Source organism: Zootoca vivipara, chromosome 17 (assembly GCF_963506605.1).
Source record: "Zootoca vivipara chromosome 17, rZooViv1.1, whole genome shotgun sequence".
In the NCBI taxonomy this organism is placed as follows: Eukaryota; Metazoa; Chordata; class Lepidosauria; order Squamata; family Lacertidae; genus Zootoca; species Zootoca vivipara.
In genome coordinates, this window is record NC_083292.1 from 29360558 (window position 1) to 29416332 (window position 55775).

At 47.3% G+C, this 55775-nt stretch overlaps 1 protein-coding gene across 1 annotated transcript; it reads right to left on the bottom strand.

The window, feature by feature from the left end:
• Positions 1–24440: 24440 nt before the first annotated feature.
• CFAP45 (cilia and flagella associated protein 45) lies at positions 24441–44248 on the bottom strand. Its single transcript, XM_035098504.2, has 12 exons — positions 44196–44248; positions 40725–40856; positions 39368–39501; positions 37539–37683; positions 35455–35625; positions 33512–33690; positions 31358–31487; positions 29924–30070; positions 29531–29644; positions 27959–28152; positions 26167–26391; positions 24441–24629 (listed from the first exon to the last, which is right to left on the bottom strand). Exons 1-12 carry the CDS (start codon positions 44196–44198, stop codon positions 24554–24556), a joined length of 1650 nt encoding a protein of 549 aa, XP_034954395.1. The 5' UTR covers positions 44199–44248; the 3' UTR covers positions 24441–24553.
• Between the last annotated feature and the right edge of the window lie 11527 nt (positions 44249–55775).

Consider the following 55775-nt stretch of genomic DNA (forward strand, 5'->3'; position numbering starts at 1 on the left):
CCACACCCGCAGGTCCTTATCTTCCATTAATTTGTCTAATCCTTTTGTAAAGCCATCCAAGTATTCCCCCCCCCCAACTCCCATCATCTTGGGCCCTTCACAGGAGCTGCCTCATAATATCCAACATCACCCCAGTTTCGCTGACTTTTTCACCAAAGAGGCAGCGCACATTAAAACAACAACAACAACAACAACAACAACAACAACAACAACAGCAACAGCAGCAGCAGCAGCAGCAGCAATTAAACCCCAACCCCCTACAGGTGAAGCTTGACAGGTGGGTATCATAGAATTGGAAGGGACCACCAAGGCTCATCTAGTCCAACCCCCCCACTTGTTATTTCATTGCACCGCATTGTGCTGGTCGTTGGGGCTGCCATGCACAGCCTCAGGATCCAGTTGATGGTTGATGCTTACAAGAGCACTGGGCAGAGGACTTTGCAATCTCCTGCCACGGTCCAAGAAAGTCTTTGCCTATGCCTATATGGCGTCCGGTGTAAGGCAGGTGGGGCCTGTCTTGTGTGAATTAAGCTAAGTGATTAATCACCCAAATATTAATCAACCCTAATTTTTAAACTGATGGGTTTATCAAAGGCCTAGAAATGATGCCTTATGAGGAACGGCTTAGGGAGCTGGGTATGTTTAGCCTGGAGAAGAGAAGGTTAAGGGGTGATATAATAGCCATGTTCAAATATATAAAAAGATGTCATATAGAGGAGGGAGAAGGGTTGTTTTCTGCTGCTCCAGAGAAGTGGACACGGAGCAATGGATTCAATCTACAAGAAAGAAGATTCCACCTAAACATTAGGAAGAACTTCCTGACAGTAAGAGCTGTTCGACAGTGGAATTTGCTGCCAAGAAGTGTGGTGGAGTCTCCTTCTTTGGAGGTCTTTAAGCAGAGGCTTGACAGACATATGTCAAGAATGCTTTGATGGTGTTACCTGCTTGGCAGGGGGTTGGACTGGATGGCCCTTGTGGTCTCTTCCAACTCTATGATTCTATGATCAGCAATTTTTTAGTACTGGAGCAGTAAGGAGGCCCAGTCAGTCGGTCGGTGCATCTGGCTGTTAACCAGAAGGTTGATAGTTTGAGCCCACCCAGGGACAGTTGTGGGCAGAATTCCTGCATCACAGGGGGTTGGACTAGATGACCCTCATGGTCCCTTCCAACGATGATTCTATGATACGGTTGGCCACCTTTTTAAGGTTTTTGGTTCATTGTGACAGCAACGCACTGAAACTGATATAGATGCAAGAAGAAAACAGTCACGCCCTTAACACTTTATATCATTGATTAAGATCAGGTCACAGAATAATTAAGCAAGGAAAGCTACAACCGAATTGGGTTCTGCGTTGGCAGAGAGATAGGATCAGGCTGCCTTGGCCACAGATTACTAACTTAAATCTAAACCACCCACCACCGCCTGTTATTAGAAAAACCAAAGTATCACCACCCGAAACTCTCTATTTAGAGCTACACGTAGGAACTCACTGAGGTGGTACATTCATGAAATTCATCAGCGTTAGTGTGAATTTCTCCTGCTGTGTCCATTTTTCTGTGCAATTTTGCCCAATGTACATACTTTTCCAAAGCAATTTCCCCTAATACAATGCATGTTTGTGTTAGTATTTGATTCTCTCATCGCAGGATCATGTGATCCTCTGTTTACAATCGATAACACTGTAAGTGTGGGAACGGAACTCAGACTAGAGAACTTCCGTTCTGTGTGCTTTTGGTTTTTGCTCTTTGTTCTCTGCTCTCCGGCAGAGAGTGTGTGAGAGATGCTGCTCACCCCAGCCATGTTTTGTTGCTGTAAATAAAGAAATCTGTGATGCCACATTCCTTCATCGTCAGGCTACTTGCGGAACTCTGCTAAGCGTGCACACAGTTCCACTGGATGTGTGTCACAGTGTCTTCCATGCAGGGAATGTATGAAAAGTTTGTATGTTAATTTAATGAATGTATGCTGTTACATACAACCATTGCCCAATAATAATAATAATAATAATATAATAATAATAATAAATTTATTTATTTATACCCCGCCCTTCCCAGTCAAGACCGGGCTCAGGGCGGCTAACAACAAGGATATCAAAGCAAGCATAAAAGAAATAATTCAATTAAAATTTTAAAATTTTAAAATTTCCTAATTTTAAAATTAGGAATCTACAAGTGCAACCTCATTTAAATAGGAGTAGGATAAAGCCTTAAGGGAGGGGAACACCGGGGTCAGACTGAGTCAGTCCAAAGGCCAAGCAGAACAGCTCTGTCTTGCAGGCCCTACGAAAAGATGACAACTCCCGCTGGGCCCTAGTGTCCTGAGAGAGAGCATTCCACCAGGTCGGGGCTAGTACTGAGAAGGCCCTGGTCCTGGTCAAGGCCAGTCTAACCACCTTGTGACTCGGGATCTCCAGTATGTTATTATTTGTGGACCTTAATGTCCTCTGCAGGGCATACCGGGAGAGGCGGTCCTGTAGGTACGAGGGTCCTAAGCCACATAAGGCTTTAAAGGTCAAAACCAGCACCTTAAACCTGACCCTGTACTCCACTGGGAGCCAGTGCAGCTGGTAAAGCACTGGATGAATGTGATCTCGCGGCGAGGATCCCGTAAGGAGTCTCGCCGCGGCATTCTTCAACCCCTGGAGTTTTTGCACACATTACCTGCCTGGAGAACTGGATTGCAAAATTCAGAGAAGCGCAAATTTTGAAGGATGGCTGTGTTTCGCGTGGCACATTTGCTTCGGAGATTGCAAGTTAGGCAAGCTTGCCTTCAAATGTGAACTGGATCAAATTTCTCCTTAATCCCTACTCCCCGATAAATGGGCTACCCAAAATGTTCCTTTGTTGGAGGCTCCATTTGAACTACACATTTAAAGCAGTATTATACCACTTTAACGGGGGACGCGGGTGGCACTGTGGGTTAAACCAGAGAGCCTAGAGTCCCAGCTCCTGCCAACCTAGCAGTTCGAAAGCATGTCAAGTGTGCAAGTAGATAAATAGGTACCACTACAGCGGGAAGGTAAACAGCATTTCTGTGTGCTGCTCTGGTTCGCCAGAAGCGGCTTTGTCATGCTGGCCACATGACCTGGAAGCTGTAGGCTGGCTCCCTCGGCCAATAACGCGAGATGAGTGCCGCAACCCCAGAGTCGGTCATGACTGGACCTAATGGTCAGGGGTCCCTTTACCTTTATACCACTTTGAACAGTCATGGCTTTCTCCAAAGGCTTCTGGGAATTACAGTTCATTCAGGGTGATGAGAGTCATTGGAAGGCCATTCTCCTCACAGAGCTACAATTTCTCAGAGTGGTTTAACAACCGGTTGTAGCTCTATGAGGGGAGTAGGGCTCTCTCAACAACTCCCAGCATCCTCAACAAACTGCAACTCCCAGGATTCTTTGTGGAGAGCCATGGCTGTTGAATGTGGCATGATACTGCTTTAAATGTATAGAACAGGATGGGGCCAAGGCTCTGCAATAAAGTGTATTTCTGGAGTTACGGTGTCCAGAGTGAATTATTTGGTGGTGGAATGAAAGAGCATTCTGCAATCTGAAGCTGCTATACAGGTTGTCTCAGACTCTTAGTATCCATCTGCTTGCAACAAGGCTGGGGAGCCTGTCACCCTCCAGGTCAGTGGTTTCCAAATGTTTCCGAAGCTCTGCCCCCTTGATTCCACCCACAATGCCCACTACTCTGCCCTGTAAAAGGCATTATGCAGAATAGTGGTTTGCACGACCAGCTAAGGAAGATAACAACACAATAAAATTCAGCACTCCCATGAATGAAGATGTAAGGGTGAAGGAAATTGAAAGCATGTAATTTTTATACGTTAGTGGCTTCCCAAACATGCACAGCCCTTCACCTACTGCAGGTGTGCGGTAACTACTAAGAAAACCAATAGCTATTCCCGATAATTGTGATTAGTGACAACTCAGAGTCGTAAATACATACAAACGTGACCAAAGGAAATAGCTTTGAAAGCGTTAAGAGCAATAAAGCCTTAAATAAGAGGTGAGGAAAGTGTTTCTCTCTGGGCCAGGGTTTCCTAAACTTGGGTCTCCGGCTATTTCTGGACTACAACTCCCATTAACCCTTACTAACAGATCCTGGGGTCATGGATGGTGGGAGCATCTGCAGTCCAAAAACAGCTGGAGACCCAAGTTTGGGAAACACTGCTCTAGGCTCTAGCCTGGTCCATTGTAAACAAGGAATGAACATGCTCGGAGGGGGCCAACTCCAGCACCCCACTGCCGCCTCCTTGCTTCTCACTGCCCCTCTAGGTACTCTCAGCCCCCCTACAAGGGGTGGTAAAGGGACCCCTGACAGTTAAGTCCAGTCGTGAACGGCTCTGGGGTTGCGGCGCTCATCTCGCTTTACAGGCCGAGGGAGCCGGCGTTTGTCCGCTCCACAGACAGTTTTTCCGGGTCATATAGCCAGCATGACTAAGCCGCTTCTGGTGCAACGGAACACCGACACCAGAGCAGCACATGGAAACACCGTTTACCTCCCTGCCAGAGTGATACCTATTTATCTACTTGCACTTTTGGCGTGCTTTCAAACTGCTAGGTTGGCAGGAGCTGGGACCGAGCAACGGGAGCTCACCCCGTCGTGGGGATTCGAACCGCCGACCTTCTGATCGACAAGCCCAAAGGCTCAGTGGTTTAGACCACAGCTCCACCTGTGTCCCGGGACAAGGAGTGGTACCAACCACTTTGAGAACCACAGCTGCAAATGTTGCTGACTCCCATCTTCCCTCACTATTAGGCAGTGCTGGTTGGGGCTGATGGGAGTCAGATTTCTGAGATACCTGGAAGGTCTCTAGCACCCACATGCCAGCTCAGCCCAGGTGAGCCTCCCTCCCAAATGGTACCTTGCTCCACGCCTCTCCAAAAAAAGGCATCCGGGCCCTGCCTCTCCGCTTTCTATCATCCTGCATCAGGAAGGGAACGAAGGCAACCCAGGCGGCCCAGACAACACCCTGCACCTTTCAATTAGAGTTTGACAGCCCCGAGGTAATTGGCGGTGACTTGTCCTCCAAACTAAACCCAGATGTAATTTATGGGAGCTAGCAAAGGAAACAAATGTTTGGATTCATCGCAGGGCAGGGTGCCTTGCTAAGGCACTAGGCATTTTGTGGGACATCCCTCATTTTCACCAAACGGCAAAACCAGATCTGGCAAGCGTGTAGCGAATGTTTCTATAGAGTTTACGAGGCTGAGGTGCCTCCCTTGGTTGCAAAAGTTTTTGTGGGGAAAGGACTCGTACTAATCACTATTCACATGTATATTGCGCTTTGGCGTATGTCATCACTGAGGTCTTTGGTCTCAGTGTTCCTCACAACAGCTCAGAAAGATAGGCCAGAGGAGATTGCACGTGGACCACGGGAGATTTTGCACAACCCCCCTGGGCTTTTTACAGTTAGTTAGTTAGTTAGTTAGTTAGTTAGTTAGTTAGTTAGTTAGTTAACAACGTGTATATATTGTTGGGTGATAACGCTGAGGCCTGGTGCCTCCCCCCAAGGCAGCGTTGCCTGGGATTCATCACTCCGGTCTCCCGTCACGCTGATGTGGCCCATATCCAGGGACATGAGCACACGATGAGCAGAGTTCAAAACAGAAGCTCAGCCTTGAGGAGTAACATCTAAGCCTAATTTATTGCAAATTAAATCAAACAAAGAAAACATGGCTTCTCTCTCGGTCTTTCTTCCTCGGAGAGAGAGCTGCAAAAGCAAAAGCTATACAAAAACAGAACAGCGTATCTCAATTTCCGCTCACAAGACTCCAACGATCAGTGCTGGAATGTAAACAGACATGTGACATGTGGCAATCCCACACACCTGCAGCTCAGGAGGAATGGACTTCTCAACATCCTCCCCCATTTCAGTAACCCGCTGCTGCAGTAAAGGAAAAGGGACCATTAGGTCCAGCCGTGACCGACTCTGGGGTTGTGGCGCTCATCTCGCATTATTGGCCGAGGGAGCAAGCGTACAGCTTCCAGGTCATGTGGCCAGCATGACAAAGCCGCTTCTGGAGAACCAGAGCAGCACACGGAAACACCATTTACCTTCCTGCTGTAGTGGTACCTATTTATCTACTTGCACTTCGACGTGCTTTCGAACTGCTAGGTTGGCAGGAGCTGGGACCGAGCAACGGGAGCTCACCCCATCACAGGGATTCAAACTGCTGACCCTAGGCTCTGTGGTTTAACCCACAGCACCACCCGCGCCTCCCCCATTTCATGTAACCCGCTGCTGCAGTATTTCAGCCTAACTGCAACCGCTGTACATAAACCTGAAGTTGTTCCCTGTCAACAACTTTTGACAACACATCAGCAGGAATTTCCTTTCCTGGCATGTAGGACACCTGAATGAGTCCCAAGATATACTGCTTGATTGTAGTAAAACCTCTAAGCATGTTACAAGAAATTTTTAAAAATCATCAAAAAAACCCCTGTTGATTAAGATCAATTGCAAAAAAAGATTAAAACACAGTAGCCTCTACGTATCTAGAAAGCCTTACCAGAACAAAACTGTTCTAAGCAGACACCAAGAAAACCACCTCTATGTGATTTATAAAAATATACTGTAACATAAAACATTAGAATTCTCAATAAAAACAGTTAAAAAGTGCTATTTAGAAATATTCAGAAAATGTTTAAAATCATCAGTAGCTGGAAAAAAATAAAACACATGTAACTTCTATAGGCTTGTATACTCTTGCCTAAACAGACATGTTTTTAATCAGATTCTGAAAAGAGTATAGCAAAGGAGCCTTCCTCATGTCAATAGGCAGGGAGTTCCAAGGTTGGACTGGATGGCCCTTGTGGTCTCTTCCAACTCTATGATTCTAAGGTGTAGTTCCTGATTTCTTACAACTGCAGAATGACCTGCAACAGTGCCGTTTCCACAGGCCAGAGGAATTGAATGTGCTGGTGGTATCATTAGGCATGTATTTATTTATTTGGCACTTTGTTTGTTTGTTTGTTTGTTTGTTTGCAACACTAAAATGCAATACTAAAAACAGTTTAAAACAACTTGCAAGTAAAAAATAAGGTGGGTCCTAAAAATATGCAGCTCAAGTGTCAAAAATCAGAGTAAAGGTATGTGTCTTCCACATTTTCCAGAAACTGCATAATGAAGGGGCCAGATACACCTTTGCGGGGAGGGGCTTTCACAGCTATGGGGCCATCACAGAGAAGGCCCTCTGCTGAGCTGCCACCCCTTTGAGCCTCTGAGGATAGAGGAACTATCCAGGTGCTGATCTCAACATCCAAAATGGTTTTGTAGGGGAGGAGGTAATCTTTCTGTTATCTGGGGCCTGAGACATTATGCAGAAACCACTTAGAATCATAGAATCATTCTTTCTTGTCGTTTGAATCCATTGCTCCGTGTCTGCTTCTCTGGAGCAGCAGAAAACAATCTTTCACCCTCCTCTATATGACATCCTTTTATATATTTGAACATGGCTATCATATCACTCCTTAACCTTCTCTTCTCCAGGCTAAACATACCCAGTTCCCTAAGCCGTTCCTCATAAGGCATCGTTTCCAGGCCTTTGACCATTTTGGTTGCCCTCTTCTGGACACGTTCCAGCTTGTCAGTATCCTTCTTGAAGTGTGGTGCCCAGAACTGGACACAGTACTCCAGGTGAGGTCTGACCAGAGCAGAATACAGTGGTACTATTACTTCCCTTGATCTAGACGCTATACTCCCATTGATGCAGCCCAGAATTGCATTGGCTTTTTTAGCTGCTGCATCACACTGTTGACTCATGTCAAGTTTGTGGTCTACCAGGACTCCTAGATCCTTTTCACATGTACTGCTCTCAAGCCAGGTGTCTCCCATCCTGTATTTGTGCATTTCAATTTTTTTGCCCAAGTGTAGTACTTTACTTTTCTCCTTGTTAAAATTCATCTTGTTTGCTTTGGCCCAGTTGTCTAATCTGTTAAGGTCATTCTGAAGTGTGATCCTGTCCTCTGGGGTATTAGCCACACCTCCCAATTTGGTGTCATCTGCAAACTTGCTCAGGATGCCCTCAAGCCCATCATCCAAGTCATTGATAAAGATGTTGAATAAGACTGGGCCCAAGACAGAACCCTGTGGCACCCCACTAGTCACTACTCTCCAGGATGAAGAGGAGCCATTGATGAGCACCCTTTGGGTTCGGTTAGTCAGCCAGTTACAAATCCACTGAATGGTAGCATTGTCTAGCCCGCATTTTACCAGCTTCTTTACATGGGGCACCTTGTCAAAGGCCTTGCTGAAATCAAGATAGGCTATATCCACAGCATTCCCTTCATCTACCAGGCTTGTAATTCTGTCAAAAAATGAGATCAGATTAGTCTGACATGACTTATTTTTCAGAAACCCATGCTGACTTATAGTGATCACAGCGTTTCTTTCTAGGTGCTCACAGACCGTTTGCTTAATGATCTGCTCTAGAATCTTTCCTGGTATTGATGTCAGGCTTACTTACTTAATCAGAGGCACACCCTCCAATCCACGTGAGATCACAGAGCCCAAAATATGCACTTTCTTCAGGGCCGTGCTTCCACAGCACCTTAAAATGCGTATTTTGGAGAGTTGTGTGAAAACATGGTTCCCCCCAAAATGTATTTTTTAGGTGGGTGCTTTTTATAGGGCAGGATCTCAGCGTCAAATCACGCGAGATCATGGCATCCAAAATGGCCGCCATGCTCTCAAGCAAGCAAACAGGATGTCCCATTTTTTCCCCTGGACACTTGCGGGTTATGAGAGAGTCCAGAGCTTTCCATACTTTTCATGCTGGTGACACACTTTTTAGATGTGCATCATTTCTTGACATAGTCATTCAGTTTTCCTAGCGAACCGGAGGTTAAACTAACCCCTTTCCAGCCGTGGGAGGTGTGTGGAGAGCATTTGCACGACACAGCTGCACACTGCAGCCGACACACTAGCGTGTCGCAACACACAGTTTGGAAAGCTCTACTCTAGTCTATGAAGGCTGAGGATGCCACAATACATCTCTTGATCTCTAAGGTGGCACGATATTGTTCCTGTGGCAACAGGCTCACATAGTTGCCCCTCTGAAATTTGATGCCCAGGGCTTGTTTTGTGAGCATACTCACAGATCAGAGCCATGGCAGCCATTTTGTGCTGCCACCCACAGCACTTTTATCAATATAAGATGAACCACATCCCCCCCCCAAAGCACTGGTCAGACTTCTAGTCTCTGAGCACAATAAGAGTCCCACTGGTTCAGATCAGAGCCTTGTCTAGTCCAGTAACCTATCCTCTCAGCGGCAGACTCTCCCTCATGATCGCCAACAATATGATCTTGACCAGTAGCCATCGACAGATTTATTTCACCCTCCTTGAATTTGTCTAACCCCCATTTAAATTCGTCCAAGTTGGCAACCGTTACTCCATCACATGGGAGAGAATTCCGTGGTTTAACTGCATGAAAAAATAATTCATTTTGTCTGCCCTGAATCTTCCAACATTCAGCTTCGTTGGATGACCCCTGGCTATGAGAGAGGGAGGAAATTTTTTCCTTTAAAGGACTAGAAGCATTAAAATAAATTCATGCCGAATTCTGCTGTGAGGCGCTGTGACAACGTTTCTCAAAGTTGATAGTAAAGTGTCTCTAGAGCGTGGATGGAAATGTAAGAGCATGTGAGCCGTGCTGGATCAGGCCAGGCCAGAGGCCCATCTTAAGCCCAACATCCTGTTTTCTTCAGGTACCAACCAGGTGGCCCTGATGGGAAACCCACAAGCAGAGCTAGAAGGCAATAACGTTTGGTATGTAAAGGTATACTGCCTCTGTCCATGGAAGTTCTCTGTAACTATTGTGGCTAATAGCTGTTGATGAACATGGATTTTATTCAACTCCCTTTTACTCAGGGCCAAACTAGATGTGTCACTGCAAAAAAACACGCAGGTTTCTAAACGCAAATTGCATCAGTTGGTGAGGTGGAGCGATAATTCTTTTTTTAAAATTCCTTCTTTGAAGTCAGTATTGGCCTGGCAAGGAATTCCCCTCTGGGTGCTAACAGTCAGTATGAACCCATGGCTGGATTTGTTTTTACATATATAATTGCTTTTCATTGTTTCTGTCTACGGAATTGTTTTTAATTGTTTCCCTTGCTGTTTTTCTTACTGATTGTTGATTGATTCTATTTTATGGGAAGTTATTCATAAACGGAATCAAATGATAAACAAGCAAATGATTTGCTTTATGAGGAAATTCCTCTCTGGCTTTATCCACGGTTTATTATTTGTAGAATCCAGCTGTGTGTGCCCTTGAGCTCACAAAGGGGAATGTTTATCTGTCCATTTTGTTTTCTCTTAATTTTCTCAGTTTCTCAGTCTCAAATTCAGCTTGCTACATTTCCTCACCAGTTTGTGGTTTTGTCTCTGTCTAGTTTTAGGCGCAGGGCAAAAACTTTCCTTTTTATCTGAGTTTTTGGCCCTTAATCTAAAAAGTTCTTAAATATCTGTGGCCTCCTGAGGTGAGGCAGGACCTGCTAGGCCTGTCTTTTATTTGTGCAGATGTGTTTCTCTATTTAGTGATTGTGTTTATTGTAATTGGTTTTAGTACAGTGGTACCTTGGTTCTCGAACTCAATCCGTTCTGGAAATCCGTTCGACTTCTGAAACGTTCGAAAACCAAGGCGCAACTTCTGATTGGCTGATTGGCCCCGGAAGCAATGCCGACAGCCGAAACGGACTTTCAGTTTCTGAGAAATGTTCGCAAACTGGGAACACTTATTTCCGGGTTTGCAGCGTTCAGAGCTGATTTGTTCGCCAGCTAAGCCGTTTGGGAACCAAGGTACCACTGTATTGCTATTGTGTTCGTAAGGTGTTTCAAGGCCTTTTTTATGAATAAAATGACTAAATAACAATAGTTTTAAAAATATGTTTTTAATTAAGATTTCCCATAAGTAACAAAAGTACATTCAGTGTCTCTGTTTTCAAATTGTAGAGTCTTTCATATAGATCAATTGCAGTCAATCTGATACATTTTTGTTGGACATAATAGTAATAATAATTTTAAAACAAAAAATCCACATGCAAATTCCTCAGACACATTTTTGTGTGTTCAATTTTGCCAAAGATGCACATGTTTGCAATGAATTTTCCCCACAACAATGCATTTTTATATGTGATTGCCACTAATTACATAGGCATTTGGCTGTTAGAGGTAACAAGTTCCACCTGACATTAGCGGGGGTCGTTGCATGTGCATGACATCACATGTGCAACACACATGTGCAACACACACCCCTCTCTGTCTGCAAGGCCCAGTGTGAGGCCCTCCACCACCGCAGGCAGGCCCAGCGAGGCTCGGACACTCAAGATTGGGGGGCTCGGCCACATCCCTGCATACTTTTGGGGACGATGACTTAGTTGTCCTCATCCCCATAAAGTTGACGTTCATGTTAGCTTTGATTCCTAAATTGCAGGGGGTTGGACCCTTCCAGCTCTACAATTGTATGGTTCTAATCTATTAACCACCTGCTTGAACCGCTGCTGGCATCAACACAGCTTCCTCTGCTATGCACTTCCCTCACCCTCTGGCAAGCGCATCTCTTAATTTTGGATGGAGGAATTGGAATTGCCCAATTCCGGGGCTGTTGGACGCAAGACATTTAAAGCTGCAGCTGATAATCTGGTGCAATGGAGCTGCTCTCCTTTCAGTCGGCATTCCTGGAAGTCAACATTCCAGTGTCTCTGGGTGGGGCTGGCCCCGGCCAATTGTGGCGCTGGTTGTAATGCAATTTGGTTACTTTTAATTAACTCTCTAGCTCTAATTAGGGACTGGAAGCAAGCCGGCCAGAAAGCTAGTCAAGTGGCTAACTGATCTCATCTCACTTCCCAGGAAAGAATCCATCATTTTGGCGGTGAAGCAACAGGGAGACACTATTTATGGAAAAAGGGTTCTGTGTTGTCCATTTTGGAGAGGAGAGGAGAGGAGAGGAGAGGAGAGGAGAGGAGAGGAGAGAGAGAGAGAGAGAGAGAGAGAGAGAGAGAGAGAGAGAGAGAGAGAGAGAGAGAGAGAGAGAGAGAGAGAGAGAGATTTAACATTAGCCCATGGGCCTAAGAGTAAATTAATCACAAGTCAAAACAACTCAGCAGGGTTTTGTTTTTTTAATAAAAAAAACTCTTCAACAAAATCAACATGCCTCATCTTGTGGGTTTTGTGTTTCCCTGGGAGTGGCATCCACAAATGGGTGGCAGGAATTGGTAACTCCGCTTGGTACACTGAGGTCATAAGAACTTAATTAAGGCCTGGCTGGATCCGGCCAAGTTTCATTGATGTATTGCAAATGGCAGCCTGCCAGGCACATGCATGCCTCCTGCAAGCACAACAGCAGGAGTTGGCCAGAATGCGGAAGTTGACTGACCCTGGACATGGCGCCTTTACTGAGCAATCAAGAGCTTGAATTTGGGCATCCTGGCTCCCAGTTTCCCCCTAGAACAGGGGTGGAGAGACTCGAACCCAAGGGTCAAATGTGCCCCTCCAGACTTCACTGGCATGTGGGACTCCCCCCTGCCCCAGCAATGCACTCCCTCCCCAGGCTATACCCCACATTGACCCTGCAGCATACCCTGAGGGTTTCTGCCTGGCTGGCCTTTGCCCTTGAACTCGTAGCTGCGATTCCTGCATTGTGGAGGCTTGAACTAGAAGGCCTTTGGGGTCTCTTCCAGCTCAGCAACTCTATGACTCAATGGCAATGCCTCTTGCTTCACTGGCTGGAGGATGGAAATGGGTGTGTGCGGAAACTGGCCTGCTGGAGGAGGAGGAGGAGGAGGAGGAGGAGGAGGAGGAGGAGGAGAAGAAGAAGAAGAAGAAGAAGAAGAAGAAGAAGAAGAAGAAGAAGAAGAAGAAGAAGAAGAAGAAGAATAATTGCTGCTCTTTTGCTTTCAGCCTTGCTCACTGCTGACATGTGGCCCCCAAAAGGTTGCCCCACAGGGAATGCGGCCCTCTAAGCCAATTGACTGTCATCCACCTTGGATGAGATAATTCCCAAAGTATTAGTGATGCAATTGTGTCAGGAAAGCACTTCCTTTCATCATTCTTGAATCTAATGCCATATCAATTCATTGGGATGACTTGGAGTTCTGAGAGTTGGGTGAGCAATGTCTGGGTGTCCACGCCATGCTCAAACCATGCACCATTTCACAAACCTCTCCTGCAGTCATGCTTTCCCCCTTAAATTAAAAACCCCATATGTTGTAATTGTTCCTTGCCAAGGAGTCAAGCAGTCGTTTGAGCATTCTGGCCACCCAATTCCAAATCTACAAGATCATTTCTGAAATGAGCAACAGCCAAAATCTGTCACGGTATTGTTGTTGTTGTTGTTGTTGTTGTTGTTGTTGTTGTTGTTGTTATACAAGTGGTTTTTTCCTTAGGATACTCAAGGATACATAGTACCAGCATCTTCGCCCAAAATGTTAAAAGTGTGGCACTTAATTAACAATTCATGCTGAGAACCAGCACCATTTTTTCTAAATAAATTAAAAAAGCACTGATGATGACTATTTTCATTTCTATACTGCTTTATATTTTAGATAAAACACCTCAAAGCGGTTTACAACCTACATTAAAACATCAGATAAAACAGTGCAGAATGAAACATCACTGAAGAAAGTCAGATATGAAGTATACATTCAATGCAACATGGTTAACAGGAAACTAAAATGTTATCTTTAAATATTTCAAACTAAAGCCTTACAAAGGAGGTCAACTTCAGAATGCATATTTAACGCAGCAAAGTTAACCAAAAGAAAAATACTGTGGAAACTCAGGCTCCATGACTTGGGTCTGCACTATGAGACAACCAAAATGTCACTGGCGATATCACGATTCAGGGTCCCTGCAGACTGCCTGCCTGCCTCCTCCCACTCAGCCGCCCTACAGCGGGGGGGGGGGGTAGACAGCAGGCGGACCGTTTTTGGAGCGCGGAGTCTGCGCACACCCAAGACACCACGTCTCTGTTGCGTAGCTCAGGCGCACTGCAGGCCCCATGGTGAGTACCACCTGGTATTTTGTCCCCCCCCCCTCAGTGGTGACACCCGGGGCGGACTGCACCCCCGCACCCCCTTCCTCTGCCCCTGGCAAAACGTAGCTTTGGGCAATTAGAGTGGATAAAAGCACCATAGCTCAACAAATCTCAGAAAGGTGATGGGGAAATGCACTGGAAAACTGTGGAGGTGAACAAATGATTTACTGGAAGACGTAGAGCCTGAGAACAAATCAGCATGAATGCAGGATGAGTGCTCATTATAATTATAAAAAAAAATAGACCAGATTTGCCTCCGCATAGCAATGAGGGAGGAATTTGATTCAGTTTGCATTGAAAAACGGATTGGTTAAATCTGCACGTTCCAAAACAATGTGAGAACCAAAACAGAGCCAACCGTTTGAATCACACACCTTCCCGAATTGTCTGATGCAATTCTTCCTGTAAAAGGAAGTAGAACAGGTTTTGAAAAGCAAAGAGCTTATCTCTCACCTCTTATCAGCACCCGGGGGCAATGTTGCCAAATCCTGGAAGACCTTCAGCGTCTGTCATTTGGATTGCTGATACTCCAGGGTTTGGCAAATTGCCCTTCTTGAAAAGATCTCTCATAAACTAAAAGTACCTCAAGGGTACAAATGACAATATTTGATGGTTATATGGCCTGATTTTTTTTGATTTTTTTTTCTTTTCTTTTTTGTGCCTGATTTGATTTCTAATACAAATATTGGCACACGGTCTGGGCAAACGTCCAGCTCATCTAAGACTCTACAGAACCTTTATTCTCAATAAGGATGGAACTCGCAGGTAGAGAATGCTTTTCTTTTTACACATCTTTTTTATTACGGTAGCTGTAAAGCGAATCTTTGTATGAGTTAACATATTATTATCCCTCTGTGCCGTGTCTTTGTACTTTTCTCCTACTAGGCTGTGACGCTTCACGGTTGACAGTTTTAATTCTTTGTTTACTTTTTGCACTTAAAGAAAAACAAAACAAATTTAAAAAGGAAACGGAGAGGATTGAAATTGGCAGGTCCTCCCATCCCTGCCTCTGTCTCTAAGCTTTGTGCAAGCAAATCAGGACGGATGCTGAGAAAACAGATGCAGCAGCCCAGCCCTCTCCTCAAAGTGGCTCCACATTCTCTGCTCAACCGATTTTTCAAGTTATACCATTTGATCAATTGTGCCTCATCCAAGCACTTCCAGCTTCTTCCTTTCCCTCTTACTCTCTTCATCGCTCACATCCTTCTCAGTCATGAAAGTCTGTGCCTCATGCTCAAGGCGTGGCCCCTTCCTCCCTGTGACTGCTCTCTTAATCGCCCGTGAGACTCAACACTTACTTCCCTTTTCCTTCCTCCTTTCCACAGACTTTGGTCACCGGGCAGTTCCCCTTTCCTTAGCAGCTCAGACAAACACCAGGATTTCAATAGGGACATTCTGGGCTTCCAGAATCATCTGTACACATCCCTCACACCCTCCAAGTGCCCCTATTTTCCAGGGACATCCCTGATTTACAGAAGCCGTCCCAGTTTCTGATTTGATCCCGGAATGTCCCACTTTTCCTTAGGATGTCCCTATTTTCATTGGAGAAATGTTGTGGGGCATGGAGTTATCCGACCCCCGAGCTACCTAAAGGCAATCCAGCATAAGGAAGTTTGGTGTTTTTTTTTTTAATGTATTGTTTAAAAAATGTGTAATGTGTTACAGTGGAACCTCGAAAGCCTTTCAACTAGAACGTTTCGGCTCCCGGATGATTGAAAACTGAAAGTGATTGTTCTGGTTTTTGAATGATTTCCGGAAGCCGAATGTCTGCCGCAGCTTCTGCGGCTTCCGATTGGCTGCAGAAACAGACTCCCGAAACGGATTAAATTTGAAAACCAAGGTACGACTGTGTTATGTTTCTATATATGTTGGAAGCCGCTCAGAGTGGCTGGGGCAACCCAATAAAATGTGCGAGGTATACATAGGAAAATTATCATGATGGTAGGGGACGTCCCTATTTTCATCGGAGAAATGTTGGAGGGTATGATTCCTCAGTTCAGAGATGGGGAAGCTTTTTTCCTCCTGAGGGCCAAATTCCCTTCTAGCCAACCTTCCAGGGGCCACAGGGTGGTCCAGAGGCAAAAGCGGGTAGAGCAATGGATGTGAATGTTACCTTTCTCCATTTCCCCACCCAGGCAAGAAAGAAGCATTGTTATCAGAGCTCTAGGAGGCACTCCAGCCAGGAGAAATGGAGCCTCAAAGAGGGTGCAAAGAAGGGTCGGAGGGGGGGGGGTGGCATCCAGAGAGCCCCAGGGGCCACTTATAGCAATCCGGAGGGCCACATTTGCCCCTGGGCCTGAGGTTCCCCATCCTTGCCTTGAACACTCAAAGCCTTTTGGACGCAATCCCAACTAATCCCAGCTGATCCTTTTGACAAATTAATAAATTGTAGGGATGTCACGGCAGCAGTATTCCGATATAGCAATATAGCAAGTGGCTAGATAGTGGTGTCCTCAGGGCTGATATTGACATTTTGCAATCGTCACAGCAGAGAGTTTCGCCATCTTGTTTTTAATGAGAGGGATCTGTTGACAGCCTGCGAGTTGCTGTTAAGGCACTATGTGGAGGAGGAGGAGGAGGAGGCCTAACCCATTCTCATCTGTTTTCCCAGCCAAAATGGGCCTCTCCAAAGCAAGTGCTGAGCCTCCACCTTGGAGCGAAAGGGACCACCCAGCTCAGTATTGTCTACACTGACTGGCAGCAGCAGGGTTTTCCACAAAGGCATCTTTCCCATCCCTAAGATTGAAGCTGCAGGAAACGTGTTGTGTGGTGGGCCTGCCCTTGTAGGTGATCCGGGAGTTTCAGCAGCCAAGATACTCATAGGTGCAAGTTGCTGGCCATATGTTACTCTCTTTAGGAAGAAAATAATTCAGGGCCTCCTGTCATTTTTACTCAGTGTGGCTGTTGGGGTCAGATTGATCCTCCAATGGTGGTTCCCTCGACCCACCAAGCATATAGTCTCTCTAGATAGGTAGGGAGATGGAATTGACCATTCCAGCATGAATAGTGCCAACAAAGTTTGTGGGGATATAGATGGGGGGGGCAACCACCTAAACCCTAGAAATTAATAAATGGTAGGATTTTATTTGGGATATGAAGGGAGAATACAAGCTGCAGTGGAATTCCTGGGCTAGCTTATGTCAAATGACCTGGCCAAACTAGGACCACTAAGAAACAATCCAGGGCTATAGAGATCTTTTGGCGTTACAAGAGAGCTGTCCTCCCCTGGTTTGCCATGTGTCTGTTTTCCAGGACGTGTCCTTTTTTTCCAGGGGTAAAATTTCTCTCCGGGTGGATTTTTTAAAATTTGCCAAAATGTCTCTGGCCAGGGGCGTACCCAGGATCAAAACTAGGGGGGAGACAAGCCATGGTCACCTAAAATACTGATCAACTAGCGGCTCAGTATAGTGATGCGGAACTTGGTTTTTACACCATTTCAGTGTGGTAAACAACTGATTATTCGCCATCGCCCTACCTAATTTTGTTTCATTTAATCACTTTATAACCATTTATTTATTTATTTGCTTCTGGGGGGGGCAGCTGCCCCCCGCCCTATGCTGGGTACGCCCATGTCTCTGGCTATACTTTCTGGATGAGACATAGACATAACTGATGGCTGAAGACTTGCTTTCCTCTTCTCTTCTCCTGCCCCCCTCGGCAATATATCACAGCTTCCATAGCCTACATGGAGTACTGTAGAGGTATTTAAAACGAGAGGCGTCATAGCATCCTCTTTTTTTTGCTCTTCAAAATATGGCAACCCTATCCTTCCAACCCCCCTTGCGCTGAGGTTGTGAACAGAGACTGGGGGCTTGGAAGGTTGCTAGAGCAGTGTTTCTCAACCTTTTTTGGGCAAAGGCTCACTTGTTTCATGAAAAAAATCACGAGGCACACCACCATTAGAAAATGTTAAAAAAATTAACTCTGTGCCTATATTGACTATATATAAAGTAATTCTCCCACGGCACACCAGGCAACATCTCGCGGCACACTAGTGTGCCACGGAACAGTGGTTGAGAAACACTGTGCTAGAGTAACTGGAAGTGAGGTGACAGGAAAAGAGAGGTTTTAACAGGGTGTTCTGGGTAGAAGAAGGTAGAAGAAGGACTGGGATCTATCTTGGGAAGACTGGCTGGAGGCTGGCTAGGAGAGATGCCTTGGGCTGCACTGCTGTGGGGGACAAGCCTTTCTGGAAACAACCATGCTTTAAGATCTGGACTCCCTCCAAGTCTATGCAGACTGAAGGTGCAAATAGGTGAACAAACCATATTTCTTAAAGCTACGACAGTCTCTGCCATATCTCAATTCTCCCAAGGAACACAGACCCTGAGTGAATGCCTAGAACACCATGGGCTCTTGCCACAGCTCGGCAGAGAGTGGGGTTGGCGCATGACTTTTGTAACAATACTGTACATGATGAAAGCTGGAAAGCAATCCTGTTGCAATTCAAGGATGACAGTATAAACAAAGAATATGATTTCAGCTGAGTGGCACGTCAAAGTGCCTGTTCCCAGTCAGCAATGAACAGAGAGAGAAGCTCAGACTCCTCCTTTTATTCACTTTCGGACCCCAAAGCCATCATTCATGCAACATGTGGGGAACCTTTATGGCTCCAGGGGCCGGGTCTATATCAGGACCCACCCCGTGGGACAACTTTGATAAATGGGCAGGCGCTTGTCAATCGCACGGCATTATTATGGCATCACAGGTTGATAGGTGGGTTGTCATGCCCATGTCAAAATCCATGGGCTCCCCAAATGTGGGGAGTGCACGGGGTGATGCCAGCCCTATGCTTTTCCTTTCTGTCGCCAAAGCCAAAGGTGGGAAGGGGAGGATGATGCTCATCTCACCTCTCCCCCACTGCCTGCTCTCTGTGGTGTTTAAAGAGAAAGGGGGCAACTTCATCAAAGAGCACTTTTGCAAAGGGCTTCAAAACGGCCTCTGCATTCCCATTTGAGGCTCTGGGGGCTCAGACAGGAGCATGGGGGCTGTCTTAAAGCCCTTTGCAAAAGTGATATTTGAAGCAGCCCAGAACTTCTTTAAGTGAGCTGCCCACAACCTTACCCCCTTAAAGGAGACATGTAGAGCTGCTTCCGAGAGTGCTTTTGCAAAGGGCTTTAACCCCCACTCAGCAGCCGAAGAGTGGGGATTACACCCTGCTGCCTTGGCTGCACAATCGTGTACCCTGCTGGGAAGAGGGCAAGCAGCCAATGCAGGGTTAAACCCTGCCATGCCAGCCATCGACTGACATCACCGATGATGTCAGCTGATGGGTGGGTGGGCTTGGCCCGTGGGCTAGAAGTTCCCCACCCCTGTTAATGCCAAGCATTCTGTTATCACGAAAGCACCACCACACACCAGATCCCTTGTCTTGTCACAACCTGACCCCTCTCATGTACACCCATCTGGTTTCGGTGTATCTCCTGAGATTTAAGAGTTGCCGAGCTCCCCCCAAACAAAGGGTTGCATACAGGGTTAGTCCTTCTCAAAGTAGACATGGCTGATGTGGATTCAGTGATTTCAAAGTGTCTACTCTGTGTAGAACTTAGTTGGATACCACTCTTGACGCTTCAAAACATTCACCTGATGTCTTAACTAGAAGCCACAAGCTTTCTGCACATCTTCTTCTTCCTCTCTGTCTAGCTACTCCCAGCTCTTTTGATAGAAAAATATGTCTGGCCCTCTGTGGCATCCTGCTGATTTTGGTAACTTATAATAGTAGTCCTTTGGGCAAGCTTTAAAGAGATTCCCATGCAGCAGAGTGATTGATACCTGTGCCAGGTGAGTCCATATGAATCACTTCCACTTGTGCTTGGATCACATTCCAACGGCTGTAGCCAACTACATTCTACTTAGAGTAAACCCAATGAAAGTAATGAACCTGTTTATTTCAATGGGTCTACTCTGAGAAGGACTATGCAACCTAAAGGCAACAAATTTCCCCACTATTTTTCAACAATTTTGGGTTCTTCCGGGGAAAAAAAAAGGCTCAACAACCTTCAGGGTGTCCTGGTTTTTACTTTTTGAAATATGACAACCCTACTTCCAGGCATCTATATAAACTACGGTTTTCATAGAATCATAGGGCTAGAAGGGACATCAAAGGTCATCTAGTCCAACCCCCTGCAATGCAGGAATCACAGCCATCCAAGCTCCGTTGAGAGACTTCCAACGAAGGAGAGTCCACCACCTTCTCAGGTAGTCCATTCCACAGCTGAACACCTCTTACCATCAGAAAACTCCTCCTACTTTTTAGTCAGAATCACCTTTCATGTACAGTAATGTGAATCCATTGGTTCAAAGGCATATAACCTAGCTGCTCCCACCACAACCTGTGGCAGTGAGTTCCATACATTAACTGTGCATCATATGAAGCCCTCTCTCTTTTCTATCCTGAACTGACTGTCCATCCATTCTAGCAGGGCATATTACTAAACAGGGGGAAGCATTTCTCTCTATCCAGTTTTTCTACCCCACGCATTAATCATGTGTGTAAACTTCAATGGGTCTAGCACCGGATACAACAACAAAGTTCAGGTGCTAATTCACAAAACTTGGGATCAGGGGACTTTACAGGTTGCCTAATTCCATACCATCCAGATCGTCTGATGTTGCTTCCTCCATCCCCTGAGATCTGGCAGGCCCAGCCTGTGGAACTCCATGCTATCAGAACCCGACAGCCACTGTGTCTGGTTTCTTTCAGACATATTCTTCAGGCAGTCTTTTGGCATACGAATTTCACCCTCTCCACCCACTGCTGCCAAGCACTGGCAAAAGAGGCAGCACTGTAAACAATACAGTGGTACCTCAGGTTGCAAACACCTCCGGTTACAAACACTTTGGGTTACAGACTCCGCTAACCCGGAAGTAGTACCTGGGGCAGCTGCGGAGCTTCATGCTCCGCCACCGGGGGCGGAGAGCAGGCACGCTGCCCCCAGGGACGTGGCACGCGTTCTGGGGGCGGGGCGGAGCGTGCGTTTTGGGGGCGGGGTGTGCTGCGTGCAGGGGCAGGGCACGTGTCTTGGGGAGGGGCACGCCATGCGCAGGGGCGGGGTGTGCATTTTGGGGCGGGGCGCGTCACGCACAGGGGCGGGGCGTGCGTTTGGGGGGCAGGGCAGGCAGCCGCGATGGCACCCCTTGGATCGTGCCGCTTGGGGCGGCCCGCCCCGACCGCCCCTATCTTCCTACACCCTTGACCTCGGGTTAAGAACTTTACCTCAGGATGAGAACAGAAATTGTGTGGCGGTGCAGCAGCAGTGGGAGGCCCCCACTAGCTAAGGTTACCAGACGTTGCCGTTTTCCAGGGACAGTTCCCCGGATTTACACATCAGTCTCCATACAAAATCCATTGAAGTTTAAAAGTGTTCCCAGATTCATTGAAAAAAATCTGGTAACCTTAAAGGTAAAGGGATCCCTGACCATTAGGTCCAGTCGCGAATAACTCTGAGGTTGCGGCGCTCATCTCGCTTTACTGGCTGAGGGAGCCGGCGTACAACTTCCAGGTCATGTGGCCAGCATGACTAAGCCACTTCTGGCGAACCAGAGCAGCGCACGGAAACGGCGTTTACCTTACCTATTTATCTACTTGCACTTTGATGTGCTTTCGAACTGCTAGGTGGGCAGGAGCTGGGACCGAGCAACGGGAGCTCACCCCGTCACAGTGATTCGAACCGACGACCTTCTGATCTGCAAGCCCTAGGCTCTGTGGTTTAGACCACAGCGCCACCCGCGTTCCTGGTAATCTTACCATTAGCTAAAGTGGTACTTCAGGTTAAGAATGGACCTCCGGAACGAATTAAGTTCGTAACCAGAGGTACCACTGTACAGTGACCCCGGGACAAGTGGGAGGGCTCCCCCAGTGTTAGCACATAGCTCAGTGGTAGAGCATCTGCCTTGCACAAAAGTCCCAGGTTCAACCCCCTGTGGCCTCTCCAGGTAGGGCTGGAAATGTCAAATGTCCCCTACCTGAAACCCTCACAAGTAGCTGCCAGTCAGTGTAAACAATACTGAGCTAGATGGACCAATTGTCTGATTCTGTATAAGGCAACTCCCTGCACTGTTTTCCACTGACAAGGGAGAGGACAATTCAGGTGCCTGATATTTCCCCTTACCTCAAGCTCATGGCCTCTGTGGCTGCTTTTCATTTTTTCGTATGTGGGGTGGGGGGGTGGGGAGAACCGGAGAAGCCTTGGGAGACATCAGCAGCATAATATCTGGTTTGGCTTTTGGGTTCACCAGCGAGTTCGTGGCTGAGCTGGAATGTTAAGTGGGGACTTCCTGGTTTGTAGCCAAGGCTTTTCGGCACTAGCCGACATCATCATTATTGTCTAATTATTATTTATTGTGTTTCTGATCCGCCCTTCACTAAAAGGGCTCAGGGCATGTTACCACATATAAAAACAATTAAAGCAACAAGGAGGAGGAGGAGGAGGAACAAGTCAGTAGCAACACAACCCCATCTATCATCTCAAGTTCTTAAATCCAGCTGCCTTATTTGTCAAATATTTGCAAATATTTTTCCTGGATAGTAAAATACCCATTGTTATGACGGCCGTGAGAAGTAGTTTAAAGGTTATAAAAGCTGCCTTTTGCTCTCCCTCTCAACTGGGATAGAGAGATGCATTACAGGTGACTCCTTATTTACTGTATGCTGGGGTTACGATCCGGAGAAGCACCCTCTAAATGCCCTCTCTGCCACTCTCTCTTTGATCCATACCAAAAATACTGAATCCAAAAATATCCACAACTAGAATTGATGCTGTGGGGCTGGCAGGAGGCTGGAGGATGCACTACCCCGCAAATCAGCTGTTAGACGGGGAGGCAGAGCAGCTTAAACAAAGCCCTCTGGTCTCTTCGGGGCTTCCTCTGACCTGACGTCATTTTTGGGCTCAGGAGAGGGTCTCCTCGTGAGCCATAAGAACTCTCAAGCTCTCTCCTGCCATTTCTGGGTATGAATTGAATTAATTACCCTGTGGGTTAAACCACTGAGCCTAGGGCTTGCTGATCAGAAGGTTGGCGGTTCAAATCCCTGTGACGGGGTGAGCTCCCGTTGCTTGGTCCCAGCTCCTGCCAACCTAGCAGTTCGAAAGCACGTCAAAATGCAAGTAGATAAATAGGAACCGCTACAGCGGGAAGGTAAACAGCGTTTCCATGTGCTGCTCTGGTTTGCCAGAAGCGGCTTTGTCATGCTGGCCACATGACCTGGAAGCTGTACGCCAGCTCCCTCGGCCAATAATGCGAGATGAGCGCGCAACCCCAGAGTCGGTCACGACTGGACCTAATGGTCAGGGGTCCCTTTACCTTTTACTTTTTACCCAACACAACACATATACAGAGCCACATGCGAGCAGAACACTTGTAAGTGGGGGTGTGTGTGTGCCTGTAGGTTTACTTTTGTGTAAAAATGCAACTGTCTGCTAGGCACAGATGGTGCTCTGCCCATTTTTTCTTCCGGCCCCACCCACCAGAGATGTGGCCTCTAGAAAGTTCCCTAAGAGAGAATGTGGTTCTCAGGTTAGAAAATTCCCCTCCCATCCCCGATTCCAATGGTTGCCTGGAAGCACACAGGTGAGTGAGGAGGGTGGATCTCTCCATCCATTCTCTGCTTCAGCCAATGCACTTGGCTTCTGTGCCTGGCACAGAGGAAGGGAATTCATTCCACAAAGGCTTCCTACTTAGTTGAACCTATTTTTAAACAACCTGCTAAAATGCTCCTAGCCAGTGTTTCTATGCAGGCTGTAGAGGGGAGGCGGCTAGAATTTTGGGGCAGGGGTGATTAACTTTTATGGGTTTCTTATTCTAGCTCTGGATAAAGAATGGCAATGAGGAAGAAATCTGATGCAGTTTGCATTTAAAGAAAAGCCAACCAAATTTTCAATGCAGAAACCGAAATACTTTCAGAATTCACACTTCTCACAGGTCTCCAGCCAAATAATGTCAAATGTACATACCAGGGTAAAGTGTGCACATACAGTATTAGCAAAAATAATATGCAGAAATGCATTATATATGGGGAAATCGCTTCACAAAAAAATGTGTTTATTCGGCAAAATTGCATGCAAAAAGAGAATAGTGCACTAAAATGCCACTGAATTTTCATGAGGACTTCCTGAGCTGTATCCAATGTTAGTCCTACTCAGAGTAGAACCACTGCAGTTAATAAACACGACTAACTTAGGTTCAGTTGGATAACACCCTACAAAATAAATAAATCACAAACAGAGGTGGAAATGTGGAGGAATATGCTTGCAATGGTTGGGGTGGGGGGATTAGAAACTGAAAAAGGCAGATTCAACCCCTCCTAATTAAGGGGCCAATGGCTTCGTGAACTTCTAGGTCATGCCCTGAAAGGGAAGGGAGGAAACAAAGCAAAGCAAAACAAAACACAAATCCACACAGATGTATCCAGAAATAGGTCTATTCATAAAATACTCTTGGAATGTAAGAAAATAGAAAATCTAGGCTACATGTAGACAGTCTACAGCTGTTGCAGGTGACGGGGTCTCTTCCCCCACTCAGTGCACTGGGGCTAACTGGACATAGGCTTTGCGCTCCACCTGGGCACAGTACTTCTCGGGGAGGCCGGCAGCTCTGCAAAGAAGAAAGAGAAGAAGGAAATGCTGGTCACTAGAGGGCACGCAGACCATCCTCGCGTCAGAGGCATGGATGGGCAAGGCCCCAGTTCTCATGGAGGGGCTGAACATGGGTTGTGCCAGTTAACACAGGGAGTGGGGGAATTACACGGCTGAATGCCCCTGCCCCATGTCAATTTAATAATAATAATAATAATAATAATAATAATAATAATAATAATAATAATAATATCCCTGCCCGTAGAAAACTAGCATGAGAGGGGAAAAGTGAGACTACAGCCTTTCTCCCTGGCTGCCTACAATTCTATGGATTCTATGAATAAAGGTCAGGCTACTGATGTGGGAAATCACTAGAGAGTCCTTGACAGGCAGGGCATTAAATCAGGCTTCCCCAAACTGCGGCCCTCCAAATGTTTTGGCCTACAACTCCCATGATCCCTAGCTAACAGGACCAGTGGTCAGGGATGATGGGAACTGTAGTCCAAAACATCTGGAGGGCCGAAGTTTGGGGATGCCTGCATTAAATAAACAAACCACGGAGGCAGAACATCGCCATCCGGACTAGAAGCCAATAAGAGCCTTAGAATTTGTCAAACCTCTCAGAAAGCCATCCAAGATGGTGGCCGCTGACTCTGTTATATTGCCTTTTAACTGTCTCTCCTCCAGGCTAAACATACTTCAGTCTTTCCCCACAGGACTTGGTCCCCATGCTCCGCAACCCTCTCTGTCACCCTCCTCTGGGCCTGCCTTTGCTGACCTGGTGCTGATGTTTTGGACTGCAACTCCCACCAGCCCCGGCCAGCCCAGCCAGGCCCCCATCAGCCTCAGAATCTTGTAGCTGTGCTGGCTGGGGCCGATGGGAACTGTAGCCCAATGTGCCACCTTCCAGATTCTGCTGCACTGCAGCTTCCCCGGCACCCTTGACCCGTTGGCAGCAGGTGATGGGAGTTGTAGTCCAAAACATCTGGAGGGCACCAGGTCGGCAAAGGCAGATTCCGGGTTATTGAAATACTTCATCAACTGCTATGCCCAGAAATGATCACAGATAAATCTCTTGGTGCTGTTAGAAATAGGGGGGTGGGTGGGGTTGTTTCATTTGCTTGGTGGGGGGGGGAGGGAGGGAGGGAGGGAGGGAGGGAGAGAGAGAGAGAGAGAGAGAGAGAGAGAGAGAGAGAGAGAGAGAGAGAGAGAGAGAGAGAGAGAGAGAGAGAATGTCCCTGTACTCCCAGAGCTCAGGTGCCGAGCACCAAGCTATTTGGGTAACCCCAAGGAGACCAGGTGCAAAAGGAGCTTTTAAGCCCTCTGCTTTGCTAGGATTTAACTTGAGCAATTTCAACCAGCCTGCCAGCAATCACATAGGTTGAAATCACACCTCGTGCATGATGCAATCATAGCCGGGGTGGGGGTGGGGAGGGGGAGAGTGCGAGCTGAGGAAACCAGACTTTGCACAGTGCAACGGATTCAAAGATTGGGATCCCTGGCAAATGGGGGCAATGGGTCACAGGGGGGGGTTGGGGGTCTTCGCGCAGCCTCACCGGAGCTCGTCGAGCTTTTTGCGCTTGATCTCGTTGAGGCGCTCACTGCGCCGGCGGGCTTCTTCCTTGAGCCGCTTGCCCTCCTCGAAGATGGCGATGCGCTCCTGGACCTGCTTCTGTTGGTGCTCGCGCACCTGGCGGCGGATCTCGTCCGCGTGGGTCTGCTGAAGAGCCACACGCCTCTCGTGCTCTTTCCGCTCCTTCTCAATCTGTTCCTGTTGGATTCTGGGGCAGGGGAGGCAACAGGAGTTACTGAGTGTGCTTGACTAAGTCTGGAAGCATTTAACCCGGCCAGTTTCAGGGGTTAGTATGTGGCAAACACCCCCATCAAAAAAAGAGAAAAAAGATTACATTGATTTCCAGAGGTGGGCAAATTTTGAGAATGTGGCTTGTGTGTGTGTGTGTGTGTGTGTGTGTGATTTTATCTTAAAATCAGATATTGATATGGTCCAATACCTGCCATCCTAAGCCTGAATTGAAGGAGGCAGTGCAAAGGATGTTTCTTTGTAGGTTCAGTGTGAGCCATAATAATACAGTGGTGCCTCGCTTAACGAATGCCCTGCTTAACGAAATTTCCGCTTAACGAAAGGATTTTTCGAGCGGAGGTTGCCTCGCTAGACAAATTCGTTTTATGAAAAAATCATCTAGCGAATCGCGGTTTCCCATAGGAATGCATTGAAATTCAATTAATGCGTTCCTATGGGCAAAAAAAAATCTAAAAAAAAATCAATGCATTCCTATGGGATCCGTTAGGCGAATTTTTCGTTATAAGAAAAGACCCGTGGAACGAATTAAATTCGTCTAGCGAGGCACCACTGTAGCGATAGTTTTATTATTTGTACCCCGCCATGCCCACCAGTAAATTTTGTTGTGACTGGCAGGTGGGGGGCTCCATCCACCTGTCAAAATGGCCTGCAGGAGGGCAGGGAAGTCAGGATCCTGCCTGCTGGTTGTATCCTATTCCCCATCTCTGTCTTAAAACTGGGAATTCTGGCAGCAGGATTCAGGCACCTTGCGGGAAGAGGGAGCTGCTATCCTAATCCCGGCTGTGCTGCAGTGCAACCATCTGCAGAAGGCCAGAGCAGGGATGGGGAAACTTGTGATGCAAGCACTGCCTTGTAGGAGTCCGCAATGACTATACAAGATAATCTTGCAAATAGGAATATAGGAAGCTGCCTTATAGTGAGAAAGACCCTTTAAAGTGCAATTGTTCAATTGCACACTGAAAAAGAGAAATACCTGTATGTATATTGCTAAGGGTTTAACATTGGAAAATTCAATTGAAGCATACCGAAGCTCTCTGAGCTCTAACAGGTTGTTGGTGTTCTCTGCTCTTTCATGCAAGTGTTTAACCTTAGATCATGTGAGTAACATATTTAGTTGAAAATCTTGAAGGGTGTTTGTTGCCTGTTAGTTTTTCTCTGGAAGCCACAAAGGATGTGAGAATGATGCCTCTCTAGGAGCAAATAGCCTTAAGCTGGATGCAGGCTAATGCAGGCTAGGAGTGAGAAAGAGCTTTGGTTCTTGTTCTGATTGCAATTATGTTCTATATTGAAGAAGAAGAAACCCATGCTTGAATATGCATATGCTTTATACAACTTCCTGGATGTATCATTGATTGTCTTGCACCTGTTTTGAAGAAGTTCTGGTTAGTAAAGCTTTGAATTGTATTTATGGGTCTGGAAAATTATTATTCCAAAAGGCGTCCATTTTGTATGCATCCTATCACAGCAGGGCCTCTACCCCTGCGCCACGGCCGTTCCACGCACTGCCAAGCAGCCCGCTTCCCTACCTGACGATCCTCTCGAACTCGGCACGGTCCCGCTGCACCTGGACCGCCAAGGTGTGCTCCTTGTGGGCCACCTGCTCCAAGCGGCTCTGCTTCAGCATGGCTTCCGTCTGGGCCTTCTTATGCGCTGCGTCCTTCTCCTTCCGGCGCCACTCCCGCTCGGTGGCCTCCTGGTTGCGCTTGGCTCTCAGGGCATCCTAGAGGGAATGGAAGGGAAGCAGGGTGTGTTGGCTGGGCCATGAGGTGCCGCATGTGGCAATTCCTGGGAGAGACTCTTATCATATTTCAGAAGAGAGACAGGGCTAGGAGCACTGTGCTTCCCTGGTACTGGGCCCAGTTCTGGGTACCACATTTTGTAAAGATAATATATTACTACCAGCTGGCCCTGCCACGCGTTGCTGTGGTTCATCTCTGTGAGTGCCCCCACCCTGTCCCAACCCATGAGCTATCCCATCCCCTCCTCCCCCCACCCAGGTGAGCCCCCACCTCCACTCGGCCTAGTCTGCAAAGCCGAGCCGAGTTGTTGTGGAGAGGGAAGCTTTCCTAGGTGCAGTACCAGTGTAGCCTTCACTAGAGGGTGCTGTTTTGCAACATCTCCTGTGCTCCCAGCATGCACTTGAGGGTGATTTGTGAGTTCTGGAACAGGTTTTTTTGGGGGGGGGTGTTTACCTGGCGGAGGTGCGACATCTGTCTTAGCAAACTTTATAAGATCCTTCGGACATTCGCATGTAATGTTGTGTCAAACCTTCACCTCAATCGGTCAAGCGGTTTTGGTGAAAAGTGGAGACACACCCACATGCCCTTTTTACATTTAGATAGATAGATAGATAGATAGATAGATAGATAGATAGATAGATAGATTATTGTTATTGTTAGAATCAAGGGTCATCCAATCCAAGCCCCTGCAATGCAGGAATCACAGCTAAAAAATCCCTGACAACTGGCCACCCAACTTCTGTTTGAAAAGCTCCAACGAAGGAGAGTTCGCCACCTTCCGAGGCAGTCCACTGTCAAACAGCCAAACGGAATTCCCACCTCTGTTCTAACCACTCTGCTGCCAATGGCATTGATACTTCGGAATGAACAGGTGAATAAATGAGCAGCATCGTCTAACTGTGGGCTGTCCACTTTACCCATTCACTGGTCGAAGGAGCTAGGGAAGTTTATAGCCTGGAAAGGAGGAGACTAAGAGACGATAGCCATCTTCAAATCTCTAAAGGGCTGTCACATGGAAGAGGGAACAAGCTTGTTTTCTCCAACTCTGGAAGGCAGGACTCGAACCAATGGCTTCAAGTTACAACAAAGGAGATTCTGACTAAACATAAGGGAAAACTTTCCAACAGTAAGAGCTGTTTTACAGCGGGAAAGACTCCCTCGGTAGGTTGTGGACTCTCCTTCCTTGGAGGTTTTTAAGCAGAGGTTGGATGGCCATCTGTCATGGATGCTTTAGCTGAGATTCCTGCATTGCAGGGGGTTGGATTGGATGACCCTCGGGGGTCCCTTCTAACTCTACGATTCTATGACCTGCACTCCTGGCCCCGTTTCGTGCTTTAAGAACACATCCCTGAGCCACACCTGCTCTGCTTGGTGATCCTGGGCTTTCTCCTGCAGTGCCCGTAGCCGGGCCGTCTCCATCTCCTTTTCCCGACGGATTTTCTCCTGCTCAGCCTCATACTCGGCCTCCCGTTCCTGGGGGAGTACAAAAAAAAATAAAATAATGTAAATTTTCACAAAGTTTTTTAAAAATATATTTTAACAAAGTCACAGGTCGGTGCAAAATGAAAGAGACTTATGAACACAGGCAAAACTGACCCAGACTGACCTGCCCATCCCTAGCAAAGAGGAGGCCGAGGCAGGGGGGAGTTGGCTCTGGGAAAGTTTTCCGCTGTATCCAAAATTTGCCCAGGCACTTTTTCTTCCCCAGCGGTGCCCTCTCCCTGGCCCACATGTCCTGCCACCACTACATACCATCTTCTTCCTCTGGTACTCCAGCACCCGCCGGTCGGCCATCCTCTCCTGCTCCAACATTTCCTGTTTGCGCTTCTCGTTCTCATCGTTGATGCGCCTGATCTCGGCCTGCATCCGCAGCTGCTCCATCCTCCTGCGTTCCATTTCCTGGAGGAGACCCGGAAGAGTCGCTAAGCATCCTCGTTAAGCGTGGGTTGGGTCCAGCTATTTCAGGCCACGTCCGTGATTCCTGAGGGGTCTACTTGGAGCAAGACTAACATTGGACAAAATGTGGGCCTGAAATACCGCCGGTTCCTTCTGCTCTCCTCAGTCACGGAGATCGTCTGACTGAGGCACTTGTGGTGGTTCCCCCATACTTCTGAGGTCCGCCTTTCTCAGCCTTGGGTTCCGAGATGCCGTTGGACTACAACTCCCATCATTCCTAGCCAAGATGGCCAGGGATGATGGGAGTTGTAGTTCAAGAACATCTGGGGACCCAAGGTAGAGGAAGGCCGGCCTACATTGTGGTTCTTCAGCAAAGGCACCTGCTCCTGGGGGCTGAGGCACTATGGCCCTCAATATTCAGAGGGCCCAGCACAGTGTCAGGATTATTATTATTATTATTATTATTATTATTATTATTATTATTATTATTATTATTATTTATACCCCGGCTGGGTTTCCCCAGCCACTCTGGGCGGCTCCCAACAGAATATTAAAAACACGATAAAACACCAAACATTAAAAACTTCCCTGAACAGGGCTGCCTTCAGATGTCTTCTAAAAGTCAGATAGTTGTTTTTATTTCCTTGACATCTGATGGGAGGGTGTTCCACAGGGTGGGTGCCACTACCGAAAAGGCCCTCTGTCTGGTTTCCTGCAACCTCACTTCTCGCAGTGAGGGAACCGCCAGAAGACCCTCGGCGCTGGACCTCAGTGTCCGGGCTGAACAATGGGGGTGGAGATGCTCCTTCAGGTATACCGGGCCGAGGTTGTTTAGGGCTTTAAAAGTCAGCATCAACACTTTGAATTGTGCTAGGAAACATACTAGGAAACATTGTGCATGTTGGGGGCCCTCAATCGTATGGAGAAGCTGGCCCTTCTGTTCTCCAGGGTTTGGGGGCAGAGGGCATTCCCATCCCTACCTGTAGAGCTGGGACCTTCTGCATGCAAAGCAGGCGCTCTACCACTGACCTACGGCCTCCTCCAAATGTGTAACTCCCCAATTCTTACCAGAAGGACTGCTGCCCCGTACCAAGCTCTTCGTCCAACTAGCTCAACGTTGTCTGCTCAGACTCGCAGCAGCTTTCCAGGATCTCAGACAGAAATAATCTCACTCTTCTGTGCTGGCTGATCTTTTATTTTTCAACCGGAGGTGCTGCTGGGGATTGAACTGCAGGCCTTCTGCATCCAGTGCAGGTGCTCTGCCCCTCAGCTACGGCCCTGCCCCCTTACCCTCTCGTCTTCAAACTGCAGCCTCTCCAGGTACTCCAGCATCTCCTGCGCCTCTTGGTCTCGCTGCTCAGAATTCACGGAACGCATCTCTTCGTTCTTCTGTATCTGCTCAAGGAGGTGACGCTTCCCCCTGAGAATCAGGTGAAGGATGAATTTTCCTTTGGAGAAAATGGGTTCTGGCGGCACAGAGAAACCCAATGAATGGTATTCCTCTGTGCAGGGAACCAATTGCGGCCAAGGTTCCCAATCTTAGGTAGTTGTGGTATCACGTTAATCTGTTGAAGTATTTCTTGTTGAAGCCAGATACAATTTCCCAGGCATGCAAGAAATTGGCCGCAACTGAAGGAACCTTTGTTAATGTTCTTTCAATTGTTTCCTTACTTTGTTCCTTCACTTTTGTTTCCTTATTGTGATAGGTCACGGATAGAAGCTGAGGGTGGCAATATTTTGAGTGGTAAGACCCTTTAACCTTGGATCTGAAATTATCAACCTGCTATGGAATTGTTTGTGGACAAAGAAACCTTTGAAATCTGTCTCCGCCAGGATAAGAGAGACCTCACTAAATTTCTTCTTACGTGACATATCATGCCAGTGAGATTGTTCCACATCTCAATTGACTCTGATTCTAATTGTTAGAGGGATTGCAGGCTTAAAGGAACCTTCTTCCATATATGGTGACACTGTAGACAACTTTCAATCTATCTATCTATCTATCTATCTATCTATCTATCTATCTATCTATTTTCATTAAAGATTTCTTGGTTTACAAAAGTATGTGCAATGTCTCTTTTTTAAAGTTACATTTTCTACAGATGAGTTTCATTTGTTGAGACATTAGTGTTACATTAGGAAGAAAAGGGGGAAAGAGATAGAGAGGGGAATGGTGAGTTGGAGTGGGGGTCGGGTGGCGATTTTTCTATTTTACTTAATGTATGTGTGGGGTTTTGTGTCAGCGTCGCTTGCGCAGGTTCTCTTTGCTATTCGCTTGTGTTCCTTTGGTGTTGAGAGAGGTTGGGGTGTGATTGTTCATTTGTGGTTGGCTGTGGTGAACTTTGTTTTCATGCGTGAGAGGGGTGGGTGGGTGTTTTGGATCAGGGTAGCCATATTGATTTGTATGCTGTTGGTGGATTCTTGTCATTGTAGCAGGTCTCTTTTATAAAACAACACTTGCTATGTCCCCTATGTTACTGCTGCTGGGGATATGGGATGGCCCTCCTCAATGGATATAACATGAGGAACTCTTAACCTTTCTACCTGTGGCGAGTTTGGAGATGGCTGAATGTTGGTGTTCTGTGGAGAGTCTGGATGTTGAATTGTGTATGTGAGAGCCTGGTCAGTAGTGCTGGCAGAAAAACTGACTTGTCAGATTCGAACAGCTCTGGGTAGGTCAAAACCTTTCTCTTTTTACAATACTTGGCAATCCATCAGTGACTGAAAGATGGCAATGGGGGAAAACCACCAAGGGCTTACAGCTGAAGGTGGAGAGATTTATTGAACTAAGGGGCATCTGTAACATCTTATTCTGCACAACTTTGAGGTAAACAATGGGTTATGTGTTGTTGCTTTTATTTTCATAATTAGAAATTAAATACAGTCGTACCTTGGATCCTGAACGCCTTACAAGTCAAACATTTTAGCCCCCTAACGCCGCAAACCCGGAGTCCTGCAGCCAATCGGAAGCCACGCCTTGGTTTCCGAACCTTTTTGAAGGCGAATGGACTTCCGGAACAGATTCCGTTGAACTTCCGAGGTACGACTGTACTTTTACCAAAAAGCACTTTGTGTGAATTATCTGGTTGTTTTTGTTCCAACGATCCCATAAGGTAAGGCAGTGTTATTATCACACACCCCTACCCGTATTGCAAATGGGAACTTTGCAGATATTGCAAATGGCTTTGTCTAAGGCCAGGTAGCAACTTCACAGCAGTGGTGAGACCCAAACCAGGGACTTCCTGACTCACAGCTCCGTGGCCTCTTTTACGGTTTAGAGGGACGCTCTGATTCTCTAGGGGTGTGCTCCTTTTAACTCACGCTGCTGCGCACACATGCATATTGTACCCGCGGTGCAGGGAAGGCAACGCTGCAATGGTGCTCCACCACTGAGCTACAATGAAACCCCTTGGCCAGAAGTCACGCAGAAGCCTGGGCTCTCACCTGTACTTCTCCTCCTTCCTCTTCCGTTCCAGCTCATCCTGCATCATGCCGACCCTCTGCCTCTCTGCCTCCATCATCTTGGCCAGCCGCATCTCCTCCTCGTTCATCTCCTTCTCAATCTGCCTCTTCTCCAGGATCTGGGCATCGCGGATGGCGTGGCATTTGGCCTCCAGGATGATCTGCAAAGAGCGGAAGGGAGCTGCTGCCGCGGGCCAAAATGCACATGCAGGGCTTCATCCGGAGCTGAGCCCTGGCACCTCTTTTTGCCCAGATCCCAGCAGTTCCACCTTGGAAGGCGCAGAAGCCAGCGGTTAAAATAAATCCGCTCTTGGAAGAGAACCTGAGAGCAACAGTGTTCTCTCCACCTGCAATTATCAGCAACCAGTATGCAGCTGCAGACAGCAGAGGCAGGATATAGCGGTTCTGGCTAGTAGCTATCGACAGCCTCCATGAATTTGCCCAGTCCTCCATCCAAGTTGAAGCCATCCAATTCGGTGGCCATCACTGCAACCCATGGCAGACAATCGCTACTTCCTGTAGGAAGTAGACATACCTGCCAAGTTCCTCTCTGAAAAATAAGGGGCCGGACCGAAATTAGCATACCGGAAGTAGCATGGTGGCCATTTTGGAACTGGGCGGAGCAAGCTCAGAAGTGACTTTTGATGCTGCTGTGCCCAGTTCCAAAATGGCTGCCACACCAGAAGTCGCACTGCAGCCATTTTGGAACTGGGCAGAGCAGCATCAAAAGTTGCTTCTGAGCATGCTCCGCCCAGTTCCAAAATGGCCGCCGCGCCAGAATAAACCGGGGGGAAACAAAAAAATCCGTTTTTTCGGCTGGGGACAGCTGGAAAAACGTTGGGTTTCCCGGGGGAAACGGGAGACTTGGCAGCTATGGGAAGTAGAAGATAGTCATCATGGCTGGTAGCCAATGGCAGCCCTTTCCTCCATTAGGGAGGGGCAGAGAGAACCCATATGCCTCTGCTTCACTCGCCTACATGGAATTCCTGTCCCCCTGTGACTGCAGGGAGAGATGTGAAATATGAGGCTGCTTTTCTTTTGGCAATTATAGGGACAGAACTACCTAAATTGTATAGAAATTTATTCATGCATGCTACTACGGCAGCAGCAAGAATGCTACTCGCCCCCCCAAAATGGAAAGAAGCAGAAGTCCCAGAAAAGGAAGAATGGATACGAAAACTTATGGAATATGCAGAAATGGCGAAACTTATTGGAAGTATAAGAAATCAAGATAACAAATGTTATGTACTGAGCTGAATCCTAGAACAATAGGATCCAGAATCAGCAGTCTGATTGGTCCGCAGGAGCCACCCAATCCAAATCCAGGTGGAAGTGAATCAGCAACCTGGTTGGCCTGCAGGAGCAGCCAATCAGGCTGCTGGCAGAAGTCAATCCACAACCTGATTGGTCCACAGGTGTAGCCCTGAAGTAGCCAATCACGCAAGGCCCATTGTGTAAATAATGTACAGTATATAAGCAGATGTTTTTGGGGAAAGAGCCATTCTTCTCTTCTTCTCCTTTGACGACTACGGGCTGAATAAAGAGCATGAAATTCACTCTCGACTCCGAGTATATTTCAACAAACTTTTTATAAAAGAATGGAAATGGTTTATTGAATATTTACAGATAAATCGCAAACAGATAAAAAACATCGGCAGGATTATTGCAATAACCTGCAGTTTCATAAGAGTATATTTTTAAAGTAGATAATTAAATGAGCAAATTGAATGAATTTGGATATGCAGAAGATATTAAAAAATATATTTAAGGAACCGCAGAAAGAGGGGGAAGGAAGTCAAGCTTTGAAATGTTAAAATGCTTGTAAATTAATGAATTGTATAAACCTGAAAAGTATAAATGATATTTTTAAAAGAAAAGAAATAGGAGGCTGCCCTAAGGGGAACTGCCACGTCTCGCTCCCTTACCTCGCCAAGAGTCTTGATCTCGTCTTCCTGCTCCATGCGCATGTTGGCGGCCCGCTGGAGCAGGTACTGGGCCCGCTCCTTGGCCTCCTCTTCCAGGTCGTTCAGCTTTTCATTCTTCTTCCGCAAGATCTCCTTTAGCTTCATGGATTTCTTCCTCTCGTTCACGGCAACCTGGGGAAAGGGAAGATGAGAGGGAGAAGCAGGGCTGGGCAGGCCACTCTGGGGCTGTAAATGGTTCTCTCTTTATTTATTTACTTAGGTTAACACAGGGGTGAGGGAACATCTTTGGCTGGGTGAGCCAGGGTGGCTAGATCTCCTCCCATCCAACTTTGACAGGTGGGCGGTGCCACCCACCTGTCAGTCATCCGCTGTCATGATGCTTCCACAGGGAATGTGTTAGTACAGCCATCCCCAAACTTTGGCCCTCCAGATGTTTTGGACTACAATTCCCATCTTCCCCAACCACTGGTCCTGTTAGCTAGGGATCATGGGAGTTGTAGGCCAAAACATCTGGAGGGCCGCAGTTTGGGCAAGACAGCACCCAGTAGTACTGAACCCCCAGGTCCACCTGTCAATCAGCCAACATCACCAGTGATGTCAGGTGATCGACAGGTGGCCATGGTTTGAGAGAAACAGCCTTGCGGGCCAAACCGGACCCCCTGGCGGGCCAAGACTGGACCACAGCCTGGAGGTTCCACCCTCATGGCTTTTAAAGATTTGTATACTGCTTATCAATAAAATCTTTCCAGGGTGGCTTACAAAGTAATCGCAAACATAGTCATTTCTCATGTCTTTGTTTTATGCCACAAATAAAAAGAGGATTCACCAACGTTTTAGCTTTTCAATACCAGGCCAAGACATTTTTTTCCCTCTTCCGGGCTTTTGGTTTTTAAATAGAGATTTATTTATTTATTATCCTGTCCCAGTATCCATCCTTTAGTATGGTGGGGAAAGGATATGTGTATTTCTTTGCTATGTTTTCAGTGGATGAAAACTTTCAGCGATGCTATTTTTCTGAGAAAAAGAGGTGCCAGAACTCACCATGAACACCACCCTTGTTCTCTTATAATGGCAACGGTGCCCACCTGAGATTTTCGGCTGGAAAAATGCTTTTACTATGATGTAGGCCTCCTCTGTTTATATGCATGACATTTTTGTACAGTCATACCTCGGTTTAAGTACGCCTCGGTTTGAGTATTTTCAGTTTAAGTACTCCACGGACCTGTCTGGAACGGATTAATCCACTTTCCAAGTTCACTTCAGATTAAGTTCGCTTCAGGTTAAGTACTGACTTCCAGAACCAATTGTGTTTGCAAACCGAGGTACCACTGCATTTTAAACCTTTGTAAGGTGCTCTGAGTCCCTTTTGTAAAAAGCGATGGATGTTTTTAGTTAATAAATCAATCAAATCCACTTGGGCTCTTATGTCAGCCACATCTACATTCCACTTAAGAGTGGATCAATTGATACTGATGGACCCAAGGTACTCCTGCTGATGAATTTCAGTGGGCCTACTCTGAGTAGGGCCAACAATGGAGACAACCAAGAGACCTGGCCAGTGACCCCCGTGCAACCGGTGACTTCCTGATTAGACTACTGCAGCAAACCTTTATGGGACTGGCCCCCAGAGACTGTTCAGAATCTTGAGTGAGCATAGAATGTTGCTGCTCATTTGTTACAGAAGTCTGTTGGATGATGATCGGAGGCCAGGACTGGAACAGCTGCGTTAAGGGGGCAGATGTGTTTGCTCTGGGGGCAGAAGCAGCGTGGTAAAATGGTTCAGAGTGCTGAGGAGATCCAGGCTCAAATCTTAACTCAGCCGGGAAGCTTTACTGAGTGCACTTGGGTCAGTCACTCACTCTCTAACACACACAGCATTACCTGCTTCACAGGATTTTTAATTTGTTTATTTAACAAAATTTATATACCGCTTGATTGTGACAAAACCTCTAAGCAGTGTTGTGAGAATAAAACGGGGAGCTTAGCGTGTACTGCCCTGAGCTCCCTAGAAGAAAGGCAGGAGATAAATGCAATTTAAAAACAACAACGACGTTCTCTGCCGTGACGAGGACAGCCTTACGTACTATGGTGGCTTCTCGCTCTGCCTTGAGGGCCTCTTTCTGAGCTTCGCGCTCCTCCTTGGTGAAGACACGGGACGAGTCTTTGATGCGCTGGTAGTCCTCGGGGCTTATGATCAGGGACTCTCCAGACGGGTCGAGTTTGGGCACACTGGGCATGTGAGAGAGAGAAAGGAAGAAGATGGTGATTTCATCTCTCCCTTTGCAAGCTGGACTAGGCTGGGATTCCACAGAACTGCCAAATCTGTGGTGAATAATTTCATATTTCATTTAAAAAAAAGGAAAAGTGGGAGGAGGAGCTCTTAGCCTTAGCCTAAGCACCCTTTGGTCAACAACAACAACAACAACCTTTTTTGTACCCCGCTCATCTAACTGGGCAGATTCCAACAGAATATACAAAGACACAACAGAACATCAGACGTTAAAAACTTCCTGATACAGGAGTGCCTTCAGGTGTCTTCCAAAAGTCAGATAGTTGTTTATTTCCTTGACATCTGATGGGAGGGCATTCCACAGGGCAGGTGCCACTACTGAGAAGGCCCTCTGCCTGGTTCCCTGTAACTTGGCTTCTCGCAGTGAGGGAACAGCCAGAAGGCCCTCAGAGGTGGACCTCAGTGTCCAGGTTGAACAATGGGGATGGAGACACTCCATCTTTCAGGTACACCTGAAAGCCTAACCAGGCATTTCCTAACAAAGAACCTCAGGTCCTGGGCTGGGCCATCTTAAGCGCCCCTGGCGCCGTGGTGTGCCGGATCCCTCCGGCGACCCCCGCCCCGTTTCCCAGCACGGTGGGCAGGCGGGCGCAGTGTGGGTGCCACTGGCGCTGCTGCGCGGCGGGCAGGCAGGCACAGCGCGGTTGCCGTGGGCGCAGCTGCACGGCGGACCGGCCGGCCAGTGGGCGGGCGCAGCTCGTGGCGCCCACCTGGCAGGCTGGCACCATGGTGCCCTGCGCCACCCAGCCTGGCCGTAGGGCCGGCCCTGGTCCTGGGGGACAGAGAAGAGCCAACCTCTGTGACACATCCCTCAGGGGCCCTGCTTTGTGCTGCTGAAGGCTGGTCTGTTAGCACCAAGAGGGCACTGCCCCACCATCCTCTCTGCTCTCAGCCTGTCCCTACCTGACTCATATACAACCAATCAGGGAGCAGCTCTGCCTATTCTTAACTCTGGCTCCACCCACTGCCTTCCACCCTACCAGTGTATTTCTTTATTCTCCATATATCCCACCCTTCCTCCCAAAGGATCCCAGGGCAGCAAAGAACAGGTGATAAAACGTGTTTCCAAAAAACATTGTTAAAATGATTCCAATACAGATGCAGGCTGGGAAAGAACTCAAAATCAAAGGCTTGTTGGAAGAGGAAGGTCTTCAGCAGGTACAGTGGAACCTCGGTTTATGAACACCTCGGTTTATGAATTTTCGGTTTATGAACGCCGCGGACCCATCTGGAACGGATTAATTCACTTTCCATTACTTTTAATGGGAAAGTTCGCTTCAGTTTATGAACGCTTCAGTTTATGAACAGACTTTCGGAACCAATTACACCCATGTTTCAGTTTATGAACGCTTCAGTTTAAGTACTTCACGGACCCGTCTGGAATGGATTAATACACTTTCCATTACTTTCAATGGGAAAGTTCGCTTCAGTTTATGAACGCTTCAGTTTATGAACAGACTTCCGGAACCAATTGTGTTCATAAACCGAGGTACCACTGTACTGGAAAGACAGTAGAGACGGCACCCCGTGTACTATTTAGTGAATTTCCAGCAACCGCCGTTCAGAGGGGCAGTGCCTTCAGCTGTGGAGGGGAGTGCCTAGACATAGTTCTAGAGAGCTTACATGAGGTCCCGGATGAGGTCGCGAGTGATGAGACGGATCGTCTCCGGCTTGTGGCCCCAGCCCAGGGACTTCCTCTCCGAGTCCACATCTCGAAGGACCACAATGGGGCTGCCAGTGCGGGACAGGTTAACATTCTGCAGGAAGGAGGGTGGGCATCAGAAATGTTCACAAATGCTTGGCAGGAATGCTACCAGCCTCCCTCTCCTCCCACTTTTGGCTTCCTTCTTCTGGCTGCGCTTGGACAATCAAAATCCAGCTTAAAAGACAAGATATGGACCAGCCTTTCAGCAGCCAATGAGTTCCTTCCATCGTGAGCAAACCAACCTTTATTTTATTTTATTCAGGGGCAACCACAATGCAGATTCCACACAACATGAAAATACAGAAAACCCCAATAGCTACAAGATCATATTTCCCAAAACTCTCCAGTAAATATTGGATGCAGGTACTTGGGTGGTATTCCATGCTTGTCTTCCTCAGAGTAGACTCGCTGGAGTTAAGGGACATACCATTAATTTCAGTGGGTCTACCTTGAGTAGGATTCAGCTGAATACAACTCACTGTTCATTCCACTCAAAGTAGACCTATTGAAATTGATGGTACTAAGCTAGTCTTGTCCATGAATTTCAATGCTACTCTGAGTAGCACCAGCACTGGGTATGAGCCATGGTGATGCTTTGAATGCCACTGTTCCACTTTTGTGTTGTCATTGCTCCCTTTTCTGTGGCTGATTGCTACTGTTTTATACAAGGTTGTTTCGCTTAAGCTGCTAGGGGGGATTTCAGAGCAAGGAGAACGTCACTCAGGATGAAAAAAGAGATTTTGCAGAGAACAAAGAAGTTGCCATTTAACAAAGTCAGACCATTGGTCCATCTAGCTCAGAATTGTCTACGTCAGCAGTAAACAACACAATGCCGTTCATACTTTGTTGGCCTACAATTCCCATCAGGCCCAGCCAACATGGTCAATAGTGAGGGATGATGGAAGCCATTGTCCAGCAATGTCTGAAGAGCAACACATTGGCTATAGGGACTGGAAGCAGCTTCAGAGATTCTGGGGATTAAACCTGGAACATCTGCACGCTAAGCAAGTGCTTTATTATTTTCCCTCTAAAAATAAATTGTTATTTCAGTCCTTCTGGTTCTAAATACAGGTCTGTTTTAAAGAGGAACACCGGAAGCTGCCTTCTACCAAGCCAGACCATTAGTTCAGTATAGTGGCAGCAGCTTTACAGTGTTTCCGGCTGGGGACATTCCCAGCCCTAAATGGAGGTGTCAGGGATTGAAGGTCTGGGACCTTCTGCATGCCAAGCAGATGCTCTTCCCCCAAAGCAGCCATTGCTCCCCTCCGTCCTCACCTTGGCAAGCCCAAAGAGGCTCTCGTCCACTTCTGAGCTGGCAGCCTTGGTTCTGTAGCGGGCGCGGGAGCGCGAGCGGGACCGGCCTGAGGAGCCGGTGGAGGTAGCCCCCAAGGAGCATACACTGCCCGGCTGCAGGAAGGAAAGAGAGGCAGAATTTTGGAGTTATACGTGATGGGGCGCTGAAAGGAAAGATGCAAGGGATTCGTGCACAATGATTTGCCGGCCTTTCCCATTCAGAAAGATCATTCTTAAGAAAGAAGCTGTGAGATCCCAAATATGGTTTCCGAACCATATTCAGAGGAACTTCAGCTGGTGCAGAATTCGGCAGCCATGGTTTAAGCATATTACACTGAGCCTGGCCTGACTGCACTGACTGCCAGTTAGTTTCCGGGCCCAATTCAAAGTGCTGGTTTTGACTTTAAGGGGCTCAGGACCACAATGCCTCAAGGATCGCCTCTCCCCATATGAATCGACCCGGGCCCACAAACATAATCCGAGGCCCTTTTTCATGTGCCTCTTCCACAAGAGATCCAGAGGGCGGCAACACAACAGGCCTTTTCTGTGGTGGCTCCCTGTTTGTGGAATGCTCTCCCCAGGGAGGCTCGCCGGGCACCTTCATTATATATTTTTAGGCACCAGGCAAAAACATTCCTCTTCAACCAGGCTTCTGGCTGATGGACATCCGATGCCCTTTTAAATGTGTTGTGGAAGGGGGATTTTGTTTTTGTTTTTATTATGCACTTTATTTTGTCTTCCCATTTTGTATTCTTTATGTTGTGAACTGCTCTCTGATCTTTGGATGAAGGGCAGTATACTACTACTACTTCTAATAATAATAATAATAATAATAATAATAATGGTTGCATCCAACTATGAAGGGCAGAGCCAAAGCCATACTTATATTTTTAAATTTATTTATTTATCACTTGTTTATTATTATTAGTAGTAATGTATTGCCTTCCACCTATACGTCTCAAGGTGATGTACACAACACAATCAAACCAGTTAAAAACAGCATGGAAAATAACAGCAAATGGGGCTTCCGGTTGACCACGCCATCTTGCTCAGACGGGGGTCCGCACAGCGGAGCGGACCTCGGCGCTTCAGAGGTGGAGGGAATCGTTCCAGCGAAACGAAACCTCCTTAAAAGCCCCAAATCGTGCTTTTTGGGGACAGATTTTGCCTGGCGGCGCCAAAAGCGGGCTCTCTCCTCCCCGGATCGGCTTTGTTTAAGCCCCCGAGAGCGAGGAGCTGAACCGCGGCGGACAGGCTGACATTGCTGCTCTGAGAGTGCGAAGCTGCGAGTCTGGGAAGTGGAGGTGGCCAATTCTTCAAAGAACATTCAGCAAATGAATAGACTGTGAGTAATTTGGATTCTTTGGAATGTAAATTAAGGCAACAATTTGGACCTGGGAGAGAGGGGAAAAGAGGAAGCCACCCCCCCCCCCACGGTAACATAAGAGACAGTAAACAGAAACCCGAAGCCGTAAACAGAAGATTTTAACTTAAAAGGATTCCTCAAAGGCATCAAAGAGAATCTCCCCTAAATGCAGGGTAAAAGGGGAGAGAGACTGTTGTGATTGCCCTGCAGAATGAAGTTAAGACTAAGAAAGACCTTTCTTTTTCTCGGGAGCCGGCAGCCCAGAAAACCCAGTGAGCTGACCAGGATTTATAGTTAAATTTTATTTCTATCTTTATCTCTGGACTTTTTGGGAATTTTTTTTTGGTTTATATGCTTTTGAAATGTGAGTTCGAACTTTATTTTTAAGAATGCAGCCAGCTTGTTAAAATGGAGTCGAGAAAATAGACTGCGATCATATTCCACCCCATGTGACAAGTTTTGACCTTGACAGGACTGAACTATGTCAACAAAAAGGTACCCGCCTGAGTTTCAGCGGACTGTTTTGACCTTAATGTGGGAAACAAGAATAGAACTATGTCAAGAGGAGACACAACGGCTAGTGTTACAGCAACAACTCCAGATTGTGATGACAGAATATGATTTCCTAGAAGATGAAGCTTTTGAAACTGAAGAAGATGAATGTGAGAATGACAATGATGACGACTGTGATGATTTAACACAAAATGAAGCCCATCACGAAAAAAATGATGATTTTACTCTACAAAAAGTTGGATGGAGTGCCTCCCCTTCGAGGGGGGCACGACTGGATTTACTGGAACTCCAGAATGACCACAGGGAAGAAGGAAAAATTAAGCAGAGAGGAGAAGAAGCTCAGGGGTCTGATATGGAGGCCTGGATGGCAAAAGACTGCAAACAGGGGGTGGGGTGAAGGGAAAGTGAAGTGGTGATTGTAAGGATGGGTTAATAGGACTATAACTGGACTGCTGACTATGGAACTTGCTGGATTGGAGGGGTGGAGCAGGTACTCGGGGGGAGTAAGGTTAGTTTGGGAATAGTTATAGGTTTAAAAAGTGAATTGATTCTGGAAAAAGGTGAAAATATGGAGGCCTATAGAGGGGTAAAAATTAGGCACGGGAAGAAAAAATGGGAGTTTGATTTCTCAGTGATTGGACAATAGGCGAAAATGATAATAGTTTAAAAGTGGTATAAGATATAAAGGTGTATGTTATAAAATATGAACTATGAAACTGTTGAAGATGATAAATAAGGGAGGAAAACCGGGGAAGGGTGGGAGGGTGGGGAAGCCCACAAAATATGGTTTAACAATTATGAATTTAACAATTATGATGAATTTTTTTTTTTTGTCTTTTTTCCTTTTTGTCTTTTTTTTTTCCTCTTCTCTTTTTTCTCTTTTTCTCTTTTTGTATTTTCTTTTTTTTTTGGTATGACAATAGATGGTTGGATGGATGAACTCCTGCGTACTGCCCTGGTTCACTGGAGCTCCCTGGTGGCAGGGGGGGGCTTGGGGGGCAGGGGAGGGGGAGGAGGACAGAAACCCAATCATAAAATGGACCACTTCTGACTGATCACCTGCGTGGGATACTTCTGTGGCAGGGGAGGACCCATGGAGGGGGGTGGGAAGAAGGTGGAAAAGGTGTTTATGTATGTACCATTTTTTGTAATTTGTAAAAACCAATAAAAATTATGTTAAAAAAAAAAGGAAAATAACAGCAAATGGCTTGGAAAAACAGTAAAAGGGTATATACCCACTACCGACATCTAGATATCCAGCAAACTATATTAGTTTGCTTAGATATATTTCTATATTCATAAAAACCAATTCAGCTGGGTTTTATTTATTTATTTTTTAACCCAGTTAAACTTGCTAAAACAGCCAGGACTCAGCTGTTGCATTATTTGCTGTGTAAATAAACTAGCCTTAAGAAAAGTATTTTAAAACCCCTCCAGCGATGCCTCTCTAGAGCAACAGGCATCTCCTCCCTCCGCCTCCCGATGAAGTGGCCACGCTGACATAACCTTAGGGGGCTTAAGGGCTTCCGTGCGCCCCGGCACCCTTTTGGGGTCAGAGGCATCCCCGCGCTCACCATCTCGCCCTCCGCTGCCGGCTCCGGGAACCTCCGCCTCCTGTTTACCCGTCGCCATGGAAACAGCCGAACCCTCCTCCTCCTCCTTTCCCCCGCCCGCCACGTCTCACCTTGGCAACGGGAACGTCGTCAAGGGAGGAGCGCAGGGTTTCCCGGGCCGGGGAAGTGACGTCACGAGCCCCTGCTCAGAAGTTAGCCCCGGCTGAACGGGGGCTTTTCCAGGGGTCGTTTTCCTTAATGCAATGTACCTACTTAACGAGGAACACAGGAAGACGACTTGCCCCTGAATCAGACCCATCATTTAGCGCAGCATTGTCCGCACTGACTGGCAGCCCCTGCTCTGCAGGGTCACATGTCCTGTCCTTGCCCGGAGTTGCCCAATCGGGGATTTGAACCCGGGACCTTCTGCCTGCAAAGCGGGCCCTGGCCCTATGGCATTGCGGAGGTGGTGTTTGCGGACGCTGCCTGCCGGTGGTCAGCAGAAATATGCTGTAGAACAGGAAGGGAATTGCGGGTTCCAATTCCCATCATACTCAAGCAAGCAAGGCCATTTGCCAGATGTGATGGGAGTCCAGCGACGCCTAGAGGCCAGTTAGAGATGCCCAGGCGTTCGGAGTTAAAGCTATGGTTTTCCCAGTAGTGATGTATGGAAGTGAGAGCTGGACCATAAAGAAGGCTGATCGCCGAAGAATTGATGCTTTTGAATTATGGTGCTGGAGGAGACTCTTGAGAGTCCCATGGACTGCTAGAAGATCAAACCTATCCATTCTTAAGGAAATCAGCCGTGAGTGCTCCCTGGAAGGACAGATCGTGAAGCTGAGGCTCCAATTCTTTGGCCACCTCATGAGAAGAGAAGAATCATTGGAAAAGACCCTGATGTTGGGAAAGATTGAGGGCACTAGGAGAAGGGGACGACAGAGGACAAGATGGTTGGACAGTGTTCTCGAAGCTACGAACATGAGTTTGACCAAACTGCGGGAGGCAGTGCAAGACAGGAGTGCCTGGCATGCTATGGTCCATGGGGTCACGAAGAGTCGGACACGACTAAACGACTAAACAACAACAACAACAGGCGTTCGGAGCAAAGCAGATGTTGTGGGCCTTGTGTATTGTACAGAGCCTTTGGGATGGCATGATATCTATACACCTATAACTATACTCAGTGCTTTTCTTTCAAAAAAAAATGTTTAGGGGTACTCTCATTTTCCTGCTCACATTGAAATACTGCCCCTCAATGAGGCCAAACTTAGATTCACAAAATGTTTAGGGGTATGCATACCCCTGCGTCCCCCCAGGGGAAAAAAGCACTGACTATACCTAAATGGGAAATAAATATGAAATAATAAAAATACACTGACAATGCCGAATGCTTAGTTACTGTGCTAATAATACCAGGTATAGGGCGGTTTATAAATTCAATAAATAAAATAAAATAACAGAAAATCAAAATAGTAATTCATTAATAATACAGTCCCATTATTCTTGCTGGCGTGGTAGTGCTTTAAATGCATGGTGCGTATGCAGCCTACGCTAAGTCTGTGTTTTCAGTGTGTGTGGCCTCATTCACATACGGAATGTGGCCCCTGACAGCTTTCCGCCAGGGTAACGTGGCCCCCAGCCCCAAAAAGGTTTCCCTACCTTACAGGATAACTAGTCAATGCATGTGGCGGGCTTTCGAACTCTCACAAACGCTGTAAAGGTAAAGGTACCGCTGACCGTTAGGTCCAGTCGCGGACAGCTCTGGGGTTGCGGCGCTCATCTCGCTCTATAGGCCAAGGGAGCCGGCGTTTGTCCGCAGACAGTTTCCGGGTCATGTGGCCAGCATGACTAACCCACTTCTGGCGAAACCAGAGCAGCGCACGGAAACGCCGTTTACCTTCCCGCCGGAGCAGTAGCTATTTATCTACTTGCACTTTGATGTGCTTTCAAACTGCTATGATGGCAGGAGCTGAGACCGAGCAATAGGAGCTCACCCCGTCGCGGGGATTCGAACCGCCAGCCTTCTGATCGGCAAGCCCTAGGCTCTGTGGCTTAGACCACAGCGCCACCCACGTCCTCATAAACCAATTATTATTCTCCTGCTCCCATATGCAGTGGCCACAAGGTGGCACATGGACACCACAACCCGACACAAATTTCTTTGCAGTACAGTCCTTTTTAATGAAGAGCACATACCAGTACGCACCTAAAGCTTTTGGGGAGGGAAAAGGGTGTGTGTGTGAAGGATCTTCTTCTTCTTCTACCTGTCAAAATATTCCAACCCCCTCCTCACCATGTAGACCAAGGCTGTTGAGTCACTGAGGTGGCCTTACTAAGTTTTCCTAAGCTAAGCCATTGCCAGGAAGTTGGAATGCATGAAACTGCTGGATGAGGGCTTGGTGAGCAGCTGCTGGGGGGTGAGGAGCAATGGTAATATCCTCCATCCCCATTGCAACAGTCTGGACCCTCTCCTGACATGTTCAGCAGTTTCTGAAGGCAGTGTGGGTAGCTGGATGCAGGAGGCACCAAAGCAGTGTGGCCAAACTTTGGAGAGTGATCTTAGCATGTATTTTTATCATCATCATCATCATCATCGTACTAGCAGCCTTGTACCCACAGTTAATAAGGAAGTCTAAGAAATGAAAAAATCGTGGCTGTTTTGAAAGCAGCGGTCAAAATCGGTGCAGTTTTGACAAGTTTTTGATTCATCATGGCGCCTCATTGTCTCCAAGCATAGATGGATAACTATGCTGGTTTGATCTCAAGAACCACCCTGCAAAATTTGGCAGCAACATCTTCAGAAAGGTCCAAATGCATAGCAAACAAACAGCTTTCTAAAACACGTGGAGGATTATTAATTTTTTACCAGCAATATATATATTGCTTTGAAATATTTAAAGATAACATTTGAAATATTTAAAGATAACATTTTAGTTTCCTGTTAACCATGTTGCGACCCAGGTGGCGCTGTGGGTTAAACCACTGAGCCTAGGGCTTGCTGATCAGAAGGTCGGCGGTTCGAATCCCTGTGACGGGGTGAGCTCCCGTTGCTTGGTCCCAGCTCCTGCCAACCTAGCAGTTCGAAAGCACGTCAAAATGCAAGTAGATAAATAGGAACCGCTATAGCGGGAAGGTAAATGGCGTTTCCATGTACTGCTCTGGTTTGCCAGAAGCGGCTTTGTCATGCTGGCCACATGAGCTGGAAGCTGTATGCCGGCTCCCTCAGCCAATAATGCGAGATGAGCGCGCAACCCCAGAGTCGGTCGTGACTGGACCTAATGGTCAGGGGTCCCTTTACACACACACACACACACACACACACACACACACACACACACACACATATATATATATATATATATATATAGACAAGTAACATGTAAATGGAAACCAAACAGAACAACATAGAGGTCTACATGATGCTTTCTGTATAGATAATAATTTAGCAATAAAAGAAGGTTGAAAAAATTCTGCCTTGGTGCTCAGTGGCCCCTTGAGTCCAACCATAACTTTTGAGTTATGGTTTGAGGTCTTTCTTGCCCATGCAATTGAATGAATGGACACAAGATAATAGGAAATACGTCGGTGCAACTGGGAGCCTTCTTAACGAAATTTGTACGCTTTTCGGACAGCGCTATGTAGTTCACACTCAATTATATCGAGTAGGGGCGGGGGGAGATGAAAGCAGTCTTGCAAATCTGTGACTTCCTGTATAGGAAATTCATGTATGGAGCAGCCGCCATTCTATAGCTGAGGGGCAGCCAAAATTTGTGGGCCAGTGGACACATTTGGGAAATTGAAAAAGTGACGAGGGCGCCAGTCACAAAATGGCAGCCATAACGTCTTTGGCATAACAAAATGACAAGCACAGAGGCATGGCATAGCCCAATATGGCCACCACGTTTAAGAGAGCAGAGAAAGGGAGGGGCACAAAATGGTGCCGGCATGCCCCCTCCCACCGTCCAAGGGAAGAAAAGGCCCCTACATCAGTCCCTGCTGTGTTTGCTGACAGAGAGAAGTTATTTGTGCGTCTCCTCTGTTCAGAACTGGAGGGAGGGTGGGGATCCAATCTTGACGCCCAGTGAAACGTGGGCATGTTTAAAGGGTTCCGTTTCACGGTGAAGCTGAGCCAACGTGAACAGGGACTGAGCGGGAGGAGCAAACAAGTCACTTCTGCATTGTCAATTTTTGAGGAGATATTTACAGGGACCTTTCGCGGGTGCCATAGGCGTTCCTGGAGAGCACCCTGGCGCCCGTGGGTGGCGGGTTGGCAAACCCTGGCAGCTGAAATGGAACCGGAACGACAAGAACAGCAACACCGAACTGGGTAGGTCTGAAAGCTGAAAAAGAAAGCAGGGCTATATGTTTCTTAAGCTACTTTAATTGAGAGTTCAATGAGGTCACAGAAAGTTTACATCAACTTTTTTTTTTAATGTACGGCCCAGCTGGCTCTTGCCACAGTCTTGACCATTGCTATGTTCGTGGCACAGTGCCCAGCTAGCCAGGAGAGGGAGAGGCGGCCGGCCGAATCCGCCACAAAAGTTAGGCAGAGGTAGCCCCTTGGCCTGCTACTACTGAACATTGTTTTTGGGAGCCCTGCCAGACAAATCAGTTATGCCACCACCCTGCTTCCCCGCTTCCCGCCCTCCCAGGGTCAGGCCTCTCCATTGTGAAGCTGCAAGGAACGGTTAGAAAAGAAATCAGAAGGGGGGGGTGTGCAACTCTCTAGCTACGGCAACAACACAATTGAGCGCAAACGATAGTTGAGAGATTATGAAACCATAGCAGCCTTGTCTGGCGCAGTTGCCTGCCACATTCCTCTTGGGTTCTCACAGCAGTGGCTCACAGCTGCCGTTCCCCAGGAGCTGAAGGAGGCATCCGCGGCAAATTCCTCCCCACCAAGGAAACCATTTCCCCTGGAGGGGGGGAGAATAAAAGTCATGCAGGGGTTGGGTTTTTTTTGGGGGGGTGGATTAATTTGAACCCTAGCATCTGTGCCCAGAGTTTCAAGGCTCAGTCTGTGGGACCATGTACCCACGAGATAAAAGAGCATCATAGAACATGTGCAGAGTGTTTTGGGTTTTTGTGTGTGTCACCAAGCCTTCTTTTGCAGTGCTAGCCTTAAGAGGGACACGTTATTGCATCAGAGGGAGCTATCTAGAAAGGCAAAGTGCCGGTTCTTTCTCGTTGGCACAGCCTTCACTAACCGTTTCAGACTACAATTCACATCATGCTGGTTGGGGCTGATGGGAGTTTTAGTCCAGAACACCCGGAGGGCACCAGGCTTTAGGCTGCTTTAGCAACTGAACACTTGGGCGGGTTAAATTTGCTCTTTCATATCCGCAATGGAGATCCCGAATAAAAAGTGGAAAAACAACTTCCATGTCAGCTTGACACGGTTTTGCCAGATATTTTACAGCTGCTTGGGACAGCAAGCCAAGTCCAGCTCAATAGCCTGCTTCGAGGGTGGCTGAAAGCTCAGCTTCTTGTTTTCTTTCTGGGCTGAAGGGCGTTCTTTTGGCACTGGAACAGAAAAGGGAAAGTTGCCAGGTCAACAGGGATAAGGAGGAGCTGCCAGTCAAATGCTCCAAGTGCAGGTGATCAGCTGTGTGAACAAGCACACCCTTTTAACTGGTCAGCAGGCCTAAAACAAAGAGGCAGGCTTTGCAAGAAAAAACCAAATCACAAGGAACCAGTGGACAGACTCTCCTTTCAAAGGAAACCGCTCTGTATCTTGCCACTGGAACCTCCTGCCACTTGAGGAAGTATGAGATTGCAGTACAGTTAAAATATACAAACCAGAGGTAGGGAACCTCACGCCTGGGGGCTGAATATGGACCTCCAGTCCTCTCTTTCTGACCCTCAAAACTCTCCCCAGACCGCCCCTTCAGCCCTGTTTTGCACCTAATTTTTTTTGCCTGTCCTGAATGTGGACTTGAATGCTGATTAATGTCTTGTGCTTGCTAGGATGTGTCTTAGGCTTGAGTGTGTGTAGAAATTTGCCTATGCACAAGCAAAAAAATTGGTGCCCATTGCTCCACACATTTTAGCCTCCAGCCCCGCCTACCATGTGGCTCCCAGAGGATCACCCAGAAAGGAATGTGGCCCTGATGCAAAGCTTTTCAAAACCTCTCTTCTAAAAACAAAACAAAACTTGGGTTTAATCAAGACTTCTAACAAATCCAGACTGGGCTCTAGCCTAGGGAGAAACGGGGAGGGAAATGCTCTGAGGGGCAATGGGCAATTTCTAAAAGTCCACCTCATATTCCCCCTTCCTTCCAATTACTCTGAGAATGCCACAGGCAAGTGAAATTTAGCCAGCATGTCCAAATTCTCACACTTTTGCAGCAAGGCAGCATTTTCTCAGCAAAGCAGACCCTCTTTCTCACTCTCCCCCCCATCTTATCCCCCCTCCCCGTCGCCTTGTGATTTTCCACTATACAAATGGCGGGAAGTGACTCATTTAGAGGCTCTGCACTGGCTCCCTTGCCAATCTCCATTTCTGGTGGTGTGTGACAGCCATCTTGGCCTCGAGCCACTGTGCTGCTGGATTCTCCATTAAGCTAACGAGTGTTTCCTTTGATGTACAGTATTTGACAGAGAGAGGGGAAAACACAGAGGCTAAAGCAACATCCTCCAGCAGGATGACAACACCGCCCGCCCGCCCCCAAATGCCAGGAGTGAGGGGTGAGGTGAGGAAAATGCTCACCACACATGCTCAGTGGTACTCTCACCCTTCCTTTGGCTCAACAACAAAGCATCTGCTTTGCATGCAGAAGGTTCTGGGCTCAATCCCTGGCAACACCCCTAGATAGGGCTGGAAAAAAGCATCAGCTCGAAATCCTGGAGAGCCGCTGCCAGCCTGTGTAGACAGTACTGAGTTAGATGGTCCTCAGCTGCATGGAGGAAGTGGTTTATATCAACCCCCTGGTGTCAGTGGGACTGGGTGTGTGTGAATGAAAACCTGGGGGTCAAAAAGAGCCTAGGGGTGGAAAATAGATTCATGGAGTATAGTGTGGAAATTTTAATTTGGAACTATGATCCTCAAAAATAAAGAGCATGGGCATGTACAGAGTGCACCTCCCTTGCCACTGCAGAACCTCTGCATGATATCATAATTATTTTCACTTGTAAGCCTTCCTTATTTCTTTATATTCTATGGTTCCTAATAATGGATCAAATGTTGATGACATATTCTTATTTCATTTGCATTCCTAAGAATTTGAATTCGGGTCAACAGGTTTGAGGAAACCTGGTGTACAAGCAGTACAGAGCAAGATGGAAGAATGGCAGTCAGACTCAGTGTAAGGCAGCTTACACCCCAAAAGCAGATTGTGAGATTCCAGGAAATTCCAGGCACTTACCCAGGGTCTGTGTTTACCTTTGGACATTGAGGCACAGTGGAGACTGTGGTGTCTTTATGACATATGATTTCTTTAGACTTATGTACAACCTCAGTCTACGATGGATGAGCTCCCAGCATTACGCTCCAAGAGGGTTCTGTTTATCCCATTCCTGCAGCCTTGATTCCAACTGTCAGCCCACATTGTGCTCTGACGCCCCTCGCCAGCTTGCCGCATTTAACAAACTGCAACCTCTTTTCCCCCCGAGGTCATATCATCCCCATAGCAATCCAAAACTCAACACTGCTTTTTCTCTTTTTCTCTGCTAACTATCTCTCAGTGGAAGGAGGGGTGCCACCTGCCTGCTGTTTGGCACAGCTTATACCTTCTTAATGGCTTTTCTCCTCTTTTAATAGTCTTCTCCCAGATGATTTCCTGATCACAGAAGAACTGGTCTGGCCTGTATTTTAGCACTTTGCTAAATCCAGCGTCTGGCAGCCCCATTCCAATACTCCAAGCACTGATTTAACTCCAACACTCACCAGATCCAGGAATTCAGGAGAGTCAGTGCACCCACAAACTCTTAACAGTGCTGCAGGGATGAGAAGCTGGGCAGAGACTACAGCTCAGTGGTAGAGCAGAAGGTTCCAGGTTCAATCCCTGGCATCTCCAGTTAAAAGGATCAGGAAGCAGGTTGTGGGAAAGACCCTTTTTCTGCATGAGACCCTGGAGAGCTCAAGTCAGTCAAAATAGATACACCTGGCATAATGCAACTCCTGTACTCCTAGGTTAGGAACAAGGGACTTGTGGCCCTTCAGTTATAGTTATTGGACTACAACTCCTATCATCCCCACTGACCATTTGCCATGCTGGCTGGGGCTGATAGGAGGCAGAAGAAATCCAGCAACATCTAGAGCAGGGTTTCCCAAATCAGCTGTGGGTTTTTTTGGAACTACAATTCCCATCATCCCTGACCACTGGGGTCCTGCTTAGCTAGGGATGACGGGAGTTGTAGTCCTAAAACAGCTGGAGACCCAAGTTTGGCAAACCCTGATCTAGAGGCCCAGATGTTCTCTAACCAGGAGCAAGAAGTGTCAGATTACTGTATGCAAAAGGTTTTTCTTCACCTACACGACGCCCTGGGGCAGCGGAAGAGGAGTGTGGCTACAGCACTCCCCTGCCCCAGGGCAGGAGCAATGATGTCATGTGCCGGGGCAGCAAGTAGATGAGGCAATAATAAGGCTTTCAAGTTCGCTTGTAAAATTTGCATTCCGTGTTTTTTTTGCCCACTTTTGCCTCTGGCCCTGCCTACCACTGGCATGTGGCCCAGAAGGAAATATGGCCCTCAGTGTTAATTTCCAGGACCCACCCTATTCCCGTGACTACAATTTTATTTTAACTGGTTTTAATACTTGAATTGCTATAACCTGCCCTGGGACCTGCTGGTGAAGCGAGGGTAATAAACGGAATTATAATAATTTATCCTAATATGCACATACAGCAAGCCCGCAACTTACGCGTGCATTTAACTTGTGCACATTCAGCTTCACGAAAGCTCATAGCAATGACAAACTTAGTTGGTCTCTAAGGTGCTACTGGAAGGATTTTTTTTTTATTTTGATGCAATTTTGGCTTTAGGATCAATCCCTGGAATGTAATTCCCATGTAAGTTTCAGGCTTAATGTATGCACCTTTCCCTAACTGAATGTATTTTGCCTGTTGTTTTCATTGATCTGTGCATATGCTCAACTTAACATAGTAGATACATTTTTGTACACAGTACTTGGAGAACTGCATTGCAAAATTAAGAGAAGTGCAAATTTTGAAGCATAGCTGTGCTTTGGTTTGCTTATTGTTTGGGAACGTGTGACTTAAGTTTGCGGTTAGTTATTGTTGTTGTTGTTGTTGTTGTTTCTTCTTAATGGCATTGATATGTTACTTTTCTATCTGAGAGGTAGGTTAGGCTGAGAGGGCACTGGCCCTAGGTCACCCCATGAGTTTCAAGGCCCAGTGGGGATTTGAACCCATGTCTCCTGGGTCCTCGTCTGACACACTAACCACCACACCGCAGTGGCTCTTTAAATGCAGACGGACTCGAATTTCTCCTCCACCTCCAGTCCCCAAGTCTAAAAATTACCTGACTGTGCCATTGGTTCAACGGCTGAAAATTTGGCTGAGGACTAGGGCCCAGGATGCGATAGTCTCTTTGGAATGCATGGAAGACGACGGAAATAAGGGTGTACGCCCCACATTTAAACATAGGGAGCTTGGGTCTCGCTGCAAGTACAGAGGCCCAGCCCAGCTGACACACACACACATATACACAGACTAAAAGCAAATACTGACACTCCCTTTGGGGACACACACACACATGACAACGTGGAAGTAGCACAAGTGTCAGGCCGGCGTAAGCATAATGCTCCACTTGGAATTGCTAGGAGCTGGTTCCACCCCCTCAAACAGTTCTCTTTTTCTCCTCTTCAGCGCTGGCCCTAAACAATTTGGCAAAGGACAAGGTGCCCCCCCTCCCCATTCCATGTAGAGAAGGCAGAGTGGCAGCCAAATCTTTGGGCAGATGTGCACCTTGCATTTAAAGCATAGCTTCTCCGCAAAGAATCATAGAGTTGGAGAAAGAGACCACAAGGGCCATCCAGCCCAACCCCCTGCTAAGCAGGAAACACCATCAAAGCATTCTTGACATATGCCTGTCAAGCCTCTGCTTAAAGACCTCCAAAGGAGGAGACTCCACCACACTCCTTGGAAGCAAATTCCACTGTCGAACAGCTCTTACTGTCAGGAAGTTCTTCCTAATGTAGGTGGAATCATCTTTCTTGTAGCTTGAATCCATTGCTCCGTGTCCGCTTCTCTGGAGCAGCAGAAAACAACCTTTCTCCCTCCTCTATATGACATCCTTTTATATATTTGAACATGGCTATCATATCACCCCTTAACCTTCTCTTCTCCAGGCTAAACATGCCCAGCTCCCTAAGCCGTTCCTCATAAGGCATAGTTTCCAGGCCTTTGACCATTTTGCTTGCCCTCTTCTGGACACGTTCCAGCTTGTCAGAAGCCTGGGAACTGTGGTTTGTAAAAGCGCTGAGTGATGTTAGGAGACCCCCTATTCTCCGCCCTAAACTACAATTCCCAGAGTTCCCTGGGAAGAGAGACTGACTGCTAAAACCACTCTCTGTTGCATCCAACCAAGTTATACGCAAAAGTAGTTATACTGCGTGAACTCCCACAAAAAAGGCGTTTTCAACCTGATCCTCGGGGACCAGGGGCGCCAACTTGAATAAAATATGGGGAAGGGGGGACAGGAAAGCCCCACCCTCCACGCACACCATTTGAATAGCAATGCCCATTGACTGCTGTCCACAAGTATTTTATTGGGCGGGTGGCAAATAGACCTCAGTTTAGGAGTTGGCTCCTGTGTCTGGGACAAAAGCCGCTGGCTGTTACCTGCACTTAATGTTACCTGCATTCAACGAGGGCCGAGCATGCTCAGTGGAGGCAACAAAATGCTGGCTGGCTTTTGGGTGGGGAGAATGGAAAATTAGGTAGGAGTCGGCGTGGGCTGTTATGGAGAAAGGCATGGCTGACTCACGACAGTAAACAGGAAGGCTACACCTCGCAACGCTGCGGCAGGTCCCGCTTCTAACTTTAGAGCGGCACCCTAGGTGTCGCTTTCTCAACAGTAAGGCTGATAAACGGCAGATAAGCTTCCTTGGGAAGAAACAGGATTCCCACATGGCTGTAGGAAAGCTCTACGCGCCCTTGCGGTGTACACTCCCTGGATGATTGGCAAAACGGTCCCGGTTTGGGCTTCACGTGAACCAGAGATGTGCACCTCAGAACATTACCCAGTACCCTCTTTGTGGGGCAGGCAAGTTTCCGCGATAAAGACACACTTGGGTGGAAAAGGTTTGCCCTGTGGGCAAAAAGTTTGGCATGAAACAAGTGGCGATTTCTCCTTGAACTTTTGGCAGAGAGGAGAGCCCGGTTGACAACAAAAGATCTCCGTTGCCAAGGAAACAGCGGCCGGAGTTATGCTAACAGAAATTAACCTCCGGTTCCTGGTTGAAGAGGACAGAGTTTCTTGGAACATGCTCAGAAGCTGGAATCCTGCCCTGGCTGCTGTTTGGGTCCACTCGGGCACAATTTCGCAAGGTCCGCTGGGGGTGGGCAGGAGTGGCGAGGTCCGGACTATGAATACTTCTTTTTCTACAGAGCCTAGTTTAAATTCCCATGGCATTGTCCA

What these genes read in the sequence shown, in the direction of transcription:
- CFAP45 (XM_035098504.2), bottom strand. An exon ending in AGATCAAGACTCTTGGCGAG is followed by an intron (nt 33,691 to 35,454) that starts GTAAGGGAGCGA and finishes CGCTCTTTGCAG; the next exon opens with ATCATCCTGGAGGCCAAATG. An exon ending in AGGATCACCAAGCAGAGCAG is followed by an intron (nt 28,153 to 29,530) that starts GTGTGGCTCAGG and finishes CATTCCCTCTAG; the next exon opens with GATGCCCTGAGAGCCAAGCG.